At 43.1% G+C, this 72,089-nt stretch overlaps 2 protein-coding genes across 2 annotated transcripts; both read left to right on the top strand.

The window, feature by feature from the left end:
* Positions 1–36,426: 36,426 nt before the first annotated feature.
* Positions 36,427–39,231, top strand: LOC123046342 (replication factor A protein 1). Its single transcript, XM_044469674.1, has 5 exons — positions 36,427–36,660; positions 36,759–37,029; positions 37,117–37,210; positions 37,290–37,399; positions 37,489–39,231. The coding sequence occupies exons 1-5, from the start codon at positions 36,499–36,501 to the stop codon at positions 37,569–37,571; spliced, it is 720 nt and encodes a 239-aa protein (XP_044325609.1). The 5' UTR covers positions 36,427–36,498; the 3' UTR covers positions 37,572–39,231.
* Positions 39,232–40,174: 943 nt separating this feature from the next.
* Positions 40,175–41,744, top strand: LOC123046343 (uncharacterized). The gene is made up of 4 exons (XM_044469675.1): positions 40,175–40,949; positions 41,046–41,071; positions 41,167–41,298; positions 41,400–41,744. Exons 1-4 carry the CDS (start codon positions 40,812–40,814, stop codon positions 41,503–41,505), a joined length of 402 nt encoding a protein of 133 aa, XP_044325610.1. The 5' UTR covers positions 40,175–40,811; the 3' UTR covers positions 41,506–41,744.
* Positions 41,745–72,089: the final 30,345 nt, after the last annotated feature.

The raw sequence follows: 72,089 nt of genomic DNA, 5'->3' as shown, positions 1-72,089 counted from the left end.
GTCGTCGGCGAGCACCACGTCAACGGCGGCCTCCACTCCGGCGGATGGTGGTTCGGTCGAGGATGATTCTCTCCGAAGGGAGCTATAAACTCCAAATTGAAGCGTGGGTCAGGCAAGCAGGTGCACTAGGATGCTACTGGCACAGTTTGGGGAGCGGGGGTGCACTCACTAGAGAGAATCTTGCCGGAGCCCGAAGCGGATCGGGGCAGCCGGAGTCAGGGAAGAAGGCCTCCTCGAGGTCCTCCTAGCGCCTGGGCGCGGTTCTGGTGAGGTGGAGTAGTGGTGCTGGGTCGAAGGCGAGCTCGGGGCCTCCATTTATAGCCGGCCCGAGGCAGTTGCCGAGAACGGGATTTCTCCGGCGAGTAATTATGGTGATGTGGTGGTCGAGCTGACGGCTTAGGTGACTGGGCAGCTGCGGATTGGTCCACTGGCTCCATTCAACAGCTAAGCTTGATCGGATTTGGCCTGCTCCTGTGGCTTCGACGGAACAGAGCTCACGGGCTCATCGGCGGCAGAGAGCGTGCTCTGCGCCTCTCAGACCACAGCGACTGTTCTGCAGCACGCACAGAGAAGAGGATGGCCACGCGGAGGCTCCTGGTGGTGTGGGCGGTGCTGGACGGCGCCGTACTGCAGGGTTGGCCCCTGCTGGCCGCCACGGGCGGTTCTGCCACCGCGGGAGGCGCCGGAGTTGACGTGACACGTCGCCACCGATGCTTGCAACCGGCCAAACAACCGTGCGGTGCACTGGATAAGAAGGGGGAGCAGTGAGCAAGGCACCAACGCGTGCACTAGCGAGATTGACACCGAGGTTCTGAAGAAAATGACACCGCCACTGAAACTGAAACACTGCATTTCGGAAATGTGACAGGAGCAGTGTCGGCCACCTGTTCGATGAAATGATTTGAGCATGTGGAAAAATTTTCTTGAGCTGAAACTTGGTGGGATGGCCTCTTGATGCATCCAGAGACTGCCTGGATTTTCTCAGAATTTTTGAAAAAGGAAAAGAATGAATTTCACCAAAAATGGCAAATCTGGTCCAAACTTGCAGCAAGCAAATTTTGAAAATTTTGAACTGTGGACCGCAGATCTTGATGGATCTAGGTTGAGGGCACTAAGGACTGGCCAGAGGAATTTATTTGGAACCAACACTCAAAGGAAATCTAGTAGTTCCTTTGTAAATCACTAAGGTCCAAATAAATGGCACAAAAAGATTTTGAGGTTAAAACAAATAGAAATAAAATCCAGGAGATGTTGAACCTTGCTGGACTTGATGCTTGACTTGACCCAAAGTAGGGAGGTGGGTTTTGGAAGAAAGTTTTCAACATAGGTCATGGCAAAAGAGAAATTTTTGAATGGGGAAGAATAAATCCATAAATTTTAGGAATCCTTTTTAATAAAAAAAGGAATTGTAAAAACCTTCCAAAATTATTTGTGTTGAGCCAACACAAGATGAAAAATCTTCAAGACCAAAATCAAGGTTGGGAAGAACTCATAAAATACTTCTCATAAAAGAAAGTTTTTGAGAAGGAGAGTCTTTTAGAAAAAATATTTAAATAACCTCCTTCCAATTAATTAAAGAATTTGATAAAAACCAAATCAAAAATTTTGGAGTGTTACAACCCCTACCCCCTTAGGAAAAATCTCATCCCCGAGATTTCAGCTGATCCTCAAATAGGTGTGGGTACTCTGTCCGGAGAAAATCCTCTCTTTCCCATGTTGCTTCATCCTTGGTGTGATTGCTCCACTGAACCTTGAAAAACTTAATTGTTTTCTGACGGGTCCTCCTTTTGGACTCCTCCAATATTTTTATTGGACGTTCCGTGTAGGTGAGGTCTGGTTGCATGTCAATGTTCTCGTGAGATACATGCTTTTCTGGGTTACTTACACATTTCCTCAACTGTGAGACGTGAAACACGTCGGGGACGTCTGACAGTTCTTCGGGTAGGTCTAGCTGGTAGGCCACTGTGCCTCTTCGTGCAATCACACAGAAGGTCCAATAAACCGTGGTGCTAGCTTTCCTTTAACTTCGAATCGTTGCAGGCCTCTCATAGGAGATACTCATAGATACACGTATTCACCGGGTTCAAAGCTGACTTCACGATGTTTTTGATCATAATAACTCTTTTGTCGGCTCTAGGCTGTCTTGAGTCGATCCCTGATTAGTCTAACTTTCTCCTTAGCTTCCTTGAGCATGTCAGGGTTGAAGATACGACTGTCTCCTGTTTCTGACCAATTTAATGGGGTACGGCATCTTCGCACGTACAAGGCTTCAAAAGGTGCCATTTGTGGACTGGATTGGTAACGGTTGTTGTATGCGAACTCGGCATCCGGCAAGCTTTCTTCCCAACTGGTTCCATAGGTGAGAACACATGCTCTCAGCATGTCCTCTAGAATTTGGTTCACATGTTCAGTTTGTCCTCCAGTCTGGGGGTGGTATGCTGTACTGAATACTAGTTGAGTTCCCAGAGCTTGTTGTAAATGATCCCAAAATCTAGAGACGAATTGAGTGCCTCTGTCGGATATTATAGTCTTTGGAATTCCATGCAGACAAACTATACGGGAGAGATAAAGTTTGGCAAGCTTCTGAGTGGTGTGGGTTGTCTTTACTGGGATGAAATATGCCACCTTAGTTAATCTATATGTGATGACCCATATGGCATCATTTCCGTGTCGTGACCGAGGTAGTCCGACAATAAAATCCATTCCAATTTTGTCCCATTTCCACTCAGGTATCTTGTTTGGCTGTAATAGTCCTGCTGGTTTTTGGTGCTCGGCTTTAATGCGCTGACATGAATCACAACATGCAATGAATGTGGCTATATCCCTCTTCATACCGTGCCACCAAAATTTTCCTGAATGTCCTTGTACATTTTGGTTCCTCCAGGGTGGATTGAATATGGAGCGGTGTGGCCTTCGGCTAGAATTTGCTGTTTGAGGTCCTCTATATTTGGTACGCAAAGTCTGTCTCCATACCATAATATTCCCTTATTGTCTATGACGAATTCTGAGGCCTTGCCCAGACTCACTTTTCTTTTTATGCCTTCGATGCTGGGGTGTCCATGCTGAGCCTTCTTAATCTGTTCCATTAGGGTGGGCTGTATTTCCAAATTTGACACATTGCCTTCAGTGACCATCACCAAGTTGAGTTTGGCGAACTCCTGCTGAAATTCAGGTCTCAAGTTCTGTAGACTGTCGTTGCCCGAGCTGGGGTTTCGACTAAGAGCATCTGCCACTACATTCGCCTTTCCTGGATGGTAGTGAATGCCAACATCATAATCTTTCACTAATTCCAACCAGCACTATTGTCGTAAATTGAGTTCTGGTTGTGTGAAAATATATTTGAGGCTTTTATGGTCCGTATATATTTCACAACGATTTCCAAGCAAAAAGTGCCTTCACTCTTTGAGTGTATGAATGACTGCTGCCAATTCCAAGTCATGAGTAGGATAATTTTCTTCATGCTTTCGTAGTTTCCTGGAAGCGTATGCGACTACTTTGCCTTCTTGCATTAATACGCATCCGAGGCCCTTCCGGGATGCATCAAAATACACTTCAAAACTTTTGCGTATGTCTGGTACAACCAATACTGGTGATGTTGTTAATTTCCTTTTGAGTTCTTGGAAACTTTTCTCGCAAGCTTCAGTCCATAAAAATTTCTTATCCTTCTTGAGTAACTGTGTCATTGGTTTTGCTATGGTGGAGAACCCCTCAATAAACCTTCGGTAATATCCTGCCATTCCCAGGAAACTTCATACATCTGTTACGTTGGCTGGTGGTTTCCAGCCAAGTACGGCCTTGACTTTTTCTGGGTCCACGGCAACACCTTCTTGGGTCAATACGTGGCCTAGAAAACCAACCTGTCTTAACCAAAATTCACATTTGCTGAATTTGGCGTATAATTGATGTTTCCTTAATTCTCCCAGTACAATTCTGAGATGTTCAGCATGTTCTTCTGGTGTCTTAGAGTATACCAGAATATCATCAATGAACACCACAACAAATTTGTCCATAAATTTCATAAACACTTTGTTCATGAGGTGGACAAAATATGCGGGGGCGTTGGTCAGTCCAAACGGAATTACTGTAAATTCATATAATCTGTATCTGGAGGTGAATGCTGTCTTAGGGATATCTTCTGTCCGTACCTTTAATTGATGATACCCCAACCTTAAATCAATTTTTGAGAAAACCTTGGCTTGTGCGAGCTGGTAAAATAAATCATTTATCCGTGGCATCGGATATTTTTTTTAATGGTGACCAAGTTGAGTGCTCGATAGTCTATACATAATCTCAGTGTCCCATCCTTTTTCTTGGCAAATAATACTGGTGAACCCCGGGGTGAGGAGCTGGCTCGTATAAATCCTTTGTTCAGTAATTCTTTTATTTGCTTCTTTAATTCTACCAACTCGAAGGGTGCCATTCTATAGGGTTTCTTGTAAATGGGGGTGGTTTCAGGTGCTAGTTCAATGATGAACTCTATTTCCCGGTCTGGTGGCATGCCTGGTAGTTCTTCGGGAAATACGTCAGGGAACTCACACACCACTGGAACTTTTCTTAACTCTGAAATGTCCACCTTGTTCAACCTTGGTTGCCGTGATATTGGTCTTTCTTGAGCTGCAATTTTATCGTCTTCCCGTGATGATGAGTAAGAATTACAGTCCGATTGAAGCAGTCGATAAATCCCTTGTTGGTGGTTAACCAGTCCATTCCTAGGATAACATCCAGTCCCTTATTTTCCAATACAATGAGGTTTGCCTGAAACTTTAGTCCCTCAATCTCAATAACCACACCTTGGCAGTAACTCTGAGTGATTTGCTTAATCCCGGGGGACTTGATGGTCATGGATTTTTCCAAGGGAAGCATCGAAAAATCATGTTGCAAAGCAAATTTCTTTGAAATGAACGAGTGAGAAGCTCCAGAATCAAACAAAACCATGGCAGGTATTGTGTTGACAGGGAACGTACCGAGTACGATATCCGGGGCATTCTGTGCTTCCTCCTTGGTCACATGGTTCAAGTGACCCTTCTTGTGATTGTTATTGGGGTTGAAGTTGTTACGCTTGGGTGTTGAATTATTTCCACTGTTGTTCGGCTTGGGGGCCGAGTTTCTTGGCTTTGGGTACTATTTGGCATAGTGTCCTTCCTCTCCACAAGCGTAGCAAGTAACACCTGGGTGATATGTAAAATCCTTGTCTCTTGCATGAAATTTTTTGTTTGGGCGTGGAACAATGGTTGTGGATTTGTTCGCTCCAATTTTCTGAAAATCAGTCTTGTTCCGGTTGTTGCGAGCATGAGTAGTCTTGTCCCTTTTGCGCTTGCGAAAATCCTCCAAGCTGCGGCGCTCATTTTCCAATGTAATATCTTTGTCCACAAGTGTTTTTGAAATCCGGAAAGGTGTGTACGACCAGCTGGCATTTAAGTGCTGGTGCCAGACCGTCCAGAAATTTTTCCATCTTTTTATTTTCAGTCATGTGCTCTTCGTTGGTATAACGAGATAATTGAGTAAACTAATTATTGTACTCAGTCACTGTCATGCTTCTCTGCTTGAGGTCATCAAACTCCCTTTTCTTGATCCTCATAATGCTTCTGGGAATGTACGCCCACGAAAACCTTCTTTAAATTCTTCCCAGGTGATGTTATTTTCATTGGGGTGCATGTGTAGGAAACTTTCCCACCATGATGCAGCTGCTCCAGTGAGGTAGTGAGGTGCATAAAGTACCTTCTCACGGTCCAAGCATTGTGCAATAATTAACTTCCTTTCAATGTCTCGAAGCCAATCATCGACTTCAAGAGGTCTATCAGTGTGAGAGAACATTGGGGGACGTGTCTTTTGTAGTTCAGACAATTTGGAATGCTGTTGATATGGTTCACGGTGATTTCCCATATTGATAACATGGTTCATCATTTCTTGATGCTGCTGCTGGCTTTGCTCATAAAGGCGGCATACTTGAGAAAATGCTGCTTCACTGCCTTGCTGACTTGACTGCCCTTGTGTGAAATTGTTACTTGTCTGGGTACCATAATTTTCTTCCGGCCGACTTGGCATGGAACGAGTCCAGGGACGAGGCATTTTCCACTCTGGGTATTTTTGCAGAACTCATGAGAAAAACCGAGTGGCAAAAATAAATAATATTGCAAAGGCGGAATTAAACTCCAAGATTTTTTTCAATAAAATACTTGATTGCGCATGGAGAAGGACCGCTCAGTACATATCTTACACGCAAGTTGTAATTATACAATACATCACTCAGGATGTGCGTACACATTCCTGACATGTTATTTAGGCTAGTGCACTTCTCCGAGTTCCTACATGATGCGCACACAAACTACTTCTCACCAAACCTATATATACATCTAAACATATCATACAAGCTGGTACATCGCACGGCTGCTAGGCGCACTCAGTCGGAGATGGTAAAAACTTCCCTCGGCCTGCCGAGGGTAAGACCCAGTGATGCTGGAGACTCAACCTCCTCCTCACTAATAGGCTCCAGGCACGAAGTACTGGGTTGAGGAGCTGGTGCGGGCGCGGCAGGTGGTGCAGCACTGACTGGAGTAGGAGCAATGACTTGGTCAAACTCCTCAGTGGTAGGAAGGCGGCGAGCGGTGGCTAAGATGGCAGGTGTATAGGATGTTGAGGACGAGATGTAAGTCAGTGGTGGTGCTGTATGAGGAACTCCCTCTTGTTGGCGGAACAGCCCTGAACTAAGTCCATATGAGCAGCCACAAAGTCATTCACGAGGTTATCAAAAGCTGCCTCAAGAGCTTTGAGATACTCAACCAACATTTCAATAGCCTCATCTCTCTCCCCCTAGCGCAAGCGAATGCATAGTGACATGTGTATGGCACGTGGCATGGGAGGTAGCGGTAGCGACGAGCCTTCATCGAAGGGAGGGCATCCCGGAGACGAGCTATCGCCTCACGGGCAGCCATCTGCATGGCATGCCTCTCCGTAGGCATGGACCTTCCCACAAATCGGAAGCGGCGTGGTTCAGAACGTCCTCCCTTGAATTGCACAGCGGCCTGGTGCATAGACATGTTGTCGCTGATCTTGTGCTAGTAGAGTGTGAACTCCGGACGAGCCGATGGCCCGATCGCGACCTTGGTGATGGAGACGAGAAGCTTGATAAACCCCTCAGGTACAATGGCGAACACCTGTGACTCAGAGTCGCTGCCAGCCATCTACAAAGGTAGACAAAAATTTCGAATAGTCAAATCATGAATTTATGATGACTAACAGAAAATTGCTACATTTGCAAAATGTTACAATAGCACTTATTACGCTAATAACCGATTAGCAATCGCACCTAGTGGCTTTCTACAGTCAGCCTGGCTCTGATACCAAGGTTGTCAGGACCGGGTTTTCCAATAAAATATTTATTGAAAAATCGACCATTTTATCAGACTGGCATAGAAAAATCCTCCTTATTGGTAGACAAATCCTTGATACAGAAATCCAGAATTACTAAATATTATACAAGGTTGAGCTGAGGCTGCTCAACAATTTATTACAAGCATGCCAATATTATACATAAAGGCGGATATGACACAAAGAGTATGGTGGCATAACTACTGACTCATAATAAAAGTATTGGTGGATATGTCACAGTGAAGTGGGTGACATGACTCCAAAATCTTACAGCTCATCAAGCACTGGAGTGAGGCTCGATGATTTTATTAGGGTAGCGGAAGCGTATATAATACAAGTGACCAACTCCAGGATCGCACGGGACTGACTGGGACTCCTCTAGGCATCGGACTCGCTATCGTACTCTTCATCCATAAGATTGCCTTCGTCAACATCTGGCCAAATCAACAAGCCAGGTGAGTACTTTGAATGTACTTGCAAGACAGTTTGGACATAAGATATAACAAATGCAAACATGATGCTCATGAGCAGACTAGTAATGCGCACTCAGATAATAAATTTGCACTGCATGTTAAATAAAAAGAAAGTCAGGCGGTAGTCCTCCCGAAATCCCAATAAAATAACTGAAGACCAATCGGGTGTCAGAAGCGACGCCTCGAAAGGAAAAATAAATTAACATGCCGCAGTCGGGCGTCAGGGAGACACCACAAAAAGGGCTTATATTGAAACATAAACAACAGTATGTGCCACAGCCGGACGTCCAAGCGACATCTCAAAAAGGGCTTATCACGAAAGTAAATAACAAGGATGCCACAGTCGGATGTCTAAGCGACATCATATAAAGGGCTTATATCAAAAGTAAATAACAAGAATGCCACAGTCAGACGTCTGAGCGACATCACATAAAGGGCTTATATCAAAAGTAAATAACAAGAATGCCACAGTCGGAAGTCTGAGCGACATCACATAAAGGGCTTATATCAAAAGTAAATAACAAGAATGCCACAGTCGGACGTCTGAGTGACGTCACTTAAAGGGCTTATATCTCATCATTCGAATTCAAGTAGCTCATGAAGGTAACATCATTCCACGGAATACTCGGTACATGGTAATAAATTGGTTAGTCCATCCACAGGAATAACATTCAGCCGGGTTTACCACTCTCGCTTTCATGCTTATTATTCGGAGACTGTCACTAAGACTGACACTGAGACTGATACTGAGATTGACACTAATATGTTGATCAAAGTCCTTGACCATGGACATGGTTACTTGAATGGTTTTGACTCTGCAGAGTTTGTACTCTTCAACCACAGCCAACGGATTTCAGTAGTCACAAAGGACTAGTTCTGTTTACGATATTTTAGGAGAAACACATCTAACCAGTACACACCCATTCCACATTCCGCTGCCAGGAATCACCCTAGGCAACGTTCAAGAAAAACTCTAAGACGGGGAGGCTACAACCTCGAATAGCATGGGATCAAATTTATATCGCACGCTCTAAGGGGTGCCCCCCTCTCGGTCCCAACCGGAAATACCCATGCCCCCTGACCAGATGACGGGCTTTAATGCTTGACTTGACCCAAAGTAGGGAGGTGGGTTTTGGAAGAAAGTTTTCAACATAGGTCATGGCAAGAGAGAAAGTTTTGAATGGGGAAGAATAAATCCATAAATTTTAGGAATCCTTTTTAATAAAAAAGGGAATTTTAAAAACCTTCCAAAATTATTTGTGTTGAGCCAACACAAGATGAAAAATCTTCAAGACCAAAATCAAGGTTGGGAAGAACTCATAAAATACTTGTCATAAAAGAAATTTTTTGAGAAGGAGAGTCTTTTAGAAAAAAATTACATAACCTCCTTCCAATTAATTAAAGAATTTGGTAAAAACGAAACCAAAAATTTTGGAGTGTTACACTATGCGTGCTCAATATACCTGGGGGCTTCTTATACAGAAGCTTAATATAATTATCTTCTGGGCTTTATGCCCACCACATATGCGTCACTTCTCCATATGTGCCTTTTTTCGCCATTATATGCATCGATATGACTTAAGTTTTGGGCAAGCTGGGTTGCCTGGCTCTTGTGTTTATGCCCTACGTTCCCATTAATTTGGCTAGGGCATAAGGGGAGCACCTCTGCGATTGTTACTGCCGGGTCAGCCGGATGTGTACCTCAGACTAGGTGCAGCCGAAAGCTAGCGTTCTTAAGGGAATATTCGATCGGTGAACAAAAGATGTTTCTTGCTTATTTCAAATACATGCCCCCAGATGTTTATAGCATGCGTTGCTTTCCGCAGTTCGGACATGCACATTAATGCATGCATACCCAGGGAAAGGAACCCTTAACGGAACTATTCTCCCTGGAAGATGTTTCTTACTACCAATGTAATATAACATGGCTAGTTGGGTACTTGTCTGTTCAAGCACTTATGACCCCTACGCCTGGTTTCCACGCATACCACGGTTTTTACATAACTGAGCGGGTATTCGGATACACTCCGGACTATCGGGCCCGGAGGTTGAAGCGAAAAGGTCCGCCATGACAAATGATTTACAATCTGACTAGGGACAAAATATGTCATTTGAAGTACACAGTCACTTGGACTGACTAAATTCTTCTTCTATACCATCCAACAGGCTGTCTAGCCTACAATCCTATTGGGAATACTTTGCGGCTAATGCTACCTAGTCATAGACCAGACTAACAGGGATCTCTTTCCCATATGACCCTACAGGTCCGACCTCGGCCATATGGTTCGGGTCAGCCTTGGTATATCGCGTCTTCACCATGGCCCAGGCTTCCCTTGCACCTTGTCGGCAGGCCGATATCTTCCATAATCGGAAGCGCTGCCGCGCTCCCTTGAGCATCTCCACAAGCTCTCCCATGCCTTCGGGCAGGGATGCGGACGGCCACAAGGCCTGGGCAATACCCTACATCACCTGCCGAATTTGTCCATGCAGTTGTGAGAGGTCTTGCAGAAGATCGCCTGCAGATCCGGGCATCTCCTCTTCGGGATGACCTGTCAGCATACCTACACACATAATTCTGTTAGCCTGCTTCTTCGCCAAACTTTATAAAGGTTCGTTCGAGCACTTACTAAAAATGCCACGTTGAAGCCTCTTATTCTCCTTCACGGAGTCAGCAAGCTGGGCCCAAACATCTTTTAATTCAATGTTCAGCCGGGTCTTCGCGTCTTGGAGATCATTATTCTCCCGTATAACCTTTGTAAGAACGCGCTCGCCAGCCTTTAGCTGTCATTGAGCATGCTGCTCATCCTCCGATATGATCTCCTGATTACCGCCGGGATTGTCTGCAGAATATATTGTTAGATTTGCATTAATGCCGAATACTAACTGGTACATGTCATTACATTTGTTCCAATCGAGACAAGTATTACCAGATGGGGCCTTCTTGGACTCCTCCATTCCGGCAATTGCGGCCCGCAGCTGGGCTTTGCACTCCTCCAGCTCTTTAGACAACTGGGTATTCTTCTCTGTAAGAACCTATGCATAAAATGATCCTTAAATCAGTTGTGCCAACTGTTTCAAGTCTCAGGGGCTACTGATATACATACTTATCAAATTTTCTTACCCGTATATCCTTTACACATACTGGTTCGTGGCTCTGGCGAGGCCATCTTGAGCAGCTCGGATGTATGTGTCCCCTGAGTTGAAGGCATTGAACGCCTCTTCAGAGAAATTATGGTCGCATAGTGTGGCCCGTCGGCGCCTATGATTCATGGCGCTCTCCACTTCGGAGTTTGTAGAGGATAATCTATCCGCATCCTCTATAGGAGGATTGTCCTCATTGACCTCCGCCCTTGAGTCCAGCCTCGGAGTCCGCCTGGTGGAGCCGTGGCCGGCAGGCTCTCCGGATATAATCCGGCGAGCGCTTTTTCTGCCAGGAAACCATGGACATCGTTATATTTTAAAGACGATAATTACGTAGGAGGTTTTTAATCATACCTCTGCAATGGCATCTCGGTCCTGACCGCCTTCCTTTTGAGCCTACCCGGCTTCGGTGCCCCTTGTTGATGAGTCACCGCGGGTTCGGCGTGGCGTCCCAATGGCCTTCCTTGTAAAACGCAATACATGTGCGGTGCGTAAGGCGCAAAGAGGGGATCCTTCTTGGAAGTTGGGACTCTAGTTTTACTTACATGCGATGCAGGGAGTAGGCCAGGGTAATCGGCTATGATGGCCACCAAGGCACCATCTCGGCTTAGCTGATAGAATGCCTTGTCGATAAGCTCCACAAATACGCCCGGATCTTCTTCGAGTCTGCTGGCTGTGGAGACAGGCTGTGAACCTCCCTCATAGTTTTTCGCAGTTCCTGCTATGAATTGGCAAGGTAAATATTCATGATGAAGAATGCGAGAAAGACTGGAATAAAAGATATCAGCTCATCCAGCTTGGGGGTTGTACATGGAGAATCCATCCCGTGGTTTAATACGGATGAACTCCTCTTCTTCTCCTTTGTACAAATCGGACAGTATTTTCGCCAGAGCGGCGGCGGAGTCCGGACCTTTACGGCCGTAGCGGGTGGCGTCGTCTTCTCCATTGAAGTGCCACATGGGTTTCCCCCGATATTGAAGTGGCTGCACTCCCCGCATTATACATATTGACATAACTTCAATTATTGTCAGCCCTGATTTGGCCAACGTCTTTATCCTGTCCATCAAGAAAAGGACCTCTCTGTTATCTTCCTCCTGGGGGCTCCAGGGGCGCCAGCTGTGGCGTTTCTTCAACGGGGCATTTACAAACTCAGGAAGGCCCATCCAAATAGGGTCAGGAAGGGGGACGTCCTTCATATAAAACCACTCCGAAGGCCAGTCCTCGGATGTCTTCTTTGGAGTACGGGATAGGTATTCGGTCCCGGTGATGCGCCATATTTCGGCTCCGCCCACTTGATATATTTGTAACGCCCTGGATTCGTTGCGCCAGGTGTCTGCCAGTTATTCGCCGTCGTTGCCATGTTATTTGCTTGCGTGTTGCATTTTGCCATGTCATCATCTGCATTTTATCATGTCATCATGTGCATTTCATTTGGCATACGTATTCGTCTCATGCATCCGAGCATTTTCCCCGTTGTCCATTTTGCAATCCGGCACTCCTATGTCCCCTGGCGTTCCCCTTTTGTCTCTCGTTGTGAGCGGGTATTAAACGTTCTCGGAATGGCCCGAGGTTTGTCAAGTGGCCTTGGTATAGCACCGGTAGACCGCCTGTCAAGTTTCGTGCCATTTGGAGTTCGTTTGGTACTCCAACGGTTAACCGGGTAACCGCAAAGCCTCTTTTGTTTGCAGCCCAACACCCCTTCCAAAGTGGCCCAAAACCCATCTAACTCCCCTCCATGCTCTCGGTCGTTCGATCACGATCGTGTGGCCGAAAACTGCTCCTCATTTGGACTCTCCTAGCTCCCTCTACCTATAAATTAGCCCCCTCCCCCGAAATCTCGGGCAAACCCTAATTTTTCCCCTCCGCGCCGCGCCGGACGCGTCCGTCCGCGCCGGACAAAACCCCGCCGCCGCTCCCAGCCTCTCCCGTTGCGCCACGTGGCCCGCCGCCCACCGCGCGCCGCCGCGGGCCCGTGAGCCAAGGCGGGGCCCGCCCGGCCCGCTCCGCCGCCGCCGCCCGCCCGCAGGACGCCCGCGCGCCCGCGCCCACGCCCCCGCCGCCGTTCGCCGCCTCCAGCCACCCGCGGCTCGGCCCGGCCGCCGCCTCCGCCTCGGCGCCGCGGCACGTCGCCCGCCTCCGCCGCCGAGCCTCCCTCCGCCGGCGCCGCCCCGGCCCGCGCCCGAGCCGATCGGCCGCCGCCGCCCTCCGCCCCGCGCCGCCCGAGCGCCGCCCCGCGACCTCCTCCGCCTCCCAGCGTCGGGATCCGGCCGGATCCGGCGAGATCCGGCCCGGATCCGCTATCTCCGGCCACCCCGGCGTCTTCCCCGTCATCTCCGGCGAGTTTCCGGCCGCCTCGAAATCCGTGCAAATCCAGAGGTTGACCCCGAATCCACTAAGTCCCAGATTTTGTCATTATCATGCCATGTTCATCATGATATATCTCTGCATCCGTAGCTCCGTTTTGTGCGTGTAATATGTCAAATTGTTCGTTTCAACGAGTACATCATTTAATTCCATTGCATCATATTCATTTGAGGTCATCTTGATGCCTAAATCATCGTTGTAAGAGTGCTTCATGATGTTTTCTGATGTCTGTTAACAGAACGAGCTCTTTTGTCATTTTTGCCATGTTTGATGTGTGCATCCTATGAGGTTGATGTCTACATGTGTTTTGATCTATGCCATGCCATCTTTCCAGAGGTGCTATCCATGTATTTTTGTGATTTGTGTGCTGAGTGCATCGAGCTTGCTAAGTAGGGTACTTGTTGTTGCTGATTTTAGTCACTGTTCTGCTGTTATTTTTATGCCATGTAAACTTGATGCTATAGAGAGATCCATGCATATTTTGAGATACTCCAGTAAGGGTGTTTTGAACATATGGTTATGATCTATCCATCCCTGCCCTTGTTTGCAATTATGGAGTAGTCTAGCATGTCATTTTGGTGCTCTACTTTTGCTTCAAAATGTTTCCTGGCAGATTGTTTACTTGTTATTCAATTTGGCCAAGCTTGCTATAGTTGATCCTTGCATGCTATGGGCTTGTTCTTGACTTGGTTTATTTCACAAACATGTCTTCTTGATGATGCTATGCTTATCTTGTCATGCAATGACTTGTGGTGAGTGATTCAAGCTTGTTAAGTAGTGTACTTGCTGTTACTGTTTTGCTAGGCTGAATCTGTTATTGCATGATGCTATATAAACATGTTGCTACTAATCATTCTATGCATAATCTGGAGATGTCCTATAAACATGTTTTGATCTACATGTTATGCCCTATCCATCCATGCCCCTGGTTGCATGTATAGCTTGCTGTAGATTGTTCATATCTTGCTCCAAAGTTGCTTCATAATGTTGCTGTCAGCCTGTTAACATGAAGTTCTATGTTCCCATGCTTGTTCCTAGTGATCCATGCACCCTATGGACTTTCTATTGCCATGATTAGCTTCATAAACATGCCTTCTTACTGTTGGTTGCCTTGCCATGCCATGTATTGCTCTGTAGTGAGTGGTACAAGCTCATCAACATGCCTACTTATTGTTGTTTCTGCCATGTTTGAATCTGTAATATAACTTGCCATGTTTACATGGGTGCCATCATATTTTCTGATCCTTTTTGGCTCATGGTCAGTAAGAGACTATTGTTCTATGGGTTTAGTAGATTCATGCCATGCCTTTGTTTGCCATGATAAGTTCCTGTAACATGTCGTTTGATAGCTCTAAACATTGCAACCTGATGTTATTTTCTGATAAGTCTGTAACTGTTATTATTTGCTATCTTACCATGTCTTTTTGAGAATGTTCTAGTGATTTCTGGAGATAGCTCAGTGTTCATGTTTTGTTATGCTTTACCTGTACTTCATGCCCATGCCTTTTGTTATTATGTTGGGGTGCTGTAGCATATTGTTTTGATGCTTGCAATATGCCTAGTTGCTGTTTTGGACAGATTGTTGCTATGACTTGTATAGTGTGTGTGTTGAACCGTTGCTCCGTTTTGAGTGTGCTCTATATGAAACTTGCTTGTTTTTGCATGTAGTTTCATATTATCATGTTGCATCCTTGTTTTGAGGTGTTTGCTTGATGTTTATATGCATTTTGCATCAATGCCATGTTTAACTTGTTTTGCTCATATCTTCTAGGCCGTAGCTCCAAATCTAATGAACTTTATATGTAACTTGACTAGAATCTCGTGTAGATCATCTTGGTGCATCTTAACTCGCTATTTAACAACTTGAACATAAGGTTTATTCAGATCTGGACCAATTTCGAAATTTGCATATGAGGACTTACCGGAATTGTTATATGTTGTTTCCGGCCTCATTTAAACTTGTCTTGACGTGTTGCTCTTGTTTGCATCGTCTCTTGCCATGAGTAGCTTCATGTAGCCTTGTCATGCATCATGCTTGTTGTGCATCATGCCTTGTTCATGTGTGGTGTGTTTACCATGTTGTGTGCTTCTTCTTGTTAGTTCCTGTTTCATTGCGATCGTGAGGATTCGTTCGTCTACGGTTGGTTCGGCTTCATCCGTTCGTCTTCGTCATGGACTCGTTCTTCTTCCTTGCGGGATTTCAGGCAAGATGACCACTATCCTGGATCTCACAACTATCATTGCTATGCTAGTTGTTTCTTTCTATCGCTATGCTGCGCTACCTATCACCTATTTATCAAACCATCCCAAATTGCCATGAACCTCTAACCTTTGACACCTTTCCTATGCAAACCACTGTTTGGCTATGTTACCGCTTTTGCTCAGCCCCTCTTATAGCGTTGCTAGTTGCAGGTGAAGTTGAAGTTTGCTCCATGGTGGACAGGATTTTGGTTGGGATATCACAATATCTCTTATATTATTAATGCATCTATATACTTGGTAAAGGGTGGAAGGCTTGGCCTTTTGCCTGGTGTTTTGTTCCACTCTTGCCGCCCTAGTTTCCGTCATACCGGTGTTATGTTCCCGGATTTTGCGTTCCTTACGCGATCGGGTGATTTATGGGACCCCCTTGACAGTTCGCTTTGAATAAAACTCCTCCAGCAAGGCCCAACCTTGGTTTTACCATTTGCCTCACCACCACCTATCCCTTTCCCTTGGGTCAGCCAACCCGAGGGTCATCTTTATTTTAGCCCCCCCCCGGGCCAGTGCTTGTATAAGTGTTGGTCCGGACCGAGCGATGTCTGGCGCCCCCTGGGCAACCAGGGTCTATGCCAACCCGACGTCTTGCTCATCTGGTGTGCCCTGAGAACGAGATATGTGCAGCTCCTATCGGGATTTGTCGGCACAGCGGGAGGCTTTGCTGGTCTTGTTTTACCATTGTCGAAATGTCTTGTAAACCGGGATTCCGAGGCTGATCGGGTCTTCCTGGGAGAAGGTTTATCCTTCATTGATCACGAGAGCTTATCATGGGCTAAGTTGGGACACCCCTGCAGGGTATAATCTTTGGAAAGCCGTGTCTGCGGTTATTGGTAGATGGGAATTTGTTAATGTACGGTTGTAGATAACTTGACACCAGATCCGAATTAAAACGCATCAACCGCGTGTGTAGCCGTGATGGTCTCTTCTCGGCGGAGTCCGGGAAGTGAACACGGTTTCTGTGTTATGTTTGACGTAAGTAGGAGTTCAGGATCACTTCTTGATCATTACTAGTTGACGACCGTTCCGCTTGTTCTCTTCTCGCTCTTATTTGCGTATGTTAGCCACCATATCATGCTTAGTCGCTGCTGCAACCTCACCACTTTATCCCTTCCTTTCCTACTTAGCTTTGCTAGTCTTGATACCCATGGTAATGGGATTGCTGAGTCCTCGTGGCTCACAGATTACTACCACAACAGTTGCAGGTACAGGTTATGCGATGATCATGACGCGAGAGCGATGCTTGCTTGCGTTGAGTTCTTCTTTTGCTTCTTCGATCAGGGGATAGGTTCCAGGTCGGCAGCCTGGGCTAGCAGGGTGGATGTCGTTTGAGCTTCTGTTTGTGTTTCATCCGTAGTCGGATGATGCTCTTGTGTAAGATGATGTTGTATTCTTGTGGCATTGTATGCCTCTTGTATGTATCCCCATCTATTATGTAATGTTGATGTAATGATATCCACCTTCCAAAAGCGTTCCAATATGCGGGTCTATCCTTGGTGGGACCTTCGAGTTCCTTTTGGATAGGGTCGCATATTGGGCATGACAAGTTGGTATCAGAGCCTCGACCGATCCTAGGAGCCCCCTTGATTGATCGTGTAGTTTGGCCGTTGTTGAGTCTAGAAGAAAACTGATTTCTGAGTCTAGTTATATCGGAGATTAGGAATTCTTTTTACTCCTTAGCCCCTTCATCGCTCTGGTAAGGAATCTTGACGTAGGTGTTTTGAACTACTTCTCTTCCCTTTCAAAATTTTTCTTTAGGATCACGCAGTTGGTGTTCCGATCGTTGTTCCTCAGTTTTTTTTCATCTGGTGCATTTCTCATCCAGTTGACTCGAGCCTCTTCATCTTTGAGTTCAATCCTCAGTTGTTTTCTTTTCCCACCCGCCCACCCTTTTCTTCTCGGATCCGGAGTCCGTAATCGAGTATCCATCCTACTCGTGCGAAGCCATTGTTTTCTTTTAACCGGTGTTTTTTCTCTTCAAGTTATTCTCGATTTCCCCTTCCAAGATGATTTTGTTTTCCCGCCCTCCCACCCTTTTTCTCCCGGAGTCTGGGTCTCTTTCGACCATCAATTTCATTCGTGTGGAGCCTCTTCCGTCTTCCCTCAATTATCTCAACCGGTGAATTCTCGTTTTGTTCGTCATTCTTCATCTCTTTTTCTTTTCCGGTGTAATCAATTCAGGTTTTTCGGGTTAATCATATTCCTTTCCTCGAAGTGTTTTCCCTGCTCGTTCGCCTCTCGCCGGTTTATCCTTCCGGAGTGCTCAAGATATCTCATGAGATTCGTCTGTGTTCCAATTAATTCGAGGTGGTCACCTCATTCAAATATTTCAATTGTTCCGGTGCTTCATCTATCTGTTCAACATCCCTTTCCAACGGTGTTTTCTCTTTAGTGGGCCCTAACCCACAGGTCTTTTTCCAGGATCTTACCTGACTCATCTAAGTATTCCGGAGTTTTTTCTCAGTTCTTTTCAAGTGTGACGTAAGAATGGATCCCATTAGTTAGATGTCATCTCCAAAGATCACTTTCAAATTCTTTTCATCTCGGGTTCTACCTTTCCTCTTTCTCATTATTCCGGAGTTGCTCAGCAATTTTGGTGGTGTTTCTCATCATCATTTGAAGACCGAAGAAGAGTTTTCCCTCTAAATCTTGTCTATTCTCTCGAAGATTCGTGGTTCTAGCTTCTTGTTAGCCTCTCGAATTATTCCATTTGTTAGTTATCCTTTTCTTACCCATCCGGAGTATGTCAGGAGTTGATTTCTGTTTCGTTTCACCGGAGGTCATCATTGCAGAAGAATTCTTTGTCCTCTCATTCCAGCTACCATTATCCAATTATCCCGGTGCTTCATTCAAGTGATTTTAATCAGATCAAGTTCTTCCCGTTTTCTTGCATCTAAATTCCCTTAAGCATATTGGTTCTTCTAATTCTTCCCGGTGATTTATTCTCTTTCACTAGTCTTTTCCGAATTCTAACGGTGGTTCTTTAAGATTCTTTTCCTTGTTTATCATATTAATCCATTCGTTCTTTCGAATCCTACCGGTGGTTCATGAAGACCTTCTCAAGTTTGCGATATGTCACTTCTCAATCCTTTTTCAAGAAGAATAAGTAGTATGCAAAATCCATTGCTTGTCATCAATTTAATATGATGAAGGATAAGCATACAATAAATCTTATTTTTATTTCATCAGAGTGATTAATCCCTTCCTTCAGAGTTTGTTCTTGATGAATAAATTCTAGTTTCCAACTGTTTTCATCTTTTCGTTTACGGAGTTCAAATTTCCTCGGACATTTCGTCGGAACCTCCATCTAAATCATCGCAATGCTCTTCTATTCTTTCATCCTTCATTCTATCTCATCATCCTTTTTGTCAACGGAGTTCTTCACGGTGGTTCTTCATGATTTAAGTCATTCTTCAAGAGTTTATCAAGTATCATTCCATCCTCTCTAGTTCATGTTCTTTTCCTTCCATCTTCAGCCGGAGCGCTGTCTAATTCCTTTCAGTCTTATTCGTTTTTTTTCTCATTCTAACCACTCCAGTTAGAACGAGTTGTTTCATAGTCTATCTGATTCTGTGAGCTTTCGATTCTCGTCATTCTCGTCGTTCCTCTCTTCTTCTTGGGTGCTCTCGATTCTTTGCTTCTTCTCTTGAGTTCTTGTTTCACCTCATCCTTTTCCCTTCCGTCTCGGTCCTAAGATCTCGGGACGAGATCTCTTGTTAGTGGAGGAGTGCTGTAACGCCCCAGGTGTCTGCCAGTTATTCGCCGTCGTTGCCATGTCATTTGCTTGCGTGTTGCATTTTGCCATGTCATCATCTGCATTTTATCATGTCATCATGTGCATTTCATTTGGCATACGTGTTCGTCTCATGCATCCGAGCATTTTCCCCGTTGTCCGTTTTGCAATCCGGCACTCCTATGTCCCCCGGTGTTCCCCTTTTGTCTCTCGTTGTGAGCGGATATTAAACGTTCTCGGAATGGCCCGAGGTTTGTCAACTGGCCTTGGTATAGCACCGGTAGACCGCCTGTCAAGTTTCGTGCCATTTGGAGTTCGTTTGGTACTCCAACGGTTAACCGGGTAACCGCAAAGCCTCTTTTGTTTGCAGCCCAACACCCCTTCCAAAGTGGCCCAAAACCCATCTAACTCCCCTCCATGCTCTCGGTCGTTCGATCACGATCGCGTGGCCGAAAACCGCTCCTCATTTGGACTCTCCTAGCTCCCTCTACCTATAAATTAGCCCCCTCCCCCGAAATCTTGGGCAAACCCTAATTTTTCCCCTCCGCGCCGCGCCGGACGCGTCCGTCCGTGCCGGACAAAACCCCGCCGCCGCTCCCAGCCTCTCCCGTCGCGCCATGTGGCCCGCCGCCCACCGCGCGCCGCCGCGGGCCCGCGAGCCCAGGCGGGGCCCGCCCGGCCCACTCCGCCGTCGCCGCCCGCCCGCGGGACGCCCGCGCGCCCGCGCTCGCGCCCCCGCCGCCGTTCGCCGCCTCCAGCCACCCGCCGCTCGGCCCGGCCGCCGCCTCCGCCTCGGCGCCGCGGCACGTCGCCCGCCTCCGCCGGCGCCGCCCCGGCCTGCGCCCGAACCGATCGGCCGCCGCCGCCCTCCGCCCGCACCGCCCGAGCGCCGCCCCGCGACCTCCTCCGCCTCCCCGCGTCGGGATCCGGCCGGATCCGGCGAGATCCGGCCCGGATCCGCCATCTCCGGCCACCCCGGCGTCTTCCCCGTCATCTCCGGCGAGTTTTCCGGCCGCCTTGAAATCCGTGCAAATCCAGAGGTTGACCCCGAATCCACTGTCCCAGATTTTGTCATTATCATGCCATGTTCATCATGCTATATCTCTGCATCCGTAGCTCCATTTTGTGCGTGTAATATGTCAATTTGTTCGCCTCAACAAGTACATCATTTCATTCCATTGCATCATATTCATTTGAGGTCATCTTGATGCCTAAATCATCGTTGTAAGAGTGTTTCACGATGTTTTCTGCTGTCTGTTAACAGAACGAGCTCTTTTGTCATTTTTGCCATGTTTGATGTGTGCATCCTATGAGGTTGATGTCTACATGTGTTTTGATCTATGCCATGCCATCTTTCCAGAGGTGCTATCCATGTATTTTTGTGATTTGTGTGCTGAGTGCATCGAGCTTGCTAAGTAGGGTACTTGCTGTTGCTGATTTTAGTCCCTGTTCTGCTGTTATTTTTATGCCACGTAAACTTGATGCTATAGAGAGATCCATGCATATTTTGAGATACTCCAGTAAGGGTGTTTTGAACATATGGTTATGATCTATCCATCCCTGCCCTTGTTTGCAATTATGGAGTAGTCTAGCATGTCATTTTGGTGCTCTACTTTTGCTTCAAAATGTTTCCTGGCAAATTGTTTACTTGTTATTCAATTTGGCCAAGCTTGCTATAGTTGATCCTTGCATGCTATGGACTTGTTCTTGACTTGGTTTATTTCACAAACATGTCTTCTTGATGATGCTATGCTTATCTTGTCATGCAATGACTTGTGGTGAGTGATTCAAGCTTGTTAAGTAGTGTACTTGCTGTTACTGTTTTGCTAGGCTGAATCTGTTATTGCGTGATGCTATATAAACATGTTGCTACTAATCATTCTATGCATAATCTGGAGATGTCCTATAAACATGTTTTGATCTACATGTTATGCCCTATCCATCCATGCCCCTGGTTGCATTTATAGCTTGCTGTAGATTGTTCATATCTTGCTCCAAAGTTGCTTCATAATGTTGTTGTCAGCCTGTTAACATGAAGTTCTATGTTCCCATGCTTGTTCCTAGTGATCCATGCACCCTATGGACTTTCTATTGCCATGATTAGCTTCATAAACATGCCTTTTACTGTTGGTTGCCTTGCCATGCCATGTATTACTCTGTAGTGAGTGGTACAAGCTCATCAACATGCCTACTTATTGTTGTTTCTGCCATGTTTGAATCTGTAATATAACTTGCCATGTTTACATGGGTGCCATCATATTTTCTGATCCTTTTTGGCTCATGGTCAGTAAGGGACTATTGTTCTATGGGTTTAGTAGATTCATGCCATGCCTTTGTTTGCCATGATAAGTTCCTGTAACATGTCGTTTGATAGCTCTAAACATTGCAACCTGATGTTATTTTCTGATAAGTCTGTAACTGTTATTATTTGCTATCTTACCATGTCTTTTTGAGAATGTTCTAGTGATTTCTGGAGATAGCTCAGTGTTTATGTTTTGTTATGCTTTACCTGTACTTCATGCCCATGCCGTTTGTTATTATGTTGGGGTGCTGTAGCATATTGTTTTGATGCTTGCAATATGCCTAGTTGCTGTTTTGGACAGATTGTTGCTATGACTTGTATAGAGTGTGTGTGTTGAACCGTTGCTCCGTTTTGAGTGTGCTCTATATGAAACTTGCTTGTTTTTGCATGTAGTTTTATATTATCATGTTTCATCCTTGTTTTGAGGTGTTTGCTTGATGTTTGTATGCATTTTGCATCAATGCCATGTTTAACTTGTTTTGCTCACATCTTCTAGGCCGTAGCTCCAAATCTAATGAACTTTATATGTAACTTGACTAGAATCTCGTGTAGATCATCTTGGTGCATCTTAACTCGCTGTTTAACAACTTGAACATAAGGTTTATTCAGATCTGGACCAATTTCGAAATTTGCATATGAGGACTTACCGGAATTGTTATATGTTGTTTCCGGCCTCATTTAAACTTGTCTTGACGTGTTGCTCTTGTTTGCATCGTCTCTTGCCATGAGTAGCTTCATGTAGCCTTGTCATGCATCATGCTTGTTGTGCATCATGCCTTGTTCATGTGTGGTGTGTTTACCATGTTGTGTGCTTCTTCTTGTTAGTTCTTGTTTCGTTGCGATCGTGAGGATTCGTTCGTCTACGGTTGGTTCGGCTTCATCCATTCGTCTTCATCATGGACTCGTTCTTCTTCCTTGCGGGATTTCAGGCAAGATGACCGCTACCCTGGATCTCACTACTATCATTGCTATGCTAGTTGTTTCGTTCTATCGCTATGTTGCGCTACCTATCACCTGTTTATCAAACCATCCCAAATTGCCATGAACCTCTAACCTTTGACACCCTTCCTATGCAAACCACTGTTTGGCTATGTTACCGCTTTTGCTCAGCCCCTCTTATAGCGTTGCTAGTTGCAGGTGAAGTTGAAGTTTGCTCCATGGTGGACAGGATTTTGGTTGGATATCATAATATCTCTTATATTATTAATGCATCTATATACTTGGTAAAGGGTGGAAGGCTTGGCCTTTTGCCTGGTGTTTTGTTCCACTCTTGCCGCCCTAGTTTCCGTCATACCGGTGTTATGTTCCCAGATTTTGCGTTCCTTACACGGTCGGGTGATTTATGGGACCCCCTTGATAGTTCGCTTTGAATAAAACTCCTCCAGCAAGGCCCAACCTTGGTTTTACCATTTGCCTCACCACCACCTATCCCTTTCCCTTGGGTCGGCCAACCCGAGGGTCATCTTTATTTTAGCCCCCCCCCCCCCGGGCCAGTGCTTGTCTAAGTGTTGGTCCGAACCGAGCGATGTCCGGCGCCCCCTGGGCAACCAGGGTCTATGCCAACCCGATGTCTTGCTCATCCGGTGTGCCCTGAGAACGAGATATGTGCAGCTCCTATCGGGATTTGTCGGCACAGTGGGAGGCTTTGCTGGTCTTGTTTTACCATTGTCGAAATGTCTTGTAAACCGGGATTCCGAGTCTGATCGGGTCTTCCTGGGAGAAGGTTTATCCTTCGTTGATCGCGAGAGCTTATCATGGGCTAAGTTGGGACACCCCTGCAGGGTATAATCTTTCGAAAGCCGTGCCTGTGGTTATTGGCAGATGGGAATTTGTTAATGTCCGGTTGTAGATAACTTGACACCATATCAGAATTAAAACGCATCAACCGTGTGTGTAGCCGTGATGGTCTCTTCTCGGCGGAGTCCGGGAAGTGAACACGGTTTCTGTGTTATGTTTGACGTAAGTAGGAGTTCAGGATCACTTCTTGATCATTACTAGTTGACGACCGTTCCGCTTGTTCTCTTCTCGCTCTTATTTGCGTATGTTAGCCACCATATCATGCTTAGTCGCTGCTGCAACCTCACCACTTTACCCCTTCCTTTCCTACTTAGCTTTGCTAGTCTTGATACCCATGGTAATGGGATTGCTGAGTCCTCGTGGCTCACAGATTACTACCACAACAGTTGCAGGTACAGGTTATGCGATGATCATGACGCGAGAGAGATGCTTGCTTGCGTTGAGTTCTTCTTCTGCTTCTTCGATCAGGGGATAGGTTCCAGGTCGGCAGCCTGAGCTAGCAGGGTGGATGTCGTTTGAGCTTCTGTTTGTGTTTCATCTGTAGTCAGATGATGCTCTTGTGTAAGATGATGTTGTATTCTTGTGGCATTGTATGCCTCTTGTATGTATCCCCATCTATTATGTAATGTTGATGTAATGATATCCACCTTGCAAAAGCGTTCCAATATGCGGGTCTATCCTCGGTGGGACCTTCGAGTTCCTTTTGGATAGGGTCGCATATTGGGCGTGACAATATTGACCCCTCCTGAGTGCGGGGTACGAGGCAGAATAGCCTCTTCCATAGCTCGAAATGAGCTTCGCAGCCCAGAAATTGCTCGCAGAAGGCGACATAGCCTGCGATGTGTAGTATGGAGGCAGGAGTGAAGTTATGCAGCTGGAGGTCGTAGAACTCCAGGAACCCACGGAGGAACGGATGGATTGGAAATCCGAGTCCCCTCAGCAAATAAGGGACAAGGCATACCCGCTCCTCCTTGGATGTATTGGGAAAACTCTCCGCTTGCTCCCTGACGTTATAAGTGGCTAGTCTAGCTCGAACGGGGACCATGTACGCAGGCGGGAGAAATCCCTGGGTCTGCAACTCTACCAATCGGCTATGGGGTACGGAACACTTCTCCCAATCGCCTGGCTTAGTGCTACGGGAGTGAGAGGAAGAGCTGTGACGGTCGGCCATGATGGGATGGCTTCTTCCGGGCGCGCTCTAATGAACACTCGCTGGGGGAGGATGGTGTGACTTGGATTTGAGGATCCCCGTCTCTTTAAATAGACGATTTACTTACATGGTCAGGGTGGCAAATGTAAAAATGGCCCGACTTCTTGCATTCGCTCGACACGTGGAGATAGCCATTATTAAAGCACATAAGCTGAGGAGTGCAACATTAATGGGAGGTCGGGCACTGCTCGTTACAACAGGTACTCTGGAGAATTTGGAGAAGAACCCGCCTTGCAATGCTGAAGACAATCTTCGCGCCGGACTCATCGTCATTGAAGCCTGGTTCAGGGGCTACTGAGGGAGTCCTGGATTAGGGGGTCCTCGGACAGCTGGACTATATACTTTGGCCGGACTATTGGACTATGAAGATACAAGATTGAAGACTTCGTCCCATGTCCGGGTAGGACTCTCCTTTGCGTGGAAGGCAAGCTTGGAAATTCGGATATGTAGATCTTCTTCTCTATAACCGACTCTATGTAACCCTAGTCCCCTCCGGTGTCTATATAAACTGGAGGTTTTAGTCCATAGGACAACAACAATCATAATCATAGGCTAGCTTCTAGGGTTTAGCCTCTACGATCTCGTGGTAGATCAACTCTTGTAATACTCATATCATCAAGATCAATCAAGCAGGAAGTAGGGTATTACCTCCATCGAGAGGGCCCGAACCTGGGTAAACATCGTGTCCCCCGCCTCCTATTACCATTAGCCTTAGACGCATAGTTCGGGACCCCCTACCCGAGATCCGCCGGTTTTGACATCGACAATGGGTCCACAAGAGAGGTCACACTCTTTTGTTTCTGCTTATGTTATGCATTGCTTAAACTTACCTGCTACTTTATCATCCTGTTTAGCCCTTGGACTCCCAAGTCAGGTCCAAATTAATGTTAAAACTTGAGTTCTAAATTAGTTGTGGGGCACATATCGAGGCAGCAATGAATAGTATGTCTGTCTAATATCTGGTTCACCTAGGGTATGCCTATGTTGTTCATCTTGGGTGGGAAACAAATAGTAAAGCAATCATCATCTATCTTTTTATTAAATTAAAGCAATCATTAGCCTGCTATCATTATTTTTGGATCCATCCACTGGTTGTTACCATCACTCTAAATTTCTGCATGCTCTCCTTACATAATCTCACCATTTTTTTCGTATGCATGTCAGATATTGTACACAGTCATGCTGAACATGTAGAGAAAAAGAGAAGAGTTTTGTGTGGCAATACAATGTCATGAAGACATCGCTCCATGGTGGGTTCAATGGCAAACCCTCCCCACCCCTCTCCAGATTGTAATCCAGAGGAAGATATCTGTTCTGAGGCGGATTCAGACTCCACTGACCACTCCTATTTACCCCCCAAGGTGTTTGCTCTACCTTGGCATGATGATGTTAGTCATATCATGCATATGTTGCCTTGCAGTGCCTACTTTTGACATCATATATGTCATCTGCTTAGTTTAGACATGTTCTGTAATGCCACCTATTTAGTTTCTATATCATATATGGGAATTACGCAGTCTCATGTCTTTTAGCCAGCCATAATATATGTGAAATGTGCAATACCATCCTGTTTAACCAGGCATCATATATTTGAATGATATCTTGCCCATCTTTTTCTTCATTACATTTCCATTTGTCGACAATGTTTGTACATTAAATTACTCTTCCTGTGAATCAGCCATTTGGGTGGGAGATGGAAAATCTAGAGTGAAAACAAGGCCTTCAGAGCAGACAGTGCTACCTGGCGAAGCAGATCTCTTGTTGGGTCCCGATAGCTCCTCAGATATGGATTCAGAGACAGATGACCAGTCCTATTCCCCCACTGAGGTGTATGCTCTAACTTGGCACGGTTATACTGCTCATATCATGCATATGGTGTCTTGTATTGCATAGTTTAGACATCATATACATAATATTCAACACCATGTTCTTAGTTCAGACATCATATCAAATGCCCTCTGTTTAGCATATAAATCACATATGTGAATTAAATGATGCGATCATGATTACTTACATAACATGTAGGTGAATTATGTCATGTGATCCTGTTTAGTTATTCATCATATCTTTGAATTATGTTATGCTATGCTATCCAGTTTAGATAGACATCATATATGTGAAATTATGTCATGCTATCCGTTTTAGTTAAACAATATACATGTCAACTATTTCATGCCCTCTTTTTTCCACACTATCTATTGCATCTGTCTCTCATACAATGTCTATACATTCAAATATGTTTCCTGTTTATCAGCCATTTGAATTGGAGCGGGTGATGCTAGTATCTAGCGGACTAAAAACACGATCTTCAAATAAAACAGTGCTACCTCTTGGTGGAGATAGCAACCCGGTTGTACATGCACAAGAACCAGCCCTACCACACATAACCCAAACTCTCGCAGATTGTACCCCTATTGGATGGACAGAGAACCAGCTTCACCCAATCTAACCCCAACCCTAGCTGATAGTAACCCAGTTCCTGTTAACACAGCACCATCTCCACCATAGAGCTCCCAAACAAGAGCAGTTGGTAAGGCAGCTCCAGTGCCCAAAGGGCTAGTACTATCCCGGCGAACCCCAACTCCACCAGTTAGTACCCCTATTCCTGTGGAGGAAGCACAACCAGCTAGTCGTAGTTTAGCATCTATCACATTTGATATTGTTAAATCGTATGTGCGTATCTTCCCATCTTGGAAATATTATACTGAAGATGAAGGAAAATGTCAATTGCAGGTGTTTGTCCAGGAGTTATGTGTAAGTAATGTTATTCATGGCAATTACTTTGCTTCATCCCATACATCCTACCTCCATGATGGTTATAATACAGCAAATTTTCCCATTTTTCTCTATAGAGAAGGACCGATTTGGAAAATCAGGATGAGGTAACCTGTGCTAATACCTCTGCTATCTTCAAGAATGCTTGGTGGTAGTGTCGGAATTACCTAAAGAAAACGTACTTCACTGGCAAAGAAACTCATCAAATTCTCTTACTTTCTCCTGAGACACATTTACTAGACGATGACTAGAAACACCTTGTTATGTACTGGTCTCGAACCAAGAATGTGGTAAGGTCTATGAGCTCATTTTCTATTTTTAAGTATTATATTCTTGCATCTTATTGTACTCTATTCATGTAGAACAGGTGCCTAAACCTGAAGAACAATTGTTCTAATTTAAGATTCCATTGCTATCATAGTTCAAAAAAGCGCTAGGCGATAATTGTGCGTTTTGCCACCGCCTTGCGCTTTACTGACCAAAGCGCATGCTTATGTGCAGTTATGCACAGATTAAGCGTAATTATGCGCAATGTGTTTTGCCAATGCCTAGAGCCTAGGCGCGCTTAAGCGCTCGCTTAGGCGCGCCTTTTTTAACTATGATTGCTTTGCTCTTGTATCACTGTTTTTACTCATACAAACTTATTTTCAAATTGAAGGATCCAATCGAAACTCCAATGGCACAACAGGTATGTTCACACATGTTTCTTTAACAGGTTTGCTCTTATCAATAGCATTGTTGATTTCAATTTCAATTGTGTATACAGTTGACTTTCATATTATGCACATTACTAGCATCACAACAGAGCCAATAGTGTTGTTGTACATGTAGACCCGTGGTACCCATCTGAAATCTTGTTGTGCTGTGTAGTTTCCCATGCTTTGTATTCTTTCACTGTTGCTTTGTCTTGAACTGATATGATTTGAACCGTGTCTCTGTTTTGATTTGGCAAGACAATGCAGTGACCATAGGACATAGATATATGTTTGTTTGATGCTTTTATTATGTACTAGTACTTGGCAATAGAAGACTTGGTAGTTTAATCATGTCCTCCTTACTAATGAACTGGTTCACCGAAATGAGTTTCATATACTAGTACATGCTAACCTTGTTATGTGTCTGCTTGTTTCTTTTTTTAGAATGCTGAAAGAATATTGGGGAAGAGTGCCTTATTAAGCAATGGTAAAGGAAGTAATGTAGATAAGGTTCCAGATAGTGACACATCCTTGTTGGTCTCCAACAAAGCTGATAAAACAGCTAAGGAAGACTATCTTGAAGACAGCAAGACAACCCCAAAGTCCTGTCTTGGTTTAGTGTTCGAGTTACTGGCCACTACCGCTTGCACAAGCTATTCAAACTCAGTGTCTGAATCAGTTCGGTTTCTTGAGTCTCAACTACAAGCTGAAAGACATTGATTAGTTGTGCTGCGACAAGAAGCGGAAGGATTGCGGAACTCCCTGAAGCATTCAGATGCATACTTTCTGGTGCAACAGCAAGCGTTGGAGGATTTTAGCGCCAAACAGGACAAAGCTAATAAGCTTGCTAAGCTTATTGCCAGCATGGTGGATACCCAGGATAACGTTTCTTGAGCTCTTCTAAAGTTGTTTCAGTTAAGCTCTTGTTTTGCTACCGCATTTATTTGCACTGGTGGCCAATTTTGACGTCCAGTGTATGTAATATGCTCCTTTGTTCCCTATATTTGCACTGGTGGCTAACTTTGATGCCCAGTGGATGTAATATGTGTAATAGCGGTAATAGGCTAGCGTTAATTGCTTGCTTATTTATTTTCTTATTGTCTTGTTTAGTTGTTTGCTTGTAGTCACTGCAGTTCTTTTTCTGTGTTTTTCTAGTGGCCACAATAGCCTATTTTTGGTAACTAGGCCAAAATAATCATGGCAACACACGGACTGTTGTAACCATGGGCCTCCTACAGGCCATATGATCCATGGGCCTTCTTCCGGCCGTAGGATCCATTAGCCTTCTATATGGGCCGTAGGATCCATTGGCCTTCTATACAGGCCTTCGGATTCATGGGCCTTCTACGGGCCGTAGGGTCCATGGGCCTTCTATAGGTCGTATGATCCATGGGCCTCATACGGGCCGTAGGATCCATGGGCCTTCTACGGGGCGTATCATCATTTCGCCAATCATGGGCTATACTATTTGTGGACCATAACGGGCCGTTCATAGGTCGTATTTAATAACTCTATGAAAACAGCTCAACGGGTTTTTTTGACATGAAAACGGCCCAACGTATTAACGGTCCACAAACGGGCCGACTGTAACGATGGGCTGAGTTTGGCCCACAAGGAGAAAATGACAGTAACTGGCCATATGTAACCGAATGCTGCAAATGAGCCCACGAATCAATGGGCCCTGAAAAGGCCAACAGATAACTTGGGCTCGAAACGGCCCAATGGAATAACGGGCCATTAATGGGTATAAAGTGATACACTGTTCATTACGGGCCAGTTTCACCATGGGCGTTAATGGGCCAAGAGTTACAAAGGGCCTCATATGGGCTGAAAGAAGTCATGGGCCACACATGGGCCAGAAGTTAAAACAAGCTGGAATCATATTGGACGGCCGAGATGACGCTACTGTGCCTAATTCAGAGAGATCGTAACGGGCCCTGGGTTAGCGGCTTGTAAATGGGCTATATGCGAACAGGCCGTTAACAGGCTTTCCGTGGGCTGGCCCGTCACCTTTTGACCAAGTCAAACGGGCCGGCCTTTTCACAGGAATGGGCCTCTGTTGGGCCGTGCCACATGTCGCCGTATCATAGGCGCCTTTGGTCCAATGAGTGGATGACATCTGTCCCAACGGTGGGCTGACACGTGTTTCCTCCAGCCAATGATGATTTTACACGTGGAAAATCCCCATTAGTCGAGGCTGTTAACAGGTTAGCGGATCCAAAACCAGACCCGATAGCTTAACAGCATTCCGTTACGGTGGATGCCACATGTCGGTCACCCTTGATGAAAGCACTTCTGTGATGCGTGATTTATCGTCATGGAAGTGGACACTTCCATGATGATAATTTTGGTAATGTCATGGAACACTTCTACGACAGCACAGGTATGACTATCTTGATTCTATCATAAAATCGTCATGGATGTACATGCATGACAAAAAACGCGACCTACTGTGACAAACACATATCATCACGGAAGTGTATATTTTTTGTAGTGTACATCTCGCCATCTACATTCATTTCTTGGTCCCCGTGATGATGCTAACCTGAATACCAACAAGTGAATGGTGATGCCTGGATTCTGTACTTCTAGCAACCCTATTGCTTTCAAGTTGATGGTCGATACTTCATTCTTAGACTATTAGTTGTCGAATCACCATTCTAACATTGTTCATGCTACCTAAGCCCATATTTCGGGTGCACCTTTCAACCAAAGTTTAATTGAGTATGTTTTTGATGTCTACTACACAACCTTATTCTTGTAGACGTTGTTGGGCCTCCAAGTGCAGAGGTTTGTAGGATAGTAGCAAATTTACCTCAAGTGGATGACCTAAGGATTATCAATCCATGGGAGGCGTAGGATGAAGATGGTCTCTCTCAAACAACCCTGGAACCAAATAACATAGAGTCTCTTGTGTCCCCAACACACCCAATACAATGATAAATTGTATAGGTGCACTAGTTCGGTGAAGAGATGGTGATACAAGTGCAATATGGATGGTAGATATAGGTATTTGTAATCTGAAAATATAAAAACAGAAAGGTAGCAAGCGATAAAAGTAAGCGTAAATGGTATTGCAATGCTAGGAAACAAGGCCTAGGGTTCATACTTTCACTAGTGCAAGTTCTCTCAACAATAATAAGAAAATTGGATCACATAACTATCCCTCAATACGCAACAAAGAGTCACTCCAAAGTCACTAATAGCGGAGAACAAACAAAGAGATTATTGTAGGATAGGAAACCACCTCAAAGTTATTCTTTCTGATCAATCCATTGGGCTATTCCTATAAGTGTCACAAACAGTCCTAGAGTTCGTAGTAAAATAACACCTTAAGACACACATCAACCAAAATCCTAATGTCACCTAGATACTCCAATGTTACCTCAAGTATCCGTGGGTATGATTATACGATATGCATCACACAATCCCAGATTCATCTATTCAACCAACACAAAGAACTTCAAAGAGTGCCCTAAAGTTTCTACCGGAGAGTCAAGACGAAAACATGTGCCAACCCCTATGCATAAGTTCACAAGGTCACTGAACCCGCAAGTTGATCACCAAAACATACATCTAGTAGATCACGTGATATCCCATTGTCACCACAGATAAGCACATGCAAGACATACATCAAGTGTTCTCAAATCCTTAAAGACTCAATCCGATAAGATAACTTCAAAGGAAAAACTCAATCCATTAAAAGAAGGTAGAGGGGGAGAAACATCATATGATCCAACTATAATAGCAAAGCTCGCGATACATCAAGATCCTGCCAAATCAAGAACACGAGAGATGGAGAGAGAGAGAGATCAAACACATAGCTACGGGTACATACCCTCAGCCCCGAGGGTGAACTACTCCCTCCTCATCATGGAGAGTGCCGGGATGATGAAGATGGCCATCGGTGATGGATTCCCCCTCTGGCAGGGTGCCGGAATAGGGTCCTAATTGGTTTTTGGTGGCTATAGAGGCTTGCGGTGGCGGAACTCCCAATCTAGGTTATTTTCTTGGGCCTTCTGTATTTATAGGAACTAGCGGTGTGTCCCGCGCATTTGCGCGGCTAGTATTCCATAAAATTTCTTGTTCATTTAGTTCTACTCTTGCTTATATAGCACTTACTATATTTTATTCGTCCATATTTCATCTGATAAGGCGTACGTGTGGCTCCTTATAAATGTTAAAAAATACGGCCATGCACAACCTTATACTTAATTATGTGCTAATCTTGATTTTTTGTGGTTTACTACAAATCATAGTGTATATCCTTCTAATTATTTTTCAAATACTTTCCGCTCTGCTATTAATTGGCCACAAAGCATACATCCCGAATTCAAGATCATTTGCATGAACAAAGTGCGGATGTTATTAATTAACTGGTTATTTTACGGGAAACAATGGGCGTACTCCCACTGCATGTATTTATATATTTGTTGTACGAAAGAACTATACATGAAAGAAAGAACTAAGAAACCCCCTAATGGTTTTTTTCGGAAAAAAAGAAGCCCCCTAATGAAGCATTTATATCTATCTTTGTGATCATCGGCTCTAGACATGTACCAGGCTTAACCCCCGCCTTGCTAAATTACTTGCAGGGTATCCTTTGAGACACGGCCCTCTACTACCCAGACATCATATATTGACTCGCTTTATGACCTCAACAATACCATGATCATCATTCATAAATGTATTCAACAAATCTATCAAATATAACTAAGTTTTTCACATTTCAGATTTATGTTGCTCTCTAGATATACAATAATACAACAACTAATTTCCTTGCAACTTATTTTCTAATGTAGAGATACTAATGCACTTAATATATGCATATCCATGTGCAAATTCTTTAGAGTTTATTTTGGAATTATGATATTCAAAGAAATATAGTTGTAGATGCACTCAGTATAGAAATCAAATTTCTTTTTGTTTAAAAATAATTGCAATGTTCATCTGCTAGTGTGGGTTTTCTAACGTAGAGTGAGTCCATTCAGGAGACATTATAATATTGACTCACAACACAATAGACGATCGAGAAATTTTACACTTTTGAAAGGAAAAAAACAATTGCTACAAAGGAATACTGGAGGCTTTGAACCCTATTGGTTTTTCTTCCACAAATGAATTGGTTTATCTGGAATCTCTTTTCCTTCGTCTAAAAAAATCTTTTCCATAAGAATCTCAACATTAACCAAAATGTCATTTTTTTTCTTTTCTTTTACATGTGTAATGCACTTACGCACACTCTATTACTATTGTCCCCACCAGCCCTCTAAAATTAATTTTTTAATTTTATGTGCACTATCCAAACTTTTCTTTTACGAAACTTATGAATTATTAAATCCTAATTCCTAGTGTGTGGCATCAATTTCTTGGTTCACGTATTCCACATTTCGTAATTCTTGATATTCAAAGTGGGCCTTATTTTCCTTGCAGTGACATACAATATTTAGTTGATCTTGCATTCTGTTTCTATGGCAAAAACATGCTTATATGTTTTTAGCAAAAACAAACCTATATTCAAAGGTATATTGCTGTTTTTTCATCTAGAGCATAAACTTTTGTATGTTTTGGCAGAATTGGAAAAAAAATCGAAGGTGCATGCATCCTTTTAACAATGCATACACGTTTTGCATGTTTTTTTTTTTGCATGGACACGTTTTGCATGTTTTAAGTCTCGGCTATAGCCTAGCGAGTTTGCCTTTAAAAATACGTGTGTATATATAGGAGTTTCAGCCGTTTTTTTAGGGACCCGCTTCAGCCTACGTGGTGTTTCTATAACAAAAATAATAGAAGCTCTAGGGGGCGTCACTTTTTTCCTGCGTTGTTTTTACACCGGCCTCTCAATTCCCTTTTTTCTCATCTTTAAAGGTAGAGGAGTCCATCGTACAGAGTCCTTCTGAAGAGTTGTATACCGGCCCGATTGATCGCCTGGCATGTTGCCGAGTCTGAGTAAAGTCGTGTAGCTTTGCTTTTGGTCAAGCCGATGCATACGTACTATTTTCCTAGTTAATATTCATTTTTTTTAATTGTTTTCTTATCCTGTCAATCTCAACTGGCCTTTCTGGTTCTCATTACGTAGATGGACCTAGACGTGACGGTTCAATATCCAAACACGTACATGTTTCACATGTTACGCAAACAATTTTAAATCTGAGCCGTTATTATTTTTATCAAATGGTGGTAATAATATTAGCATATGTGGATAAACGTGATGGCTTGTTTTACTCTTGTTTTAATTATATTTTGGCGTCGATCTCACGTCAGGGGGGTCTCCGAGTCATCCATGAGATAGGGGGGGCATGCCCAGGGGGATAGGGCGCGCCCTCCACCCTCGTGGACGGCTCGGGACTCTTCTGGCCCAACTCTTTCACTTCGGGGGCTTCTTTTGGTCCATAAAAATACCTCAAAAATTAGCATGTCAATTGGTCTCAGTTTGGTATTCCTTTTCTATAAAACTCAAAAACAAGGAAAAAACAGAAACTGGCACTGGGCTCTAGGTTAATAGGTTAGTCCCAAAAATCATATAAAATAGCATATAAATGCATATAAAACATCTAAGATGGATAATATAATAGCATGCAACAATCAATAATTATAGATACATTGGAGACGTATCAAGCATCCCCAAGCTTAATTCCTGCTCGTCCTCGAGTAGGTAAATGATAAAAAAACAGAATTTTTGATGTGGAATACTACCTAACATATTTATCAATGTAATTTTCTTTATTGTGGCATGAATGTTCAGATCCGAAAGATTCAAGACAAAATTTTAATATTGACATAAAAATAATAATGCTTCAAGCATACTAACAAAGCAATTATGTCTTCTCAAAATAACATGGCCAAAGAAAGCTCATCCCTACAAAATCATATAGTTTGGCTATGCTCCATCTTCGCCACACAAAATGTTGAAATCATGCACAACCCCGGTTTCATCCGAGCAATTGTTTCATACTTTAGTATTCTCAAACTTTTTCAACTTTCACGCAATACATGAGCGTGAGCCATGGACATAGCACTATAGGTGGAATAGAATGGTGGTTGTGGAGAAGACAAAAAGAGGGACATAGTCTCACATCAACTAGGCGTATCAACGGTCCATGGAGATGCCCATCAATAGATATCAATGTGAGTGAGTAGGGATTGCCATGCAACGGATGCACTAGAGCTATAAGTGTATGAAAGCTCAAAAAGAAAACTAAGTGGGTGTGCATCCAACTTGCTTGCTCATGAAGACCTAGGGCATTTGAGGAAGCCCATCATTGAAATATACAAGTCAAGTTCTATAATGAAAAATTTCCACTAGTATATGGAAGTGACAACATAGGAGACTCTCTATAATGAAGATCATGGTGCTACTTTGAAGCACAAGTATGGTAAAAGGATAGTAGCATTGCCCCTTCTCTCTTTCTCTCTCATTTTTTTGATTGTCTTCTTTGGCCTCTCTTTCTTTTATTGGCTTCTTTGGCCTCTTTTTTTTACTTCCTCACATGGGACAATGCTCTAATAATGATGATCATCAAACTTCTATTTACTTACAACTCAAGAATTACAACTCGATACTTAGAACAAAATATGACTCTATATGAATGCCTCCGGCAGTGTACAGGGATGTGCAATGAATCAAGAGTGACATGTATAAAAGAATTATGAACGGTGGATTTGCCACAAATATGATGTCAACTACATGATCATGCAAAGCAATATCTTTCTTATATCTTATATTTACTAATTGGAGGCACCATACGAGACACCACGTTTAACCGTGAAATTAAAGAAGATTGACCGTCCGTTTAATATGTAATGCGTGTATAGCCGTTGGATGAAACTTAAGGAGCGAGACGTGCTCTCCTATCCCACCACGAGTCGTTTTTCACTTGGAGTCTCCTATCCCACGTACACGAGTCTTCCTTCACTTGGACTCTTCCAAAAAAAATGTCGGCCTTCTATTTTTATTCCCAACAATGGTCGCATATCGTACTTTAATTGTCCAAAAAGAAAAGGACACCCAAACGTAATGTCTTTGGCAACACAAACACATGCATGGCTGTGTATATATATATTTGTGAATATATACATCACGTACACATCAGGTGTTTTTTCGTTCTCCAGGTTATATGCTTGACGTGAGGCCATCCCATAGATCGTAATTCTTCTCGCACGCGTCTCCGGCTTCACGCTGCAGAGAACAGCTTCTACAACATCTCTCATCGCCAACAACAGAGAGCACCTTCCCTCGCTTCCATCACGAACACGAACAGGCCGCCGTCCTTTCTGATCTGCTCTAATCACCCAGGTTTGGACAAATAACTCACATCTACAAGTATCAATCACATAAGCATCCTCATAGGTAATCCTAACTATCTCTTCGATGTTGCAGTTCAATGACGAAGTCTTTCATGGCATACAAAACCATTTGTCAGATCAATACTTCCAGTAGAGGAAAGGAATTAACAATCAAGGCAAGAGTGTCGAGACTATGGGATTCCATATTGATCAGTAATGGTAAAATACTTAGTCTAGACATGGTGCTTATTGATGAAGAGGTATAATGGTTCTCTCATAGAAATTACATCCTTGCTTGAATTATTTTGATAATAAGATTTAGCTTCAATCTACATGCTAATTACAAATACAATTGAAGGGGACAATGTTGCATGGAGTTATCAATAAGGCATATATCGAAAAGTTAAGGTCATTTATTCAAGAAGGCAATGTGTACCTCATTAAAAACGTGAGAGTCATTCCAGCAGCAGCAAAATTTCGACCTGTACAAAATGAGATGATGATTAACTTCTCGCCCACAACAAATATAGAGGAGATTGAAGATAATGAAGACATTCCAAAGCATGGTTTCAACTTTTCAAGCATGGAGGAACTCTCCCAAAGAGTAAACATTGACACTTATCTCTCAGTTATGATATCATTGAACTTTTTAGATACAGTATGCCATATTTTTTCATGTCATGTATAAAATGCCATCTAAATTCATGTGCTAACAGATGTTATTGGAGTTGCAACACACATAGGACCAATTGAAGAAACTAGAACATATCTTGGGCTCTCCAGAATCCGTGATATCTTCCTTCTAATCGAGTAAGCCAAAAAATACATCATATTTGCAGCCAAGGTGCTCATGTCATGTATTCACAATTGTTTTACTTTTTATTGACAGAGACCAGGAAGTCAAAGTTAGATTATGGGGTGATAAAGCTAATCTAATTGATGTGAAGTCAATAGGGAATGTCATTATAATTACATCAACAACAGTGAGAAAATTTGGCAGTATGTCTTCTTTCAAATTTTAATCACTTATTTTATCATCTCTCTACTTGGTTTTACATAGGAAAATGATTATTTGAACCACTATTCAGGATATTCTCTATCGTCAAATAGTGCAACTCAAGTTTTTATAAATTTAGATATTCCCGAGACTATGGATGTGCAAAACAGGTAAGCGAAATTCCTACAAATATTGCCCTTTTAATGTGAATGTGAGTACTACCTACCCTGGCTCATATCTTTTTTTTTCAAATAGCATTTTTTGCAAGGAAAAGATTATCAAAGAACTACATGTTGAGGAGAACCATCTAAAAGGGACACTGGAAGAGCAAATGCACTACAATAGAAAAACTTTAGAAGAGTTAAATGGCATTCTGTTAGACTCATCAAATTAGGTTCGTAATCCAGCAATAATAATGAATAGTTTTTTCACACTCAGAAGCATAAATATATTTATATTTTCTCTACAGGGAAGGATATTTACCGTGGAAGCAGTAATTAATGATGTTAATACAAGATATGGTTGGTACTACATATCAAGCAGTGAAAATAATTGCAAGAAGCTACTTGAAAAGAGAATTGATTACTACTATTGTACCAAATGCGATAGGAAAGCTCAACGCAAACCACGGTAAAGAATTTAATAGATCTCTATCTTGATAGTTTTAATACAATAATTTTTAAATTAATTCATTACATATTTTGTAGATATAAGATTAAGCTTCAAATCAGTGATTCAACAGCATCTGCATCTTGCGTACTTTTTGAAAAAGAAGCTCAACAATTAATTCATGAGTCAGCAGAAAACATGGTTGCGTCAATTGGTAATGAAAGTGATGAGCTTCCAAAACCAATCCAAGAGATTTGTGGTCAGACTGTAATTTTTCAGTTTAGACTGACAGACTACAATTTCACCAGTTGTAGACCAGACTACACAGTCTCAAGACTATTCTTTCTGGACACGAGTAGTTCATCTATGAAGAGTGACAACAATGAAACGGTATGATATTTACTGATTTTCCTCCATTCTATTATATTTCTCAAAGTTAATATTTGCGTTAGTAACAACATTCCTAATTATCTATAGATTGCACTCCCTTATGCATCGTGTGTTTCAAAATGTATTATATTTTAGACACAATGGTACTGGACTGATCTTCTGATGCTTCTGTAGAGTAAGTCAAAGAATTTTCCAAAAGATGGTGTCACTAAACCTGAGCCAGGTGAAGAGAGTCGATCTGTTCAGATACATGATAGAAATAATGATGAAAGATGCAAAAATAAAAGCATGAGTAGGAGAAAGCTGAAACGCTATGAAGATTCTGGCGAACAGAGAACTATGGCACTTGATACTCCAAAAGATGATGAAGTATTCAAAATATATATGGAGTTCCTCATTCAAAAAACCATATTTCAAGACAAACAAATTGGACTAACTCTCTTATTATCTGTAGGGTAACTTGAAGAAAATTCCAAAAGGTGTCATCATTAAAAGGGAACCAATAGAAGATATTGAAGATGATATACACAAAGGCAGTGGTGATGATGAAGAAGAATACAAAGTGATACGAAGGAGTACAAGAATCAAGAGACAGTATGTTGTTCTTGATGACGATGAAGACTCAGAAGAGAAATTGAACGCCCCCAAAAAAGCGCGAAAGCACGGCATATCACAACGGGGGAGGAAGAAATAATTTGTAATATTTGGAATTTGATTGTTACAATACAAACTATGGATCTTTCATACTTGACGACACGGATAGTACTATGTTACATTTTCATATTTGTTCTATCATGTTATATAACTGAATGTTCCTGCATATACTCCCTGGCCATGCATGAATCAAGTTGAGACAGTTATCAACCATTAATTAATTTCAGTTGGAAAAATAGTTTCTTACTCAACTCATGTATGAAATTGGTAACCACTATATTGTTGTACTCAATGAGGGGGTAGTGTAAAGAAGAGGAGAGCCAATCTCAGGTTTTGCCGTCCATTGTAAAAATGGCTCCCTACAAAGGTTAGATGGTGACACAATAGGATGATGTGGGATTAGTCTTTTATGATTATATTGGTAATAATCCGGCAAAGGGGGGATTATTCAGAGCAGGCTCAATGGACAATGGGGATGGCATAGCTATTGGATAGTTAGGACATCCCGTCTTTAGAGATAAAGAAGGATGTGAGCTTTTTGTATGTCGTATGCCTACTTTATTTTGAAACATTTCCGGGTTTTTTGGTAGATGAGGAGGGAATTGTTTGAGCAGACGTTCCTTATGCACCAACTTATTTTAACATAAATTCCTACATTTAGACCCATGTTTGCAACCGCAAGTGTGCCCAAACAACAAAGTCACAAGCCAGTTTCCCAATATTTCGTACTTTCATTACTTTTTGACTCTGTGTGAAGACGAGTTACTCCTAGAAGTTTGCTTTTTCATACCACTGATTTCATATTTTCAAAAGTTTCTTCACATGAATGTTTACAATCATGACCAATAGCCAAAGATGAATACACTTTTATTTAAAACAGTATATATATATATATATATATATATATATATATATATATATATATATAAACATTTTCCCATCGGAGGACACACCATAGTCGATGGAAGCATGGCTAATTATACGTACCAATTAGCTGATATTTTGATCTAACAAAAGGTAGTAACATGAAAAGAAACAATGCCGCATGGACAAAAAAATGCCACACAGACAAATTAACATATTAAAAATATTACCAAAAGAAGCAACTAAATTTTGTGCGGCTGGCTAATCAAACTAGAAAAATAAGATAATCATGTGCCACCAGAATATATATAAAAAAGAACGAGCAGGCTGTTTCTATTATAGAAGTTCACGTGTTGGAGTAAGAGACTTAAACATGACCATGGGACACGGCTTGGTATTATAGTATTATTTAATTATACAGTCCGGAATAAACAAGACTTGCAGAGTCCAACTCGAACACATCTGCCTTTATATAAGGGCATGTGTACACACGATTTACACATAAACAATCCGGAGCTTCCGCGTCTTAAGACGATCCAAAGCTTCCAAAGACACGGAATAAAAAGAAGAAAGAGGTAGGATCGACTTTTTATAACATATTAGTTCATACTTACTCTCGATGATGATATTTCTATAAGTATTAACTTCTATGATTTTACTAAAACCTTCATTAGGTGCGAAGAAAACACAAAAGTCATCTGCTGTTTCAGAGGGTCGATCTGAAACTGGCAAATCCATAAGCACTAGCCCCGGCCACCATGTCGAATAATCATGTGCCTGTGATCCAAAAGGGGGCTAAAAACGACCAGAGGTACAATAGATAATGGTCACCATCGCTGTTGCAGATATTGGTGTTGAACATATGATTTTTTGCAATATGCCAGCTATTTCCTTCCCATGTTTGAAGTAAAGGGTTCACATAGTGCCTTGCAGCAAAACCAATTTGAGTTTATATTTAAAATATTTATATTAAGAGTCCATACCACTTGCAGGGTCATCTTGGGCAAAGAAGACAAATTACCTGACAAAAACAAGGTACAAACTTGACTACAACACTTCTATCCTATTCTTATAACAATGTTCCATGCACCCTTGAATATATTGACCTGACTGTCCGAATCAAATTTTCAGCAAATTAGAGTGGAAGACAACAACCGGTATGTTATGACGCAATTTATTGCCTCTAGCACATCTACAGTCCAACTAACAAATGAAAATATATTACATTATAATGACAAAAAAATGAAAGCAGACAAGCTAGGACAATGCAAAGTCAATCTCCAAACCAAGCAAAAAATAACAAGCGTCCAAAGTTATTAAGCATGATGGGCAACCAGTCGGATATTCATGTCCAACAAGACAGGCTACACAATCAGAATGAGAGGTACTGGCTTGCATTATATATTATTAGTTATTAATAAACAAGAAAATAACTCAATACATGTACCTATAAAAGTAACTAATCATGAAATAAATATATTACAGGCTATTCACATGTGTATATACATCCACGGCCGTTGTAGCTTGCCAGGAGAGTAAAAGGGTCATCACATATTTATTATCTCTTCAAATTCCTTTTGGTGGTATATGAAGATCAAGTTTAACTCCTTTTATCTTCAGGGAATACCTAATGATCATTCTACAATAAACAAAGAGCAAGAAAGGTGCCCCCTTTAACGACATAATCATGGCTGCTAGCCCTTGCCTGATATAATGGACTAACAACTGCCAAATATATTTGTTACAGGATTTCAACGGGTCCAAATAAACAAAAACCAAGAAAGAGGAACCAGATAGTCCGTGGGAATCAGAGCAACAAGCATGCAAGGTTGGTTCAAAGAAAACAAAATTGTGAAACTGAGTTTGCTTTGAGTACAACAGCTGGCGAACATGCTTTAGAAGCATCAAGTTTTGCTAGAAACTCAGCAGATGCCGATTTGAATAGAAGAAATAAGATAAGCAAGTTGAATCGAGCAAATAGAAAGAAGTTACAAGCGATGAAAAAAGGAGGTAAATCTCAGAGCTCTCCAAGTGAGATTTCAAATTTTGGAAAACCAACATGCGTATGTCCATTCTGCAATGCTATAATGTGGCATCAAGAGAGAAGCAAGCATAACACAAACAAATCAAGACCAACATTTGGACTTTGTTGCAAGGAAGGCAAAGTCAAACTGCCACCACTGAAAGAACCTCCAGCATACCTTCAGCAGCTACTAACATCTAATGAAAAGGGAGAATCGTCAAATTACAGAGACAATATCAGGAACTATAATTCAATGTTTGCATTTACTTCGATGGGTGGCCAGGTCGACTACGAGATAAACAGAAAAGGGGGTGCACCGTATGTTTTTCGCTTGAATGGCCAAAACTATCATCAAATTGGCACATTGCTGCCTAAAGATAATGGAGATAATGCTATCAGGCCAAAGTTTGCTCAATTGTACATTTATGATACAGAAAATGAGGTCAGAAACAGACTGCAGGCTTCAACCTCAAAGGAAAGGAAAACACAACTTGATGAAGGCATTGTGTCTGGATTATTGCAGATGCTTGATGATCACAATGAGTTAGTGAAATCATTCCGTATGGCAAGGGATAGATACCAAGAGTCGGATCTTGAAAATGTTAGGTTGCGATTAATTGGTACAAGATCCAGTGATGGAAGACAATACAACCTACCAACTGCATCTGAAATAGCTGCACTCATTGTTGGGGAACAGACAGGAGAAAATGTTGAACGTGATATAATAGTAGAAAACAAAGACAAACAACTCCAGCGAATTTCGGAACTACATCCAAGCTTTATGTCTATGCAATACCCATTATTATTCCCGTACGGAGAAGATGGATTCAGACCAGAAATAGAATTAGAGAAAAAAAAAGGTGTCGAAGGAAAGAGAAAGTATGTTACCATGATGGAGTATTATGCATATCGCATCCAGCAGCGACTGAACCAGTCAGTAGTCTTGCAAACGAGTGGCAAGCTATTCCTTCAGTTCATCATAGACGCAGCAACATGCATTGAGCAATGGAGGCTCAATTGGTACAGGATGCATCAAGGGACGCTTAGAACAGAGCTATATAGCGGTCTGCAAGATGCAATTGATAATGGTGATACCAGAACTGATCAAGTAGGTAAAAGAATTATATTGCCTTCATCATATAATGGAAGTCCGAGGAATAAACAGCAGTACTACCAGGATGCAATGGCCATATGTCGGTGGGCTGGATATCCAGATCTGTTTATCACTTTCACATGCAACCCAAAGTGGCCTGAAATACAGACCATGTTGGACTTCATACCAGGACAGAAACCAGAAGATCATCCAGACATTGTCAATAGAGTGTTCCTTATAAAGTTGAATGAACTAATAGAAGACATATACAAAAAGAAGCGGTTTGGAAAAGCAATAGCAAGTAAGTCAGCAAAGTTTCGGCCAATTCATAACTATCATCACAACTAAGTTTGTTATGTACCTTATCTTCATATACCTCTGTAAATTACTATGCACACTTAAAACATGACTAATGAAATTATAATGTTTTGTTGTAGTTGTCTACACCATCGAGTTCCAGAAAAGAGGTCTACCTCATGCACATATACTATTATTTTTGGATCCAGATGACAGGGATCCTAGCCCCCAAAATATTGACCAGATCATATCAGCAGAGGTGCCAGACAAGGATGTTGATCCAGAAGGTTACATGGCAGTTGAAAATTTCATGATGCATGGACCATGTGGCCAGGCATGCTACAAGTCACCATGCATCATCAATGGGAAGTGCTCAAAACATTTCCCTAAGATGTTCTGTGAGGAAACAAGCATCGATGAAGAAGGATTCCCAATATACAGAAGAAGAAATAATGGCAGGACAGTAGAAAAAAATGGAGTACAACTAGATAGCAGGTATGTTGTTCCATACAACAGGGACCTGATAGTCAAGTACCAGGCCCACATAAACGTGGAATGCTGTAATAAATCAAGATCCATAAAGTATTTGTTCAAGTACATCCACAAAGGAGAGGATAGAGCAACTGTAGTTTTGGGTGCAGGAAATAACTATGACGAGATACAAATGTACCTTGATGCACGATACCTATCCGCAGGTGAAGCATCTTGGCGTATCTTTGGATTTGAACTTCAGCACCGGCAGCCTTCTGTACAGAGACTGCAATTCCATCTTCAAGGTGAGCAAATTGTCGTGTTCCCGGACTCAACTGATATTGAGAAAATTGTACATAGACCTGGCATAGAGGAAACAATTTTCACTGAATGGATGACCGCTAATCAATTGTATGAGGAGACCCGTAATCTGACATATGCAGAATTCCCCACTAAGTGGACGTGGCATGCAAAGGAGAAAAGATGGAAACCAAGGAAAGGCGGGAAACGGTCTATTGGGAGGATCTACTATGCCCATCCAGCAAGTGGTGAGAAATATCACCTAAGGATTCTGCTAAATACTGTCAAAGGTTGTAAATCATATGAGGACATCAGAAAAGTAAATGGTATTGTACACCCAACCTATAAATCAGCATGTTATGCCCTTGGATTACTCAACGATGACCAAGAGTGGGATGATTGTATTAAGGAAGCATCACACTGGGCTTCTGCACAACAAATGCGACAACTTTTTTGCACAATACTCATTTTTTGTGAGGTCACAGATCCAGGGAAACTATGGGAATCCACATGGGAATTACTCTCAGATGACATTCAGCGACGTCATAGGAAAATCTTGAACTTCGATGAACTTCATCTTAATCCTGAACAAATACAAAATCTCACACTTATAGAAATAGAGATGTTGCTAAGGAGAGGTGGAAAGTCATTAAAGGATTATGAAGGAATTCCATTACCAGATAGCAACTCACTACAAGGTCTGCAAAATAGGTTGGTAAGTGAAGAGCTTAACTATGACAGAGATTCTCTACAAATAGAGAAAGTGGAACTACTTGCAAAGTTAAATCCAAAACAGAAACAAGCTTTCGATGCAATAGTTCAATCTGTAAATAGCAGACTAGGAAAATTGATATTTGTCAATGGATATGGTGGAACAGGAAAAACATTTCTTTGGAAGGCAATCACGACATCACTACGATCTGAAGGAAAAATAGTTTTAGCTGTAGCATCCAGTGCAATAGCAGCACTTCTTATACCCGGGGGAAGAACTGCACATTCAAGATTTCACATCCCATTAAACATCACTAATGAGTCCACATGTGACATCAAGCAAGGATCCTATCTTGCAGACCTGCTAAAGAAAACATCCTTAATTATATGGGATGAAGCACCTATGGCGAACAAACATTGCTTTAAAGCATTGGACAAGAGCTTGAGAGACATCCTAAGGTTCACAAATGAAAGTAGTGCAGATAAACCATTTGGTGGGATGACGGTAGTGATGGGAGGTGACTTCAGACAAATTCTTCCAGTAATACCGAAAGGGCGAAGATCTCACATTGTAGATGCATCCTTAAAATGTTCCTACTTATGGAACCACTTTGAGGAATTCAAGCTCACTGAGAACATGCGCGTTTCTGCACTAACAGATACTCCAGAAGAACAAAAGAAGACCGCAGATTTTGCAGACTGGATTCTAAATATTGGAGATGGATTAGTTGGAAATAAAGAAGAAGAGGCATGGGTAAATATACCGGAGGACTTACTACTGCAAAAAGGAGAGAACCAATTAGAAACAATCATCAACAGCACCTATCCAAACCTATGGACGAACTACATGAACCGAACATACTTAGAAGAGAGAGCCATCTTATGTCCAAGAAATGAGATGGTCGATGAGGTAAATTCTTACATAATGGGTAGAATAGAAGGTGAGGAGGTAACCTATCAAAGTTCAGATACAGTGTGCAAAGCAATGTCAAATTCAGAAGATGGAGACCATTTGTACCCAACAGAATTCCTGAATAGCTTGAAGTGCCCTGGAATACCAGATCACGAAATACGGCTGAAAGTTGGACTGCCAGTTATGCTGCTACGGAATATCAACCAAAGCGAGGGCTTATGCAATGGTACGAGACTAACTATAACACAACTAGGTAAATGGTTCATAGAAGCTCAGATAATAACAGGGACAAACATTGGAAACAAGGTATATATTCCAAGGATTATTATGTCACCAAGTGACTCAAAATGGCCGTTTGTGTTGAAAAGGAGGCAGTACCCAATATCAGTTTGTTTTGCGATGACGATAAATAAGAGTCAAGGGCAGTCTCTAAAACATGTGGGGCTATATTTACCAAAGCAGGTGTTCACACATGGCCAACTCTATGTTGCGGTATCAAGAGTCACAAGTAGAGATGGACTTAAAGTTCTAATTTCAGATGAAGAATCTAAGGAAAATAATTCAGCAAAAAATATTGTGTACAAGGAGATCCTTTAGTCAAGAGACCTTACAATATTTTTATGTTACAATATGTAACCTTCTTATAAAGGAATTTCATGCGGTTTTCAGATGAATCAGGTATTTCTGCGGACACACATGACTATGTTCGCAAATTTGATCTAGCAGTAAAACAATCTGTGGTCTGTGCATTGCATAGTCAGTATTAAAAAAATAACTAGATGAATCATGAATGTGTACCTTCAATTTACTAAGTATCCGCAATTTCAATATCACGACTCATGCCTTAATCTGTCTCATAGCTCTGACATGAACGCAATATAATTGAATGTACATCTGTCAATAACAAATAACAAATCCATCAACATCTCTTCCTTGGGCATGATCGAGCACAAAGTGGCAAGATTTTCGATTTTCTATATAAATATACTTGGATGATTTCATTAATGATGATTCAGGTCGTACAGCCGACCAAGCAAGAGCTAGATTTTATTATTATTTTAGTAAATATGCCAAGATCAATTCTGTCAATGGCAATCTATGTGGTGTCAATAATCATGGAGCGGTTGAATAATCTTCCAATTCCCATGTATGCCTAAGTGGTGACGAATATGGTCTGCTCTACAGGTATGATAGCGACCACATATTACAGGTTTTATCTTACAAATTGACATACTGATTCAGCTCACGAAATATACCTGAGGACTCCTCTACAACCCATCTCTACACCACACATACATCACCTCACTGCATATCTGCACAGATCCAAAAGGGAAATAAGGCATCCCTCAAAGCAAGTCTCCAATTCTTAAGATAATACGTACACAAAATCAAATGATTTGACCACACCTGATATATCCCATAGTGGTTGCTTTGTCAGATCTATCTCTGAGAAATTGAACGACCCCGGCAGTGGTTGGGTCGAGAGTTTCATTTTGGGGGAACGGCGAGTGGAGAGAAGAGCACAGTCGGCGCCGCGCATGGGATTGGAACTAGCGTCGACTCGGCGTCGCACCCCGGCGGATTCTTGGATCAATTTTTTCCATGGCTGAAGATGTCCATTTTTGGGAGATAAGGGAGCGGTAGGAGGAGTGAACGGTAGGAGGAAGATGCACGGAATCTTTCTTTATTTACTGGACACATGGGCGAAGTACAGCAGGTACGTTAGTACTATCTTTCTTTACCTTTCTACAACATCACACATGTGAGCCCCAAGTTATTATCATGCTTGCCTAAAAAAGGTTATTACCATGCAAAAAAAGAGTATGTATAGCACTAGCATGTGCATATTCACGTTGCACACATATACTTGATGTAGAGTGAACGACTAAGAAGAAAAAATGAAAAGAATTTTTTTAAATAACTGTTTAACATAAAAAAATGCACTCGCACTAACAAACTATATTTTAAACATTGGAGTTACAGATCTCTAATTTTGTTGATTTCATTAATTCTAAAAAGCTGTGATGTTAAAAATGCAAGAAAATAAACATCACTATTTACGTGCTTATTAACTATAAATAATAATAACTTTTTCCTTATGACATTTATTATACATATAAACTTTTCCATTCAACAAATATTAAAATGTGCTAGCCCATGGAGACCCGACCAATATGTCTATATCTTTTATGTTGGCCTTGCCCTGTAAGAATGGGGAAAAACTTGCAAAAAACAACAAACAAAAATACGAAAAAAAAAATCCGAGTATCATGCGCGCATCAGGAAAATATCATATAGACACATGTCATATACATATTTCCGTTATAGATAAAATAAAATTTCACACATTAAGTCTTTAATAAAAAGCCCAAATGTTAAACAAGTCATCACGGATAAGTTAACTACAAGAACTATACAATAAAGGACCAACTTATTACCAAACGACAAAATTGAATATGCGCCTGTATATGTTGCTGATCGCACATAAGTTTAATAAAGTTTAGATTTCAAGGTATTCCCTTTTTGAAATTTACAGGATCATATAAGATATTATTAATACATCATACACAGACCAACCTCAATTTTGTTAAAATATACTTATAACTACATAATATAAGCATTGTCCTTCAATCGATGATAGCTATATTGCATTACTATCGTGAGTGGCATCATGTGCATTCTGTCTTTTCTTGCAAAATATTCATAATATAAGTAACATCCATTGATTTTTGGAAAAGCATAATGCACATCAAAACCAATCGATTCATGCAATACTCCAAGGGATATGCCTCCTTTTGTCTATACGTCTAACAAAAAAAATTGTATGTCATGTCTTTAAGCAATATACAAATATTATATTTTTGTATGACATTTCTAATTGTACAAACTTTACATACAACCAATAGTAACAGTTTTAGCCCGTGCAGTAGCACGGGTTGACGACTAGTGACAATAATGAAGCGTGTCATAATAAACGGAATGATGGAAAGTTGCATGGCAATATATCTCGGAATGACTATGAAAATGCCATAATAGGTAGGTATGGTGGCTGTTTTGAGGAAGGTAATGGTGGGTGTATGATAGAAGGGTGAGAGTGTGTATAGTCCATGGACTCAACATTCATAAAGAACTCACATACTTACTGCAAAAATCTACAAGTCATCAAAACCAAGCACTACGCACATGCTCCTAGGTAAAGGGTTGGTAGGAGTTAACCATCGCGCGATCCCGACCTCCACACATAAGGAGGACAATCAAAGAGATACCTCATGCTTCAAATTTGTTACACAACGGTTACCAAACGTGCATGCTGCAGGACTCACAAACCTCAACACAAGTATTTCTCAAATTCACAATTACACCACAAGCATGACTAATATCACCATCTTCATATCTCAAAACAATCATAAAGAATCAAACTTCTCATAGTATTCAATGCACTTTATATGAAAGTTTTTATTATATCCCTCTTGGATGCCCATCATATTAGGACTAAATTTTATAACCAAAGCAAATTACCATGTTGTTCTAAAAGACTCTCAAAATAATATAAGTGAAGCATGAGAGTTCATCAATTTCTTCAAAATAAAACTACCATCGTGCTCTAAAAAGATATAAGTGAAGCACTAGAGCAAATCGCAAAGAGTAAAATGCACTATTGGTCATTAAACTTGTCGCGTACGCTCACTTTGGTCAGTGTACTTAAGAATACGGTCAATACGGTCCATCCATTTTGACCGGACAACCAATCCATTTGGCGCCTCATTAGCTCACTTTCTCTCTGTGTATGCTGGTCTATTTGTCAGGGTGGAGGAAAGAAATAGAGCCAAAAAAATTTAAGTGCGAGTTGGGATTTGTACCAGAATCCTCGCGCTTATAGAAGTGAGAACAAACCAGCTGCACCAGTGAAGCTCTTTGTAGCTTAAGAGGAAACAGTACGTTTTATAAGTTTCCGCTGCACTCACGTGGCATGGTGCATTTTTTTTTTTGCGCGCGAGCCATTGGCATTTGCCCCTAAATCATAATCGTTTCATGTTTTTTTGAGAATTCATAATTGTTTCATGTAGTTTCAGTGGTTGGTCCTTTTGGGATTTAAAGTGGTGTTGGCAGTAGTCTGTATTCATACATTTTTTTTCAAATGTACTCATACATAGGGTTCACTGTCAAAATTGCATTAGCACTTTAATTTATTTTGTGCTCGGACATTTTTTTTCAAATGTACTCATACATAGGGTTCACCGTCAAAATTGCATTAGCACTTAAATTTATCTTGTTTAGTACAGACGTACCTACTATTCTTTGAATATTCAGATTGCAGACGTTGGAAACAAACCACAGGGCCAGAAAAAAAATCCCAATGGCTGAATGTTGACAATCTGATAATAATGATTTAAATCCTAACAATTATGGCTCCCCCGCAAAAAAGTTATAGGGTTGTCACGTGAACTCAGCGACGTATACAAGTATATATTCTTCTATCTAATCAAAAGCTGAAGTTGGTGCAGCTGGTTTGCACGCTCGTCATTAAACGGGATGTCCTCTGTTTGAATCCCCACCAGCGCAAAGATTTTATTTTTCCCTCCGCTTCTTTCTTCCGCCCATTGACAGGTGGGGCCGGCATGACAGAGAGAGAAAGTGAGCTAGTGAGGGGCTGGGTGGGTTGGTTGACCGGTCAAAATGGATGCATACGGAGCAATACGATCCGCTGGTAACCGTATAATCACCTCAACGCGTATACAGTGACTGTATTGACCATATTCTTAAGTACAGTGACTAAAGTGAGCGTACACGACAAGCTTAATGACCACCGATGCATTTTACTCAATCGCAAATTACTCCAAAAGATATAGGTGAAGATCAATGAGTAGTCTAATAATTATATCACTATGTGAAGACTCTCTAACATTTAATAATTTCAGATCTTAATATTTTATTCAAGCAGCAAGCAAAACAAAATAAAATAAAATGACGATTCAAGCAAAACACATATCATGTGGTGAATAGAAATATAGCTCCAAATAAAGTTACCGATGAACGAAGACGAAAGAGGGGATGCCCTTCCGGGGCATCCCCAAGCTTAGGATTTTGGTTGTACTTGAATATTACCTTGGGGTGGATTGGGTATCCCCAAGCTTAGGCTCTTGCCACTCCTTATTCCATAGTCCATCGAATCTTAACCCAAAACTTGAAAACTTCACAACACAAAACTCAACAGAAAACTCATAAGCTCCGTTAGTATCGGAAAATAAATCACCACTTTTGGTACTGCTGTGAACTCATTATAAATTCATATTGGTGTAATATTTACTGTATTACAACTTCTCTATGGTTCATACCCTCTGATACTTTCATCAAAATAAGCAAACAACACATAGAAAACAGGATCTGTCAAAATAGAACAGTCTGTAGTAATCTGTAACTCTCGAATACTTCTGTAACTCCAAAAATTCTGAAATAAATTGGTGGACATGAGGAATTTGTCTATTAATCTTCTGCAAAAATAATAAACTTAAAATCACTCTTCTGTTAAAAATGACAATTATTCTAGTGAGCTCAAAGTTTCTATTTTTTACAGCAAGAGCGCATTGACTTTCACCCAAGTCTTCCCAAAGGTTCTACTTGGAAATTTATTGAAACAAAAGCTATAAAACATGATTACTACAGTAGCTTAATCATGTGGACACACAAAAACAGCAGAGGTAAATATTGGGTTGTCTCCCAACAAGCGCTTTTCTTTAATGCCTTTTTAGCTAGGCATGATGATTTCAATGATACTCATATAAAAGATAAGAATTGAAACACAAAGAGAGCATCATGAAGAATATGACTAGCACATTTAAGTTTAACCCGCTTCCTATGCATAGGGATTTTGTGAGCAAACAACTTACGGGAACAATAATCAACTAGCATATGAAGGGAAAACAGGCAAAACTTCAAGATTTTAAGCACATAGAGAGAAAACTTGATATATTGAATTTCCTACAAGCATATATTCCTCCCTCATAATAATTTTTAGTAGAATCATGAATGAAATCAACAATATAATCATCACATAAAGCATTCTTTTCATGATCCCCAAGCATATAAATTTTATTACTCTTCACATAAGCAAAATTCTTCTCATTCGGAATAGTGGGAGTATCATAAGAAACTCAAATACTATAAATTGTTTCCACATTAAAAGAGTAATGTTCAGAAAAAGGGTAATCATAATCATGACAAGTTTTATAAATATAATCATCACTACTTTTTATAGCATAAGTATCATCACAATAATCATCATAAGTAGCAATTTTGTTCTCATCATAATCAATTGAAACCTCTTCCAAGATAGTGGAATCATTACTAAATAAAGTCATGACCTATCCAAATCCACTTTCATCAATATAATCATCATAAGTAGGAGGCATGCTATCCACATAATAAATTTGCATCAAAACATGAGAGACTAAAAAATATCATCTTCATTAAACATAGCATCCCCAAGTTTGGGAGAAACATTAATTGCAGCAAATAAATTCTCAAACATGTCATTCTCATCAAACAAAGCATCCCCAAGCTTGGGCCTTTGCATAACATAAGCATAATCACTCTCATCATCAATAGTATGGATAGCACCAATAGTATAGCAATTATTGTTGGGGAACGTAGCAATAATTCAAAATTTTCCTACATGTCACCAAGATCAATCTAGGAGATGCTAGCAACGAGAGAGAGAAGGGAGAGCATCTTCATACCCTTGAAGATCGCTAAGCAGAAGCGTTACAAGAACGCGGTTGATGGAGTCGTACTCGCGCCGATTCAAATCGCGGAAGATCCGATCTAGCGCCGAACGGATGGCGCCTCCGTGTTCAACACATGTACAGCCCTGGGACATCTCCTCCTTCTTGATCCAGCAAGGGGAGAGGAGAAGTTGAGGGAGAGCTCCGGCAGCACGACGGTGTGGTGGTGGAGCTTATGGTATTCCTGCAGGGCTTCGCCAAGCACTACGGAGGAGGAGGAAGAGTTGGAGGAGGGAGGGACTGCGCCAGGGAAGGGGGTGCGGCTGCCCTCTCTCTCCCTCACTATATATAGGGGAAAGGGGGGAGGAGGAGGCGCCCTAGGGTTTCCCTAGGGAAGGGGCGGCGGCCACAAGGGAAACCCGAGATGGGTTTGGGCGCCCCCACCCCTAGGAAACTTGCCCCCCCAAGCCGGGAGGGGTGGCTGCCCTAGGGGAGGCGCCCCACCTCTCCAAGTTATGTGAGATGGGGTGGGAGGGGCGCACAGCCCCTTAGTGGGCTGATGTGCCCCATCCCCTTGGCCCATAAGGCCCCCCAACGCTTGTCGGGGCCTCCGAAACCCCTTTCGGACACGCTGGTCATCACCGGGTACCCCCTGAACAATTCCGGACTCCCATACCCTTCGTCCAATATATCGATCTTCACCTCTGGACCATTCCGGAGTTCCTCGTCATGTACAGGATCTCATCCGGGACTCCGGACAACCTTCGGTAACCACATACTATTTCCCATAACAACTCTAGCGTCACCGAACCTTAAGTGTGTAGACCCTACGGGTTCGAGAACCATGCAGACATGACCGAGACATTTCTCTGGCCAATAACCAACAGCAGGATCTGGATACCCATGTTGGCTCCCACATGTTCCACGATGATCTCATCGGATGAACCACAATGTCAGGGATTCAATCAATCCCGTATTCAATTCCCTTTGTCTATCGGTATGTTACTTGCCCGAGATTCGATCGTCGTCATCCCTATACCTTGTTCAATCTCATTACCGGCAAGTCTCTTTACTTGTTTCGTAACGCATGATCCCGTGACTAACTCCTTAGTCACACTGAGCTCGTTATGATGATGCATTACCGAGTGGGCCCAGAGATACCTCTCCGTCATACGGAGTGACAAATCCCAGTCTCAATTCGTGCCAACTCAACAGATACTTTTGGAGCTACCTGTAGTGCACCTTTATAGTCACCCAGTTATGTTGTGATGTTTGATACACCCAAAGCATTCCTACGGCATCCGGGAGTTACACAATCTCATGGTCTAAGGAAATGATACTTGACATTAGAAAATCTCTAGCGAATGAACTACATGATCTTGTGCTATGCTTAGCATTGGGTCTTGTCCATCACATCATTCTCCTAATGATGTGATGCCGTTATCAATGACATCCAATGTCCATGGTCAGGAAACCATGACCATCTATTGATCAACGAGCTAGTCAACAGAGGCTCACTAGGGACATGTTGTGGTCTATGTATTCACACCTATATTACGGTTTCCAGTTAATACAATTATAGCATGAACAATAGACAATTATCATGAACAAGGAAATATAATAATAACCATTTTATTATTGCCTCTAGGGCATATTTCCAACAGTCTCCCACTTGCACTAGAGTCAATAATCTAGTTCACATCACTATGTGATTGTAATGAATCCAACACCCATGGTGTTTGATCATATCTCGCTTGTGAAAGAGGTTATTAGTCAACGGGTCTAAACCTTTCAGATCCGTGTGTGCTTTACAAATCTCTATGTCATCTTGTAGATGCAACTACCACGCGCTATTTGGAGCTATTCCAAATAACTGCTCTACTATATGAATCTGGTTTACTACTTAGAGTCATCCAGATTAGTGTCAAAGTTTGCATCGATGTAACCCTTTACGACAAACTCTTTTACCACCTCTATAATCGAGAAAATTCCTCAGTCCACTAGTTCCTAAGAATAAATTTGACCGCTGTCTTGTGATCCATTCCTGGATCACTCTTGTACCCCTTGACTGACTCATGGCAAGGCACACTTCAGGTGCGGTACACAGCATAGCATATTGTAGAGCCTACTGAAGGAAATATTCCCTAGAGGCAATAATAAAGTTATTATTTATTTCCTTAAATCATGATAAATGTTTATTATTCATGCTAGAATTGTATTAACCGAAAACATAATACATGTGTGAATACATAGACAAACAGAGTGTCACTAGTATGCCTCTACTTGACTAGCTCGTTAATTAAAGATGGTTATGTTTCCTAACCATAGACATGAGTTATCATTTGATTAATGGGATCACATCATTAGGAGAATGATGTGATTGACTTGACCCATTCCGTTGGCTTAGCACTTGATCGTTTAGTATGTTGCTATTACTTTCTTCATGACTTATACATGTTCCCATGACTATGAGATTATGCAACTCCCGTTTACCGGAGGAACACTTTGTGTGCTACCAAACGTCACAATGTAACTGGGTGATTATAAAGGTGCTCTACAAGTGTCTCCGAAGGTACTTGTTGGGTTGGCGTATTTCGAGATTAGGATTTGTCACTCCGATCGTCGGAGAGGTATCTCTAGGCCCACTCAGTAATGCACATCACTATAAGCCTTGCAAGCATTGTAATTAATGAGTTAGTTGCGGGATGATGTATTACGGAACGAGTAAAGAGACTTGCCGGTAACGAGATTGAACTAGGTATTGAGATATCGACGATTGGATCTCGGGCAAGTAACATACCGATGACAAAGGGAACAACGTATGTTGTTATGCCGTTTGACCGATAAAGATCTTTGAGGGAGTCCCGGACTATGGGGTGTCCGGATAGCCGAACTATCATATTCGGCCGGACTCCTGGACTATGAAGATACAAGATTGAAGACTTTGTCCCGTGTCCGGATGGGACTTTCCTTGGCATGGAAGGCAAGCTTGGCGATACGGATATGTAGATCTCCTACTATTGTAACCGACTCTGTGTAACCCTAACCCTCTTCGGTGCCTATATAAACCGGAGGGTTTTAGTCCATAGGACAAACAACAATCATACCATAGGCTAGCTTCTAGGGTTTAGCCTCTCTGATCTCGTGGTAGATCTACTGTTGTACTACCCATATCATCAATATCAATCAAGCAGGAGTAGGGTTTTACCTCCATAGAGAGGGCCCGAACCTGGGTAAAAACATCGTGTCCCTTGTCTCCTGTTACCATCCGCCTGGACGCACAGTTCGGGACCCCCTACCCGAGATCCGCCGGTTTTGACACCGACATTGGTGCTTTCATTGAGAGTTCCTCTGTGTCGTCGCTATCAGGAAGGATGCCTCATCCCGTCTTTAAAGATGGCACTGTTGCTAAAGAAGCTTTGGCTATTGGCCAAACTCTCCGGCTAGGCGGTTTCCTTATGACCGCCTGTCTGGCCGCCACGCCGACGATGACTTCTCGGGTCATCGAAAGCAATCTTCACGTTAGCTCGGAACTCGCCGAGCAGTTGGATCCGATGGAGCTCTCTTCCTTAAATGAGCTCTTGGATCACATCGCCGCCCTGAGAGTCGCTACAGACTATGATCAGATTGGGCCTAAACCCGACCTGAGAGAGATTAACTCCCCCAGGTTACCCACCACGTTGCTGTGGTAGAGGAACAATACGGCAGCCCTTCTTCTATCTTAAGGACTAGCTATGTCCGGATTCCCGATCCCTCCATGCCGGATTCCCGCGGAGGGGAGGATGTTACTCAACCCTGAACCTAAAGTTAGGCAGCGAGCTAGACCTATTGGACAACATCCAAGAACCCAAGCTTCCGAGTTCGGAAACTACTTGGCCCCTAAGTTTTAAAGTGGACGGGGTTCCGAATTTAATTCCACCCGCCCACCCAAACATAAGCGATCTATCCCAAATCCGACAAGAGCCCGCAGAAACAGTACACCATTACTGGGCCAGATTCCTCCTGGTTATGAACAGGATAAAGGACTATCACGAGGAGGATGCAATTTCATTCTTCTGCAATAATTGCACAGACAAGGGAACCCTCAACGTCGTAAGTCGTCGTGAAATTACACGCTTCGCTGACTTAGCATCCATAGTACAAAAGTACTGTGCGATGGAAAGCGCCTGGAAAAACAAAATCAATTTTTGGGACAATCCGGCACTGAATACAACCCCAGTCCGAAATAAAAGGGCGCATTATCGCCAGGCACCTGGGTTAAACACCAAAAAGCAAAAACCCTCTATAGGGCATGGAACCGCACTAGAAGGATGGCTCAATGGACCCTGCAAAATTCATAGTATAGAGGGTGCCACTCCAACTCACACCCTTAGAGCATGTTGGATACTACGACAGGTGGCCAAAAGTGGCGAAGAGCTTCTAACTCCAGAATACCAGTCCAAGGATACCAGTACAGTATTAACAGTCTTCGAGACTTTCGCATCAAATAGTATGCGGAAACGAACACTCCGTAGCCTTGCCGAAGTCTACCAAGTAGCAACAATAAACCCATGGAGTGACACGGCTATTACCTTTAATGCCAGTGACAAACCTAAATTCCGAACATCCCGAGCACCAGCCGCATTGGTCCTCAGTCCAACAGTGGACGGCTTTCGCCTTACCAAGGTACTCATGGACGGTGGCAGCGAACTGAACATCATTTATGAGGAAACCCTCCGAAAAATGTAAATAGACTAGAGCCGCATTGAGCGAAGCAACACAACCTTTAGAGGAATAATCCCCAGTCGGGAAGCATGCTGTACAGGAAAAATCGCACTGGATGTGGTGTTCGGCACGCCGGATAATTACAGGTCCGAGGAGGTCACGTTCCAAGTGGCCCCGTTCAGCAGCGGATATCACGCTCTATTGGGGCGAGAGGCATTCACAATTTTTCAAGCTATACCCCATTACGGGTACATGAAGCTCAAAATGCCCAGGCCCAATGGAATCATCACTCTTGCTAGTGACCCAGACATAGCACTCCGCGCCGAAAACAAGACAGCCGCACTGGCCCTGGAGGCACTATCCGAAGCCCTAGCGGCCGAGGAACTCACTACGCTGCGCTCCACGGTGAATAGGGACGATGTGATACTCGATAAGAGATCCAAGTCCACCTCCTTTAAACCAGCAGACAAAATAGTCAAACTCCAAGTCCATCCAACGGACCCTACAAAAACGGCCTCCATTGGGGCACAATTAAACCCTGATGTAGACGCCGCACTACAAGAATTCCTACGCGAAAATTGGGACATCTTTGCCTGGCTCCCTTCAGATATGCCAGGAATCCCACGCCGGCTAGCCGAGCACAGCCTAAACATCATAAAAGGATTCAAGCCAGTCAAACAGGCTCTTCGGCGTTTCTCCGAACCCAAGAGACATGCCATGGGAGAGGAACTAGCCAAATTATTGGAGGCCGGATTCATCAGAGATATAAAACATCCGGACTGGCTAGCAAACCTGGTGATGGTACCAAATGTTGGAAATATGCCCTAGAGGCAATAATAAAAGTATTATTATTATATTTCTTTGTTCATGATAATTGTCTTTATTCATGCTATAACTGTATTATCTGGAAATCGTAATACACGTGTGAATATATAGACCATAATATGTCCCTAGTAAGCCTCTAGTTGACTAGCTCGTTGATCAACAGATAGTCATGGTTTCCTGGCTATGGACATTGGATGTCGTTGATAACGGGATCACATCATTAGGAGAATGATGTTATGGACAAGACCCAATCCTAAGCATAGCACAAGATCGTGTAGTTCGTTTGCTAGAGCTTTTCCAATGTCAAGTATCCTTTCCTTAGACCATGAGATCGTGTAACTCCCGGATGCCGTAGGAGTGCTTTGGGTGTACCAAACGTCACAACGTAACTGGGTGACTATAAAGGTGCACTACAGGTATCTCCGAAAGTGTCTGTTGGGTTGACACGGATCGAGACTGGGATTTGTCACTCCGTATGACGGAGAGGTATCTCTGGGCCCACTCGGTAATGCATCATCATAATGAGATCAAAGTGGCCAAGTGGTTGGTCTCGGGATCATGCATTACGGTACGAGTAAAGTGACTTGCCGGTAACGAGACTGAACGAGGTATTGGGATACCGACGATCGAGTCTCGGGCAAGTAACGTACCGATTGACAAAGGGAATTGAATACGGGGTTGTTTAATCCTTGACATCGTGGTTCATCCGATGAGATCATCGAGGAGCATGTGGGAGCCAACATGGGTATCCAGATCCCGCTGTTGGTTATTGCCCGAGAGTCGTCTCGGTCATGTCTACATGTCTCCCGAACCCGTAGGGTCTACACACTTAAGGTTCGGTGACGCTAGGGTTGTATGAATATGAGTATGCAGCATACCGAATGTTGTTCGGAGTCCCGGATGAGATCCCAGACGTCACGAGGAGTTCCGGAATGGTCCGGAGGTAAAGAATTATATATAAGAAGTGTTGTTTCGGCCATTGGGAAAGTTTCGGGGTCACTCGGTATTGTACCGGGACCACCGAAATGGTCCCGGGGGTCCACCGGGTGGGGCCACCCATCCCGGAGGGCCCCAAGGGCTGAAGTGGGGAGGGGAACCAGCCCATAGTGGGCTGGTGCGCCCCCCTAGGCCCAACCCCTGCGCCTAGGATTGAAACCCTAGGGTGGGGGGGCCCACTTGCCTTGGGGGGTACTCCACCCCCCTAGCCGCCGCCCCCTTGGGAGATTGCATCTCCTAGGGCCGCCCCCCTGGGGGCCTATATAAAGGAGGGCACGGGGAAGGGAAGCCACACCCTGTGCATTGGCGCCTCCCTCCCCCTGCTACACCTCGTCCTCCTCCCGCAGCAGCTTGGCGAAGCCCTGCAGGAGTTCTGCTGCATCCACCACCACGCCGTCGTGCTGCTGGATCATCATCAACCTCTCCTTCCCCCTTGCTGGATCAAGAAGGAGGAGACGTCTCCCGTCCCGTACGTGTGTTGAACGCGGAGGTGCTGTCCGTTCAGCACTTGGTCATCGGTGATCTGAATCACGGCGAGTACGACTCCATCATCACCATCCCCTTGAACGCTTCCGCACGCGATCTACAAGTGGTATGTAGATGCAATCTCACTCCCTTGACTCATTGCTTAGATGAACTCATAGATGGATCTTGGTGAAACCGTAGGAAAATTTTTAATTTTCTGCAACATTCCCCAACAGTGGCATCATGAGCTAGGTCTATGCGTAGTTCTCTATTGCACGAGTAGAACACAATTTTGTTGTGGGCGTAGATCTTGTCAACTTGCTTGCCACTACTAGTCTTTTCTTGCTTCAGCGGTATTGTGGGATGAAGCGGCCCGGACCAACCTTACACGTACGCTTACGTGAGACCGGTTCCACCGACAAACATGCACTAGTTGCATAAGGTGGCTGGCGGGTGTCTGTCTCTCCCACTTTAGTTGGAGCAGATTCGATGAAAAGGGTCCTTATGAAGGGTAAATAGAAGTTGACAAAATCACGTTGTGGTTATTCGTAGGTAAGAAAATGCTCTTGCTAGAACCCAATTGCAGCCACGTAAAAGATGCAACAACAATTAGAGGACGTCTAACTTGTTTTTGCAGCAATTGTCATGTGATGTGATATGGCCAGAAGTTGTGATGAATGATGAATGATATATTGTGATGTATGAGATCATGTTCTTGTAATAGGAATCACGACTTGCATGTCGATGAGTATGACAACCGGCAGGAGCCATAGGAGTTGTCTTTATTTTTGTATGACCTGCGTGTCATTGAAGAACGCCATGTAAATTACTTTACTTTATTGCTAAACGCGTTAGCCATAGAAGTAGAAGTAGTCGTTGGCGTGACAACTTCATGAAGACACGATGATGGAGATCATGGTGTCATGCCGGTGACAAGATGATCATGGAGCCCCGAAGATGGAGATCAATGGAGCTATATGATATTGGCCATATCATGTCACTACTATATAATTGCATGTGATGTTTATTATGTTTATGCATCTTGTTTACTTAGAACGACGGTAGTAAATAAGATGATCCCTTACAACAATTTCAAGAAGTGTTCTCCCCTAACTGTGCACCGTTGCTAAAGTTCGTCGTTTCGAAGCACCACGTGATGATCGGGTGTGATAGATCCTTACGTTCACATACAACGGGTGTAAGACAGTTTTACACATGCAAAACACTTAGGGTTAACTTGACGAGCCTAGCATGTACAGACATGGCCTCGGAACACAGAGACCGAAAGGTCGAACATGAGTCGTATGGAAGATACGATCAACATGAAGATGTTCACCGACGATGACTAGTCCGTCTCACGTGATGATCGGACACGGCCTAGTCGACTCGGATCGTGTAACACTTAGATGACTAGAGGGATGTCTAATCTGAGTGGGAGTTCATTATAATAATTTGATTAGATGAACTTAATTATCATGAACTTAGTCTAAAACCTTTGCAAATATGTCTTGTACATCAAATGGCCAACGCTCATGTCAACATGAACTTCAACGCGTTCCTAGAGAAAACCAAGCTGAAAGATGATGGCAGCAACTATACGGACTGGGTCCGGAACCTGAGGATCATCCTCATAGCTGCCAGGAAACAATATGTCCTAGAAGGACCGCTAGGTGACGCTCCCGTCCCAGAGAACCAAGACGTTATGAACGCTTGGCAGTCTCGTGCTGATGATTACTCCCTCGTTCAGTGCGGCATGCTTTACAGCTTAGAACCGGGGCTCCAAAAGCGTTTTGAGCAACACGGAGCATATGAGATGTTCGAGGAGCTGAAACTAGTTTTCCAAGCTCATGCCCGGGTCGAGAGATATGAAGTCTCCGACAAGTTCTATAGTTGTAAGATGGAGGAAAACAGTTCTGTCAGTGAGCACATACTCAAAATGTCTGGGTTGCACAACCGCCTGACCCAGCTGGACATTAACCTCCCTAACGAGGCGGTCATTGACAGAATCCTTCAGTCGCTCCCACCAAGCTACAAGAGCTTTGTGATGAACTACAATATGCAGGGGATGGTGAAGACCATTCCTGAAGTATTTTCAATGCTGAAGTCAGCAGAGGTTGAAATCAAGAAAGAACATCAAGTGTTGATGGTCAATAAGACCACTAAGTTCAAGAAGGGCAAGGGCAAGAAGAACTTCAAGAAAGACGGCAAGGATGTTGCCGCACCCGGTAAGCCAGTTGCCGGGAAGAAGTCAAATAATGGACCCAAGCCTGAGACTGAGTGCTTTTATTGCAAGGGGAAGGGTCACTGGAAGCGGAACTGCCCCAAATACTTAGCGGATAAGAAGGCCGGCAACACCAAAGGTATATTTGATATACATGTAATTGATGTGTACCTTACCAGTACTCGTAGTAACTCCTGGGTATTTGAAACCGGTGCCGTTGCTCATATTTGTAACTCACAGCAGGAGCTGCGGAATAAACGGAGACTGGCGAAGGACGAGGTGACGATGCGCGTCGGGAATGGTTCTAGGGTCGATGTGATCGCCGTCGGCACGCTACCTCTACATTTACCTACGGGATTAGTTTTAAACCTCAATAATTTTTATTTAGTGCCAAGTTTGAGCATGAACATTGTAGCAGGATCTCGTTTAATAGGAGATGGCTACTCATTTAAATCCGAGAATAATGGTTGTTCTATTTATATGAGAGATATGTTTTATGGTCATGCTTCGATGGTCAATGGTTTATTCTTAATGAATCTCGAGCTTAACATTGTTGGGGAACGTAGCAGAAATTCAAAAAAATTCCTACGTAACACCAAGATCTATCTATGGAGAGACCAGCAACGAGTAGAAAGGGGAGTGCATCTACATACCCTTGTAGATCGCTAAGCGGAAGCGTTCAAGTGAACGGGGTTGATGGAGTCGTACTCGTCGTGATTCAGATCACCGATGATCAAGTGCCGAACGGACGGCACCTCCGCGTTCAACACACGTACAGCCCGGTGACGTCTCCCACGCCTTGATCCAGCAAGGAGAGAGGGAGAGGTTGAGGAAGACTCCATCCAGCAGCAGCACAACGGCGTGGTGGTGATGGAGGAGCGTGGCAATCCTGCAGGGCTTCGCCAAGCACCTATGGGAGAGGAGGAGGTGTCACGGGAGGGAGGGAGGCGCCAAGGGCTCAGGTGTGGATGCCCTCCCTCCCCTCCACTATATATAGGGGCAGGGGAGAAGGGGGAGGCGCAGCCTTGCCCCCTACTCCAAGAAAGGGGTGCGGCTAAGGAGGGGGGAGGAGTCCATCCTCCCCAAGGCACCTCAGAGGTGCCTTCCCCCTTTAGGACTCTCCCCTTTTTCCTTTATCTTGGCGCATGGGCCTCTAGGGGCTGGTGCCCTTGGCCCATGTAGGCCAAGGCGCACCCCCTACAGCCCATGTGGCCCCCCGGGGCAGGTGGCCCCACCCGGTGGGCCCCCGGGACCCTTCCGGTGGTCCCGGTACAATACCGATGACCCCGAAACTTGTCCCAATGGCCGAAACAGGACTTCCTATATATAAATCTTTACCTCCGGACCATTCCGGAACTCCTCGTGACGTCCGGGATCTCATCCGGGACTCCGAACAACATTCGGTAACCACATACAAGCTTCCTTTATAACCCTAGCGTCATCGAACCTTAAGTGTGTAGACCCTACGGGTTCGGGAGACATGCAGACATGACCGAGACGTTCTCCGGTCAATAACCAACAGCGGGATCTGGATACCCATGTTGGCTCCCACATGTTCCACGATGATCTCATCGGATGAACCACGATGTCAAGGACTCAATCGATCCCGTATACAATTCCCTTTGTCTATCGGTATGTTACTTGCCCGAGATTCGATCGTCGGTATACCGATACCTTGTTCAATCTCGTTACCGGCAAGTCACTTTACTCGTTCCGTAACACATCATCCCGTGATCAACTCCTTGGTCACATTGCGCATATGATGATGTCCTACCGAGTGGGCCCAGAGATACCTCTCCGTTTACACGGAGTGACAAATCCCAGTCTCAATCCGCATAAAACAATAGATACTTTCGGAGATACCTGTAGTGTACCTTTATAGTCACCCAGTTACGTTGTGACGTTTGATACACCCAAGGCACTCCTACGGTATCCAGGAGTTACACGATCTCATTGTCAAAGGAAGAGATACTTGACATTGGCAAAGCTCTAGCAAACGAACTACACGATCTTTGTGCTATGCTTAGGATTGGGTCTTGTCCATCACATCATTCTCCTAATGATGTGATCCCGTTATCAACGACATCCAATGTCCATAGCCAGGAAACCATGACTATCTGTTGATCACAACGAGCTAGTCAACTAGAGGCTCACTAGGGACATATTAAGGTCTATGTACTCACACGTGTATTACGATTTCTGGATAATACAGTTATAGCATGAATAAAAGACAATTATCATGAACAAGGAAATATAATAATAATACTTTTATTATTGCCTCTAGGGCATATTTCCAACAGTCTCCCACTTGCACTAGAGTCAATAATCTAGTTCACATCGCCATGTGATTAACACTCACAGGTCACATCGCCATGTGACTAATACCCAAGAGTTTACTAGAGTCAGTAGTCTAGTTCACATCACTATGTGATTAACACTCAATGAGTTTTATGTTTGATCATGTTGCTTGTGAGAGAGGTTTTAGTCAACGGGTCTGAACCTTTCAGATCCGTGTGTGCTTTACAAATCTCTATGTCATCTCCTAGATGCAGCTACCACGCTCTATTTGGACCTATTCCAAACAACTGTTCTACTTGGAGCTATCCTAAATAATTGCTCCATTATACATATCCGGTATCTCTACTCAGAGCTATCCGGATAGGTGTCAAGCTTGCATCGTCGTAACCTTTACGACGAACTCTTTTACCACCTCCATAATTGAGAAAATTCCTTAGTCCACTAGTTACTAAGGATAACTTTGACCGCTGTCCTGTGAGCCATTCTTGGATCACTCTTGTACCCCTTGACTGACTCATGGCAAGGCACACTTCAGGTGCGGTACACAGCATAGCATACTGAAGAGCCTACGTTTTAAGCATAGGGGACGACCTTCGTCCTTTCTCTCTATTCTGCCGTGGTCGAGCTTTAAGTCTTAACTTCGTACCTTACAACTCAGGCAAGAACTTCTTCTTTGACTGATCCATCTTGAACACCTTCAAGATCATGTCAAGGTATGTGCTCATTTGAAAGTATTATTAAGCATTTTGATCTATCCTTATAGATCTTGATGCTCAATGTTCAAGTAGCTTAATCCAGGCTTTCCATTGAAAAACACTTTCAAAATAACCCTATATGCTTTCTAGAAATTCTACATCATCTCTGATCATCAATATGTCAACAACATATACTCATCAGAAATTCTATAGTGCTCCCACTCACTTCTTTGGAAATACAGGTTTCTCATAAACTTTGTACAAACCCAAAATCTTTGATCATCATCAAAGCATACATTCCAACTCCGAGATGCTCACTTCAGTCCTTAAAAGGATCGCTGGAGCTAGGATACCTTTTAGCATCCTTAGGATCGACAAAACTTTTCTGATTGTATTGCATACAACCTTTCCTTACGAAAACTAGTAAGGAAACTTGTCTTGACATCCATCTGCCAGATTTCATAAATGCAGCTAATGCTAACATGATTCCGACGGACTTTAAGCATCGCTACGAGTGAGAAAATCTCATCATAGTCAACTCCTTGAACTTGTCGGAAAACACTTCGCAACAAGTCGAGCTTCATAGATGGTGACATTTCCATCCACGTCCGTCTTCTTCTTAAAATCCATCCGTACTCATTTGCCTTACGACCATCGAGCCGTTTTGCCAAAGTCTTCACTTTGTTTTCATACATGGATCCTCTCTCGGATTTTATGGCCTCAAGCCATTTATCGGAATCTGGGCCCACCATCGCTTCTCCATAGCTCGTAGGTTCATTGTTGTCTAGCAACATGACCTTCAAGACAGGATTACTGTACCACTGTAAAGTAGTACGTATCCATGTCACCCTACAAGGTACGGCAGTGACTTGATCCGAAACTTCATGATCACTATCATAAGCTTCTACTTCAATTGGTGTAGGTGCCACAGGAACAACTTGCTGTGCCCTGTCACACACTAGTTGAAGAGACGGTTCAATAACCTCATCAAGTCTCCACCATCCTCCCACTCAATTCTTTCGAGAGAAACTTTTCCTCGAGAAAGGACCCGATTCAAGAAACAATCCATATTGCTTTCGGATCTGAATTAGGAGGTATACCCAACTGTTTTGGGTTTCCTATGAAGATGCATTTTATCCGCTTTGGGTTCGAGCTTATCAACCTGAAACTTTTTCATATAAGCGTCGCAGCCCCAAACTTTTAAGAAACGACAACTTAGGTTTCTCTAAACCATAATTCACGCGGTGTCATCTCAACGGAATTACATGGTGCCCTATTTAAAGTGAATGTGGTTGTCTCTAATGCCTAACCCATGAACGATAGTGGTAATTCGATAAGAGACATCATGGTACGCACCATATCCAATAGGGTGCAACTATGATGTTCGGACACACCATCACACTATGGTGTTCCAGGCGGTATTAATTGTGAAACATTTTCCACAATGTCTTAATTGTGTGCCAAAACTCGTAACTCGGATATTCATCTCTATGATCATATCATAGACATTTTATCCTCTTGTCACAATGATCTTCTACTTCACTCTGAAATTACTCGAACCATTCAATAATTCAGACTTGTGTTTCATCAAGTAAATCTACTCGAATCATCTGTGAAGTAAGAACATAACGATATTCACGGCATGCCTCAGCACTCATTGGACTGCACACATCAAAAATGTGTTGTTTCCAACAAGTTGCTATCTTGTTCCATTTTACTGAAACCGAGGCTTTTCAGTCATCTTGCCTATGTGGTATGATTTGCATATCTCAAGTGATCCAAAATCAAGTGAGTCCAAACGATCCATCTGCATGGAGTTTCTTCATGCGTATACACCAATAGACATGGTTCGCATGTCTCAAACTTTTCAAAAATGAGTGAGTCCAAAGATCCATCAACATGGAGCTTCTTCATGCGTTTTATACCATTATGACTTACATGGCAGTGCCACAAGTAAGTGGTACTATCATTACTATCTTATATCTTTTGGCATGAAAATGTGTATCACTACGATCAAGATTCAATAAACCATTCCTATAGGTGCAAGAGCACTTATTCATGTTTAATACTAATCTTGATGGTAGAGGGAGCGTGCGATGTTAGATCACATCAAACTTGGAAACACTTCCAACACATATCGTCAGCTCAGCTTTAGCTAGTCTCCGTTTCATTCCGTAGCTTTTATTTCGAGTTACTAACACTTAGCAACCGAACCGGTATATAATACCCTGGTGCTACTAGGAGTACTAGTAAAGTACACATTAACATAATGTATATCCAATATACTTCTATCGACCTTGCCAGCCTTCTCATCTACCAAGTATCTAGGGTAATTCCGCTCTAGTGACTGTTCCCCTTATTACAGAAGCACTTAGTCTCGGGTTTGGGTTCAATCTCGGGTTTCTTCATTAGAGCAGCAGCTGATTTGCCGTTTCATGAAGTATCCCTTCTTGCCCTTGCCCTTCTTGAAACTAGTGGTTTTACTAACCATCAACGATTGATGCTCCCTTTTGATTTCTACTTTCGCGGAGTCAAACATCGCGAATATCTCAAGGATCATCATATATGTCCTTGATATATTATAGTTCATCACGAAGCTCTAGCAGCTTGGTGGTAATGACTTCGGAGGAACTATCACTATTTCATCTGGAAGATCAACTCCCACTTGATTCAAGTGATTGTTGCACTCAGACAATCTGAGCACAAGCTCAACAATTGAGCTTCTCTCCTTAGTTTGCAGGCTAAGAAAATCGTCGGAGGTCTTATACCTCTTGACGTGGGCACGAGCCTGAAATCCCAATTTCAGCCCTCGAAACATCTCATATGTTCCGTGACGTTTCGAAAACGTCTTTGGTGCCTCTACTTAAACCATTTAACTGAACTATCACGTAGTTATCAAAACGTGTATGTTCGATGTTCGAAACATCCACAAACGATGTTTGGGGTTCAGCACACTGAGCGGTGCATTAAGGACATAAGCTTTCTACTGTCCGCATAACTGCTACTTTCAACTTTCAACTATATTTTCTCTAGGAACATATCTAAAACAGTAGAACTATAGCGTGAGCTACGACATAATTTGCAAAAGGTCTTTTGACTATGTTCAGGATAATTGAGTTCATCTTATGAACTCCCACTCAGATAGACATCCCTCTGGTCATCTAAGTGATTACATGATCCGAGTCAACTAGGCCGTGTCCGATCATCACGTGAGACGGACTAGTCATCATCAGTGAACATCTTCATGTTGATCGTATCTACTATACGACTCATGCTCGACCTTTCGGTCTCCGTGTTCCGAGGCCATGTCTGCACATGCTAGGCTCGTCAAGTTAACCCTAAGTGTTTTCGCTGTGTAAAACTGTCTTACACCCGTTGTATGTGAACGTAAGAATCCATCACACCCGATCATCACGTGGTGCTTAGAAGCGACGAACTGTAGCAACGGTGCACAGTTAGGGGAGAACACTTCTTGAATTTTGTAAGGGATCATCTTATTTACTACCGTCGTTCTAAGTAAACAAGATGCATAAACATGATAAACATCACATGCAATCAAATAGAGTAGTGACATGATATGGCCAATATCATATAGCTCCTTTGATCTTCATCTTCGGGGCTCCATGATCATCTTGTCACCGGCTTGACACCATGATCTCCATCATCATGATCTCCATCATCGTGTCTTCATGAAGTTGTCACGCCAACGACTACTTCTACTTCTATGACTAACGCGTTTAGCAATAAAGTAAAGTAGTTTACATGGCGTTCTTCAATGACACGCAGGTCATACAAAAAATAAAGACAACTCCTATGGCTCCTGCCGGTTGTCATACTCATCGACATGCAAGTCGTGAATCCTATTACAAGAACATGATCAATCTCATACATCACATATATCATTCATCACATCCTTTTGGCCATATCACATCACATAGCATACCCTGCAAAAACAAGTTAGACGTCCTCTAATTGTTGTTGCATGTTTTACGTGGCTGCTATGGGTTTCTAGCAAGAACGTTTCATACCTACGCAAGACCACAACGTGATATGCCAATTGCTATTTACCCTTCATAAGGACCCTTTTCATCGAATCCGTTCCGACTAAAGTGGGAGAGACTGGCACCCGCTAGCCACCTTATGCACCAAGTGCATGTCAATCGGTGGAACCTGTCTCACGTAAGAGTACGTGTAAGGTCGGTCCGGGCCGCTTCATCCCACAATACCGTCGAAACAAGATTGGACTAGTAACGGTAAGCATATTGAACAACATCAACGCCCACAACTACTTTGTGTTCTACTCGTGCAAAGAATCTACGCAATAGACCTAACTCATGATGCCACTGTTGGGGAACGTAGCAGAAATTCAAAAATTTTCCTACGTAACACCAAGATCTATCTATGGAGAGACCAGCAACGAGTAGAAAGGGGAGTGCATCTACATACCCTTGTAGATCGCTAAGCGGAAGCGTTCAAGTGAACGGGGTTGATGGAGTCGTACTCGTCGTGATTCAGATCACCGATGATCAAGTGCCGAACGGACGGCACCTCCGCGTTCAACACACGTACAGCCCGGTGACGTCTCCCACGCCTTGATCCAGCAAGGAGAGAGGGAGAGGTTGAGGAAGACTCCATCCAGCAGCAGCACAACGGCGTGGTGGTGATGGAGGAGCGTGGCAATCCTGCAGGGCTTCGCCAAGCACCTACGGGAGAGGAGGAGGTGTCACGGGAGGGAGGGAGGCGCCAAGGGCTCAGGTGTGGATGCCCTCCCTCCCCTCCACTATATATAGGGGCAGGGGAGAAGGGGGAGGCGCAGCCTTGCCCCCTACTCCAAGAAAGGGGTGCGGCTAAGGAGGGGGGAGGAGTCCATCCTCCCCAAGGCACCTCGGAGGTGCCTTCCCCCTTTAGGACTCTCCCCTTTTTCCTTTATCTTGGCGCATGGGCCTCTAGGGGCTGGTGCCCTTGGCCCATGTAGGCCAAGGCGCACCCCCTACAGCCCATGTGGCCCCCCGGGGCAGGTGGCCCCACCCGGTGGGCCCCCGGGACCCTTCCGGTGGTCCCGGTACAATACCGATGACCCCGAAACTTGTCCCGATGGCCGAAACAGGACTTCCTATATATAAATCTTTACCTCCAGACCATTCTGGAACTCCTCGTGACGTCCGGGATCTCATCCGGGACTCCGAACAACATTCGGTAACCACATACAAGCTTCCTTTATAACCCTAGCGTCATCGAACCTTAAGTGTGTAGACCCTACGGGTTCGGGAGACATGCAGACATGACCGAGACGTTCTCCGGTCAATAACCAACAGCGGGATATGGATACCCATGTTGGCTCCCACATGTTCCACGATGATCTCATCGGATGAACCACGATGTCAAGGACTCAATCAATCCCGTATACAATTCCCTTTGTCTATCGGTATGTTACTTGCCCGAGATTCGATCATCGGTATACCGATACCTTGTTCAATCTCGTTACCGGCAAGTCACTTTACTCGTTCCGTAACACATCATCCCGTGATCAACTCCTTGGTCACATTGCGCATATGATGATGTCCTACCGAGTGGGCCCAGAGATACCTCTCCGTTTACACGGAGTGACAAATCCCAGTCTTGATCCGCATAAAACAATAGATACTTTTGAAGATACCTGTAGTGTACCTTTATAGTCACCCAGTTACGTTGTGACGTTTGATACACCCAAGGCACTCCTACGGTATCCAGGAGTTACACGATCTCATGGTCAAAGGAAGAGATACTTGACATTGGCAAAGCTCTAGCAAACGAACTACACGATCTTTGTGCTATGCTTAGGATTGGGTCTTGTCCATCACATCATTCTCCTAATGATGTGATCCCGTTATCAACGACATCCAATGTCCATAGCCAGGAAACCATGACTATCTGTTGATCACAACGAGCTAGTCAACTAGAGGCTCACTAGGGACATATTGAGGTCTATGTACTCACACGTGTATTACGATTTCCGGATAATACAGTTATAGCATGAATAAAAGACAATTATCATGAACAAGGAAATATAATAATAATACTTTTATTATTGCCTCTAGGGCATATTTCCAACAAACATTACACATATTCATAGTGTGAATGCCAAAAGATGTAAAGTTGATAACGATAGTCCCACATACTTGTGCCACTGCCGCCTTGGTCACATTGGTGTCAAGCGCGTGAAGAAGCTCCATGCTGATGGACTTTTAGAGTCTCTCGATTATGAATCATTTGACACATGCGAACCATGCCTCATGGGCAAAATGACCAAGACTCCGTTCTCCGGAACAATGGAGCGAGCAAACAACTTGTTGGAAATCATACATACCGATGTGTGCGGTCCAATGAGCGTTGAGGCTCGCGGAGGATATCGTTATGTTCTCACTCTCACTGATGACTTGAGTAGATATGGGTACGTCTACTTAATGAAACACAAGTCTGAGACCTTTGAAAAGTTTAAGGAATTTCAGAATGAGGTAGAGAATCAACGTGACCGAAAGATAAAGTTCCTACGATCAGATCGTGGAGGAGAATATTTAAGTCACAAATTTGGTACACACTTAAGGAAATGTGGAATCATTTCACAACTCACGCCGCCTAGAACACCACAGTGTAACGGTGTGTCCGAACGTTGTAATCGCACTCTATTGGATATGGTGCGGTCTATGATGTCTCTTACCGATTTACCGCTATCATTTTGGGGATACGCTCTAGAGACAGCTACATTCACTTTAAATAGGGCACCGTCTAAATCCGTTGAGATGACACCGTATGAATTATGGTTTGGGAAGAAACCTAAGTTGTCGTTTCTAAAAGTTTGGGGATGCGATGCTTATGTCAAGAAACTTCAACCTGAAAAGCTCGAACCCAAGTCGGAAAAATGCGTCTTCATAGGATACCCTAAGGAAACCATTGGGTACACCTTCTACTTAAGATCCGAGGGCAAGATCTTTGTTGCCAAGAACGGATCCTGTCTGGAAAAAGAGTTTCTCTCGAAAGAAGTAAGTGGGAGGAAAGTAGAACTCGATGAAGTACTACCTCTCAAACGGGAAAGTAGTGCAGCTCAGGAAATTGTTCCTGTGATGCCTACACCAACTGAAGAGGAAAATAATGATGATGATCAAGGTACTTCAGATCAAGTTGCTACTGAACTTCGTAGGTCCACAAGGACACGTTCCGCACCAGAGTGGTACGGCAACCCTGTCCTAGAAATCATGTTGTTAGACAACGGTGAACCTTCGAACTATGAAGAAGCGATGGCGGGCCCAGATTCCAACAAATGGCTTGAAGCCATGAAATCCGAGATAGAATCCATGTATGAAAACAAATTATGGACTTTGACATACTTGCCCGATGATCGGCGAGCGATAGAAAACAAATGGATCTTTAAGAAGAAGACGGACGCGGATGGTAATGTTACCAT

The sequence above is a fragment of the Triticum aestivum genome, chromosome 2B, assembly GCF_018294505.1.
Source record: "Triticum aestivum cultivar Chinese Spring chromosome 2B, IWGSC CS RefSeq v2.1, whole genome shotgun sequence".
NCBI classification, from domain to species: domain Eukaryota; kingdom Viridiplantae; phylum Streptophyta; class Magnoliopsida; order Poales; family Poaceae; genus Triticum; species Triticum aestivum.
The sequence above is the reverse complement of the archived record's forward strand: the minus strand, read 5'-3'. Positions and strand labels throughout refer to the sequence as shown.

What these genes read in the sequence shown, in the direction of transcription:
- LOC123046343 (XM_044469675.1), top strand. Translation starts at nt 40,812, where the DNA reads ATGTTTGAAGTAAAGGGTTCACATAGTGCCTTGCAGCAAAACCAATTT. An exon ending in AATTACCTGACAAAAACAAG is followed by an intron (nt 40,950 to 41,045) that starts GTACAAACTTGA and finishes TCAAATTTTCAG; the next exon opens with CAAATTAGAGTGGAAGACAA. An exon ending in CTACACAATCAGAATGAGAG is followed by an intron (nt 41,299 to 41,399) that starts GTACTGGCTTGC and finishes AATATATTACAG; the next exon opens with GCTATTCACATGTGTATATA.
- LOC123046342 (XM_044469674.1), top strand. Translation starts at nt 36,499, where the DNA reads ATGACGAAGTCTTTCATGGCATACAAAACCATTTGTCAGATCAATACT. An exon ending in GATATCTTCCTTCTAATCGA is followed by an intron (nt 37,211 to 37,289) that starts GTAAGCCAAAAA and finishes TTTTATTGACAG; the next exon opens with AGACCAGGAAGTCAAAGTTA. An exon ending in AACAGTGAGAAAATTTGGCA is followed by an intron (nt 37,400 to 37,488) that starts GTATGTCTTCTT and finishes ACCACTATTCAG; the next exon opens with GATATTCTCTATCGTCAAAT.